Source organism: Bubalus kerabau, chromosome 17 (assembly GCF_029407905.1).
Source record: "Bubalus kerabau isolate K-KA32 ecotype Philippines breed swamp buffalo chromosome 17, PCC_UOA_SB_1v2, whole genome shotgun sequence".
NCBI lineage: Eukaryota > Metazoa > Chordata > Mammalia > Artiodactyla > Bovidae > Bubalus > Bubalus kerabau.
This window is the reverse complement of record NC_073640.1, coordinates 67,852,122-67,921,553: the sequence shown is the minus strand read 5'-3', so window position 1 is coordinate 67,921,553 and position 69,432 is coordinate 67,852,122. Positions and strand designations below refer to the sequence as shown.

Here is a 69,432-nt window from a genome sequence, read left to right as displayed (position 1 = left end):
GAGAGACAGGGAGATGCAACAGAGAGGAACGCATGGCCGAAAATGAGCTTTGGAAAAGTACACAGATACACGCTTGACCACACAAACACACCCACACGTGTGCATGGAGAGAGACGTGCACAACCCACACACGTGTATATGAGTACCCAGAGTTCAGGTGAAGCACCGTCAGAACTTTGTCTTTTCTAAAGGAGGAGGAGAATGCATACGTGTTCGGAAATAAAAATGTAAATACGTATTTTAAGCACGAGAGCAAGTGCCTAAAATGAGAAATGGAATAACTCCCAGCATGCCTGGTGTAATTAAATGAAAGAAAACCTTTTCAGCTTTACTGAGGTATAATTGAGAAAATTGATGCTGTAAAGAGCAATATTGCATAGGAACCTGGAATGTCAGGTCCATGAATCAAGGCAAATTGGAAGTGGTCAAACAGAAGATGGCAAGAGTGATGGTCGACATTCTAGGAATTAGCGAACTAAGATGGACTGGAATGGGTGAATTTAACTCAGATGACCATTATATCTACTACTGTGGGCAGGAATCCCTCAGAAGAAATGGAGTAGCCATAATGGTCAACAGAAGAGTCTGAAATGCAGTACTTGGGTGCAATCTCAAAAATGACAGAATGATCTCTGTTCATTTCCATGGCAAACCATTCAGTATCACAGTAATCCAAGTCTATGCCCCAACCAGTAATGCTGAAGAAGCTGAACAATTCTATGAAGACCTACAAGACCTTTTAGAACTAACACCCCCCAAAATATGTCCTTTTCATTATAGAGGACTGGAATGCAAAAGTAGGAAGTCAAGAAACACCTGGAGTAACAGGCAAATTTGGCCTTGGAGTACAGAATGAAGCAGGGCAAAGATGAATAGAGTTTTGCCAAGAGAACGCAAACACCCTCTTCCAACAACACAAGAGAAGACTCTACACATGGACATCACCAGATGGTCAACACCGAAATCAGATGGATTATATTCTTTGCAGCCAAAGATGGAGAAGCTCTATACAGTCAGCAAAAACAAGACTTGGAGCTGACTGTGGCTCAGATCATGAACTCCTTATTGCCAAATTCAGACTGAAATTGAAGAAAGTAGGGAAAACCACTAGACCATTCAGGTATGACCTAAATCAAATCCCTTATGATTATACAGTGGAAGTGAGAAATAGATTTAAGCGACTAGATCTAATAGAGTCACTATGAACTCTGGGCGGAGGTTTGTGACTTTGTACAAGAGCAGGGATCAAGACCATCCCCATGGAAAAGAAATGCAAAAAATGGCTGTCTGAGGAGGCCTTACAAATAGCTGTGAAAAGAAGAGAAGTGAAAAGCAAAGGAGAAAAGGAAAGATATTCCCATCTGAATGCAAAGTTCCAAGAATAGCAAGGAGAGAGAAAAAAAAGCCTTCCTCAGCAATCAGTGCAAACAAATAGAGGAAAAGAACAGAATGGGAAGGACTAGAGATCTCTTCAAGAAAATTAGAGATACCAAGGGAACATTTCATGCAAAGATGGGCACAATAAAGGACAGAAATGGTATGGACCTAACAGAAGCAGAAGATATTAAGAGGTGGCAAGAATACACAGAAGAACTGTACAAAAGAGATCTTCATGACCCAGATAATCACGATGGTGTGATCACTCACCTAGAGCCACACATCCTGGAATGTGAAGTCAAGTGGGCCTTAGGAAGCATCACTTTGAATAAAGCTAGTGGAGGTGATGGAATTCCAGTTGAGCTATTTCAAATCCTGAAAGATGATGCTGTGAAAGTCAAAAGAGACACTGATGTATAGACCAGTCTTTTGGACTCTGTGGGAGAGGGAGAGGGTGGGATGATTTGGGAGAATGACATTGAAATATGTATAATATCATATATGAAACGAGTCACCAGTCCAGGTTCGATGCACCATACTGGATGCTTGGGACGACCCAGAGGGATAGTATGGGGAGGGAGGAGGGAGCAGGGTTCAGGATGGGAAACACATGTTCAGGATGGGAAACACATCTAACCTGTGGCAGATTCATTTTGATATATGGCAAAACCAATACAATATTGTAAAGTTAAATAAAATTAAAAAAAAAAGTGCTGCACTCGATAAGCCAGCAAATTTGGAAAACTCAGCAGTGGCCACAGGACTGGAAAAGGTCAGTTTTCATTCCAATCTCAAAGAAAGGCAATGCCAAAGAATGCTCAAACTACTGCACAATTGCACTCATCTCACACGCTAGTAAAGAAGTGCTCCAAATTCTCCAAGCCAGGCTTCAAAGTACGTGAACCATGAACTTCCTGATGTTCAAGCTGGTTTTAGAAAAGGCAGAGAAACCAGAGATCAAATGGTCAACATTCACTGGATCATCGAAAAAGCAAGAGAGTTCCAGAAAAACATCAGACTGGTTCCAAAGAGGAAAAGGAGTACGTAAAGGCTGTATATTGTCACCCTGCTTATTTAACTTATACGCAGAGTACATTATGAGAAATGCTGGGCTGAATGAACACAAGCTGGAGTCGTGATTGCTGGGAGAAATATCAATAATCTCAGATATGCAGATGACACCACCCTTATGGCAGAAAGTGAAGAGGAACTAAAAAGCCTCTTGATGAAAGTGAAAGAGGAGAGTGAAAAAGTTGGCTTAAAGCTCAACATTCAGAAAACTAAGATCATGGCATCTGGTTCGATCACTTCATGGGGAATAGATGGGGAAACAGTGGAAACAGTGTCAGACTTTTTTTTTGGGCTCCAAAATCACTTCAGATGGTGATTTCAGCCATGAAATTAAAAGACGCTTACTCCTTGGAAGGAAAGTTATGACCAACCTAGATAGCATATTCAAAAGCAGAGACATTACTTTGCCAACAAAGGTTCGTCTAGTCAAGGCTATGGTTTTTCCAGTGGTCATGTATGGATGTGAGAGTTGGACTGTGAAGAAAGCTGAGCACCAAAGAATTGATGCTTTTGAACTGTGGTGTTGGAGAAGACTCTTGAGAGTCCCTTGGACTGCAAGGAGGTCCAACCAGTCCATTCTGAAGGAGATCAGTCCTGGGTGTTCACTGGAAGAACTGATGCTAAAGCTGAAACTGCAATAGTTTGGCCACTGGATGTGAAGAGCTGACTCATTTGAAAAGATCCTGATGCTGGGAAAGATTGAGGGCAGGAGGAGAAGGAGACTACACAGGATGAGATAGTTGGATGCATCACAGACTCAATGGACATGAGTTTGGGTAAACTCCAGGAGTGGTGATCGACAGGGAGGCCTGGTGTGCTGTGATCCATGGGGTTGCAAAGTGTCAGACATGACTGAGTGACTGAACTGAACTGAACTGAACTGAATCGACAAAAATTGTATCTGTTCCACACGCACAGCTTGACGTTCTGACTTCTGTCTACGCTGTGAAATAAGTACCGCAGTCATGCCAATTATAATTAGCGTGTCCATCAGCTCCTGTAGTTCACCTTGGTCTGTGGGTCTGGTGAGGACTCCTCCGGGCTACCCTCTGAGCAGGATTGAATCTACAGTATAGTACGGTCAGCTCTAGTCACATTGCTGCACATCAGGTCTCCAGAACTTACTCATCGCTGTCCAGGAAACTTTGTCCCCCGTGACCAGCACCTCCCTGTTATCCCCGCTCCCAGCCTCTGGGGACTACGTTCTCCTCTGTTTCTCTGAGTCTGTTTTAGATTCCACACTCAGTGAGCTCCTGCTGCATTTGCCTGTCTGTGTCTGGCTTACTTTACTCGACATAATGTCCTCCAGCTTCACCCAAGTTGTCTTAAAAGGAGGATTCCTTTTTTTTAAAGGCTGAGTGAGACTCCATTGTGTGTGTGTGTGTGTGTGTGTGTGTGTGTGTGTGTGTGTCTGGCATTTTCTTTGTGCATTTATCTATCGACAGACATCCAGGTTGTGGCCGCATCCTGCTACTGGGAACAGCGCTGCAGAACACAGGAATGCAGATACGTCTGTGAGGTCCCGACTTCTTTGGATACATACCCTGGAGTGGAATTGCTGGGTCATATGGTAGTTCTGTTTTTAGTTTCTTAAAGAAACTCCACACTGTTTTCCACGGTGGCTGCACTGACTGCCTTGCCAACGACCAAGCACAAGGTTCTCTTCCCTCTGCATTTTGGCAGCACTTGTCTTTTTCCTAGCAGTCGAGTGTCTGTAACACGTGCAGTGACATCTCACTGGCTCTGGCGTGTGCTCCCCTGAGGACTAGTGGATGCTGAGCACCTTTCCATGTCTGTTTGGTCATTTGGACATCGTCTTTTGAGAGATACCTGTTCAGGTCCTGTGCCCGTTTAAAAACTGGGTTGGTGTTACTTTGAGTTGAGTTGTGTGAGCTCCTTGTATATTTGAGAAGTAGCTCCAAGTCAGATGTGTGGTTTGCACACATCTCCTCTTGCACCCATTGCCTTTCCTGTGACTGTTTCCTTTGCTGGGTAGGTTTATATTTACCAGACTCCCCCTGGCCTGGTTCTGTCTTTGCTGCCTGTGCTTTTGGTGTCATATCCAAAGAAACCTTGTCCACACCCATGTCCCGACGCTCCCCCTGTGTCTTCCTCTTGTTCTCATGGTTCCAGGCCCTGTGTTTAAGTCTCTGCTGCCTTTTGAGATGATTCATGTATAGTGTGAGCTGAGGGTCCAGCTTCACCCTCCTGCTGGCTGTCATCTGGCTCTTCCAGCACCGTTTATTGAAGGGACTGTCCTTTCGCCTTCTGTGCTCTGGGCACCTTGTGGAAGATCAGTTCACTGAGCTGCTTCGGGACAATTACTTTCCATAACAAGGAAGCTCATAGATTTCCTGTTTTCCTGCAGTTTCTCTGCTGCCTTGGGCAGAGTCAGATCCCAGTTCTTGGGGCGTCTATGCTGCCCTTGGCAGAGCCATGGTTCCTGGTTCTCGGTGTTTCTTGTGGCTCTGCTTTGGTGTCTGTACGCTGGGAGAAGCAGCTGCCTCCTCTCGGATTTATGGTGGGATTTGTCCCCAGCCGAGTTAGAGATTCTGGAGCCTCTGATACATGCTCTGTGACATGAGGCTCCCCCGCCCTCCCATCCGGGGAGACGATGCTGTGCCCCCGCCCCATTGTGCCCCTGCCCTGAGGGAGAAGTCTGAGGACCACGTGCTCCTCTAACCCCCGAGGCCAAGCCGGCCACACAGAGCCCTGTCCCTTTTCTTCCTGCTTTGCGACCCCACGTGTGTCTGTGGCCTGGTGCTCTTGTGAGCTGAGCAGCAAGGTGGTCTCTGAGGTAGCGGCCTGGAGCCTGGGGACGTGGCGCAGCTGCACCCACCATCCTCCCGGGGAGGAGGGGCCTGGGCCCAAGGAGGGTCCTCTCAGTGCTGAACTGCGCCAGCTTATGGGAGGGGAGACAGGGAAACAGAACCTCCTCTGTTTATCCATTCAAAATAGTTCTCGGTTTTCTGTTCATCCGAGGTGTTGCAGCTCACTAGCTGAATTCTGCAGTTTGCATAAAGGTCATGAGGCGCAAATAATCCCGGTTTATCAGTGTTTCTGTGTGAGATGAGGGCTGGGACTTCCCCATCTGCCATCCTGCATAAAGCGCTGATTAAAGTTTCTGAAATGTGTCACACTGAGACCAGAAATGGAAAACAGAAATGATAGTTAACTCATGTGCATGCTAAGTCGCCCAGCCATGTCCGACTCTTTGTGACCCCACGGCCTGTAGCCTGCCACGCTCCTCTGTGCATGGGATTCTCCAGGCAGGAATACTGGAGGGGGTGGCCATGCCCTCCTCCAGGGGATCTTCCCGACCCAGGGATTGAACGCAAGTCTCTTGCGTCTCCTGTACTGGCAGGCGGGCTCTTCACCACTAGTGCCCCCTGGGGAGCCCTGATAGTCCACATACACAGGGAAAAGCGAGAAGGGTAAGCAGGTATCTGGCGCCCTTTTGGAATGAGAGAAACGGAGTGATGGTAGGCTGCACTCGGGCTCCCCAGGTGGCTCAGGGGTAAGGAATCTGCCTGCCAGCGCAGGAGGTGCAGAGACTCTCGTCCCATCCCTGGGTGGGGAAGATCCCCTGGAGAAGGACATGGCAGCCCACCTCAGTATTCTTGCCTGGAGAATCCATGGGCAGAGGAGCCTGGCGGGCTACTGTCTGTGGAGTCACAAAGAGTTGGACACGACTGAGCACGTGTGCATGTGCGCGCACCCACACACACACACACACACACACACACACGAAGAGACTGCAGACCCAGACAACACGCCTGCCCACTCTGCAGACCGGATGCCCCCTCCCTCGGTTCTGCAGTTTGTGTGTGCATCTTCAGGGCTTTGTAAATGGAGTACCACGTCATCTGCATACAGGGACAGTTTTGCCTCCTTCCTGCCCCAAGTTGAATCCTTTTTTTTTTCTTGCCTGATTGCTATGACTAGGACTTCCAGTGGTGTGTTGAACACAAATGGTGAGAGTGGGCGTCCTTACCTTGTCCCAGAGCTCTAGAAAGGCTTTCCGCTTGTTACCTTTGAGTACTGTGTTGACTGTGTGCTTGTCATAAATCGGTTTTATTACGTTGAGATGTCTTCCCTTTGTACTCACTTTGGCGAGACTTTTTATGATGAATGGATGTTGAATTTTATCAGTGCTTTCTCTGAACCTATCAAGACGAGCATGTTGATTTGTCTTTTCTCTTGTTGATGTGGCGATTCACTTTGATTGATTTGCACATGTTGAATTATCCTTGTGACCCTGGTATGAATCCAAGTTGATCATGGCGTGTGATTCTTTTTGTGTGTTGTTGAATTCGGTTAGCTAATATTTTGTTGCACGTTTTGCATGTATGTTCATAGAGCACTTTGTTCTGTAAGTTTTCTTTTTTGGTTGTGTCTTTGTGTGGTTTAGATACCGGGGTGACAGTGGCTCATAGAAAGACTCTGGGAGCGTTTCGTCCTCTTCAGTCTCCTGGGAGAGTGTGAAAAGGGTCATATAAGTTCCTCTTTGTCAGTTTGGTAGAAGTCCTCCATGAAGCCATCCAGTTCTGGCCTCTGGTTTGCATGGAGTTTTCACTGGTGTTATTACAGATTCTGTGTAGCTTCCAGTGGCCGGTCTGTTCAGGCTGTCTGGGTCTTCTTGCCTGCATTCTGGCGGGCTGTGTGTCTCTAGAGACTCGTGTGCGTGTCTTCCAGTTTTGCTGTCGGATGGCTCAGCACACAGTGCTTCTTAGTACTCTCTTATAAACTTTTGTATCTCTGAGGTATCAATTTTAAAAATTAATTATTAATTAATTTTGGCTGTGCTGGACTTCCCTGGTGGCTCAGATGGTAAAGAATCTGCCTGCAATGCAGGAAACCTGGGTTTCATCCCTGGGTGGGGAAGATCCCGTGGAGGAGGGCAATGCAACCCACTCCAGTATTCTCACCTGGAGAATCTCACGGACACAGGAGTCTGGTGGGCTACAGTCCATGCGGTCCCAAAGAGTCCGACACGCCTGAGGGACAGACAGTGTTGGGTCTTCCTCGCTGCCCAGGGGCTTTCCTCCCGTTGAGCTGAGCTCAGGAAGCTTTTCTCTTCGCTGCGGTGCCTAGGCTCCTCGCTTTGATGGCATGTCTTGTCGCAGGGCAGGGCTCTGGGCCCGTGGGCTCAGCATTTGCGGCCCGCGCGGGATCTTCTCGAAGCAGGGATGGAACCCGCATCCCCTGCGTTGGCGGCTGGATTCTTATACGCCAAGCCACCAGGGAAACCCGGTAGCAGCTCTTGTTCCTCCTGTCTCATTTCTTATTTTATGTATTTGAGTCCCACGTTGTTGCCTTTTGAATTTGATGTGATGGACTGGACTCCTACAGTCGTATTTCACTTATTCACCATCATGCTTGAAAACTGATCTGTGTTCCTGTAGCAGTCCAGCTTTGTGCATTTTTTGTATAAAATTCTGTCGCATATATATATATACACCAAACCATTCATTTTGGTGAAAGTGATTTCTGTAACTTTTCCTACTGTGAACAACCCACGTGTCCTTTTTCTGCTTGTACACGTGTGGCCGTGCACGCATCTTCCTCTGGGTTATACAACTGTGGGCCAGCGCTGTGTCTCTGCCCTTTAACTGAGAGTTGCTGTCGACTCTCCAGATTGACCGGGCTGATGAGTACCCCTGCCCGTGATGTGCTGGGATTCCTCAGAGTCAGCCTTGTCTCGTCCATCGTTTTCTCTTTCCCTCTCTTACAGATGAACTAGGAGGTGGACATCTCATTTCAGGGAACCTGGGGCATAAAACTGAGGTGCAGACGATCCTATGTGATTGTAATGAGAAGACACATCTGGACACGTGGGGCCATCGGTGGGGGCTGGCTGGACCAGACTCGCCCTGTGGGAAAGTCCGCCTGCTCCTTCCTTCCCACCCAGCCTTCAGCGTGTTCACCCGGGCTCCTTGAGGTTGGCCACGGAGCGCGTTTGTCCCAAAGGAGACACAGAGTTCACACTGGGCTCTTTAAGCATTTATTGCCTGCTGATTTTGTCTGTGCCGGGGCTGTGTTGCTGCGGGGGTGTGTCTGGTTGTGTGAGCGGGGGTGCTCCCTCGCTGCGGTCTCCAGACGCTGGGCGTCTGCAGCACTGGCCTGTCTGCGGCACGTGGGCTCCAGGACGTGCCAGCCTCAGTCACTGCGGCTCACAGACTCACTTGCTCCTTGGCGCGTGGGGTCCCCCAGGATCACAGATTGAACCCGTGTCTCCTGCATTGGCTGGCAGACTCTTCACCACCAGGGAAACCCCATATCGGGGCTCTTTACACAACGATATATTCCTGAGCTCATTGACCAGCGTAGCCCTGACTGTCACTTCAAACGCCAGGGTGTCCCTTCACACTGACAGTGTTTCTGGAGAAACTACACCGGTGTCCTCTGATGAGGAGGAGGGGCGTGAGGGGTCCAGAGGGGGCTCAGGGAAGAGTTTAGGATCCAACTGGTCCAAACAGGGCCCCACTTTAACCCATACATTCAATTACTTAAACGACATTGTGTTTCTGAGAAGGGATGGAGGTCATTGTGCACACCAGAGAAGGCGGGTATGAACAATGAGGCTCACGTCCTCCATGAGAGTGGACAGAGCCTGCGGGCGTGCAGGGTGAGGACCCGCCCCTGCCATGTAGGACGCGCCTCGGGCCGGGAGTGAGAGGAGACAGGGCGTCCTCCCTGGGAGGGAGGGCGCCCCCGTGAGCAGAGGCTGAGCCCCCCGGGGCACCGGGGCCTCTTCCTGCCCCCCGCGGCGCGTCTCTTCCCCAGGGGTCTCTGCAGACAGCGCACCAAGCATGCGTGGCAAAGGCTCTTCCCGAAGCTTCTGGGCTGGAAGCTGGCGTCCCGGGCTCCGGTGCTCTGGGCGGTGTGGAGCCCCCGTGCTCAGCTCCGGGCCGCGTCTCGGGCTCCTCTGCAGTCGTGCCGAGCCTGGCAGAGAAGGATCCCGAGGAGCAGCAGGACAGAGGCCGCGAGGCCCATCCGAGTGAGATTCTGCACCGTGTAGTCTGGGGTGAGGGCGCACAGGTCAGAGCCGGCCCCTTCACCAGGAAGCGGGGTGTGCGCCCAGGGCACCGGTTCCTGGGAGAGGACCTGGCCCTGGAGCCCAGCCCCTGACGGGGACGCTGTCCTTGTTCCTACTCGTGGGTCTGACTGCGGTGATGGGGAAGGGTGTCAGGGGGCCTGAGGGTCCTGAAGGGAGGCTGTGGGTGGTCCATGTCCTCCTTGGGAGCCTCCCGGGGCCTCTCTTACTGTCTCAGACGTTCCTGCTCAGGACCCTGAGCTGCCAGAGCTCAGACAGCACAGGGTGGGGCCCACCCCTTAGCTTGGTCGGCTGGGTCCCGGGGTGGGGGCCGCCCCTGAGCGGTGTCTGCGGGGTCCTGGGGTGGGAGCCGCCCCTCAGCGGTGGTCTGCGACGTCCCACGGACCCACCACCACCCCCTACAGACGCTCGCTCAGTCCTCTGCGTCTGCCGTCTTGACTCTGCCTGGGGGAGGGGGCGATCCCTGGAGCCTCCGGAAGTATGATGGGGTGGGGGCGGGTCTGCGCCTCCGCAGACTGACCCCCAATCCAGCAGCCTCAGGCCCCTGCAGCCTGTGGCTCCGGCGCCATCTCCACCCGACTCTCCACCAGCCCTTGACGATCTGAGGGGCCTTATCCTCCCAGAGAATTTCAAAGCGCCCTGGGGTGGGCTGTCTCCCCTGAGCACAGAGCCACGAGACTCGCCAGGTTCGGGTCTGGGTCTGTGGCTGGGAGAATGGGGCCCTGGGAATAAGCCCAGGAGGGGGTGGACTGGGTCAACCCGGGGTCCCCACCAGAGCCCCCTCTGCCCTGCACGGTCCTGTGGGCTCCTCTAGACCCTTGCACTATCCACCTGCCCCTCAGGGACCCCAGTGCGGGAGGCAGGGGCGGGGGTCAGGCTCTGAGGCCCCTCCCTCAGGGGGCCCCTCCGTCAGCGCCCCCTCCTCCACCACCACCCTGCGCTCCCGGGGCAGAGCCCCGAGCTGCTGAGTGAGACGGACAGACCAGGGCCTCACCTAAGACCACGAGCGCCAGGGGCTCACTGGGCTGTGACAGCAGGTAGGGGTCTGTGCTGAGTGAGCGGTAGCACCTGTAGGTGCCCCCGTGGGCTGAGGTCACAGGGCTCAAGGAGAACTCGGCCTGGTACCGCCCGTCTTGGTCCTGGGAGTGCAGATGCAGGGGGCGATGGGCTTCCCCCTCTTTGGACAGAAGGAAGGTGTCCGTCCGTTTTCCTGACTGACAGCAGGGTCACGGTCTCCCCCGGGGCCACCGAGGGGCCTGGCCGCACCGAGAGGGAGGGTCTGTCTCTGAGCCGTCCTGCAGAGAGGAAGGGGGTGTGGGCGCCAGCCCGGGTTCTGAGTGAGACTCCGTGGGCCTCTCTGGCCCCTCAGCGCTGTCTCTGTTTCTCAAAGTCTCTCCCCTCCCCGACCCCGTTTCTCTGTCCCTCCCTGGGACCCCTCCCCCTGGTCCCAGCATCACCCCTGAGGCTCCCCGGTGGAGCCTGTGCAGAGTCTGGTCCCCAGCTGACCCGCTGGCTCCTCACCTGCCACCAGCAGCTCCAGGGGCTCGCTGGGGGCCGACCACTTGGAGGAGAGGCCGTGTCCACCGTAGCATCTGTACCGGCCCCCGTGGACGGTGCCAACTGGGCCCAGGGGGAAGTCAGCCTGAGAGAGCCCCTCCTGGGGCCTCCGGGCATGGCGCTGGGGGAGGTCCTGTTCCCCCTCCTTGGACAGAGCGAATCTGGTGTAGCTGATGTCAAAGGGACACACTGGAGGGTCAGGTTCTGTCCAGAGATGACAACAGGGCCCTGCGGGGTCAGGAGGGAGGGCTTCACAGAGAGCCCTGGGGAGAGACACGTTCTGGCTTGTAGGGACCGCTTCCCTCATAGACCCCCCTCCCCCGGCCCGGCCCCAGGCCTTGCCGTGTCTCAGTCTGTGTGTCTGTCCTGTGAGCCCCATGCTTCTCTCCCCACCCTCTCACAGGGGCTCCCCTTGGGAGCAGAGACCCCAGTACGTTGTCTTGTCTGAACAAATGTATGCGGTCAGGACGGGACTTCCTCACCTGGGACCAGGAGCTCAAGGGGGTCGCTGGGGGCCGACCACACCCGAGGGGTGTCCCTGTTAAAGCCGTAGCATCTGAACGTCCACCCGTGCCTGGGGGTCATGGGGCCCACGGGGAACAGGGCCTGGGTCTGCCTGTCGGGGGTTTGCTGTCCATCCAGGGTCCGAGGGGACTTGTCTTCTCTTTCCTTGGTCAGAAGGAATCTGTTAAATCCCTGACGGGAGGCACACTGCAGGGTCACGTTCCCTCCCGAGGTCACCTGCTGGGGGCTGGCGTGAGGCACTCCGCTCATGGCAAAGGTCATGAGGAAGGAGGCTTGACATACGCAAAGGCGGGATCGAGCCTCAGGAGTCCCCCTGAAAATCCTCAAGCATCTACCCCCATAACCAGAGCCTGCCTACCTTACTACTTTGTGCTCTCACCTACACCTCTGGCTTTATGGGGGGCTGTCCCCCACCACCTCTTTCGGAGAAGGAGTTAACTTAGAGCTCCAGTTAATAATAATTCCTGGGCATGATAGGAGTGTTTTAACCTACAGACTCCTCTGAAGGTTCTCTAGCCTGCCTGACAGGCTTGTCCGGCCACATGTGATTGCTCACAGCCTCCCAACCGTGAGAGGCACGAGATGCTTTAAACCTTCTAAAAACAGGTTCCTTAGAAAAGTTAGAAAATTATTAGTATAAGTATAATGGGCTGATTAGAAATCATATTGGTGAAGGGTTTTTCATTTGTTGAGCTGATGTTTACTGCTAAGTCTCCATATCCCCTGCCCTTACACACATTAATGAATATATAGAAGAAATAAGTATTAACGTTTGATATAAATCACGTTAGATCTTAGGCTAAGTAAATTCTTTCCTTAACTAAAACCCACTACACCCTCACCCTATAGGAATGTAACTTTATTTGGGTGGCGTCTGTTTTAAGAATAATCACCCCTGGAGAAATAAGTGTCCTGGTTGACTGACCGCTGTCACAAGGAGAGGGTCGTAAATTGTCAGCAGGCCCCCTGGCCAGAAGATGATGTAACACCCCTAAGACCTCTGTATACATTTGTATGAAGCACCTGACTTTGATAAAAGTCAGGACTGCTGACCCCGCGTGACTTTTGCATAACATCTCAGTGTATAAAAGTAGACCATGGAAAATAAAGAATGGGGATCAGTTCCTCGAAAGACTGGTCTCCCCATGTCTCTCTCTCTCTCACTCTGGTTGAGTCTCCATCTGGAGCGTGGAACCCACCATGCTTACTAATTATGTCTGGGCTTCTAAGATCCGACCGGGGAGGCCTCAGTGTCTCCTCTCCTTCGGGAGAACGGAAGGACGCCTGCAGCCTACGTAAGTGGTGCAAACTTCTTGTCTTGAAGTTTTATTGGTCCCCCGCGTAAACCAAGCTACTCAGCCTCTTTTCTCCACTGAATTTTCCTACTGAGCTATCCTTATTCTTTTCCTTAATTAACGTTTAATTAAGCAGTTGTTTCCTGACCCTCGCCTATGCCGTCTCTCCTTCGAATACCCTGGATCAGCTGGGGCTGGACCCCGGCAGGTGGCGCCCGAGACAGGATATTCCAAGGTAAGCTCCCTGCAATTAGGGTCATCAGCTCTATTGCTCCCCCGTTCTCGGAACAACTGGGTCATCAGCCCTCTTGTTCCCCCATGGAGCAGTTTGGGTCATCAGCTCTACTGCTTCTCCCTCGGAACAGTTTTGGGTCATCAGCCTGCTGTTCCCCCCCCCCCTCCGGAACAATCTGGGTCATCAGCCCTATTGTTCTTCCAGTGTTCGGGACGGCTAGGACCCCACTCAAGGGTGCCGCGGACCCCCCTGTAGGATTGACAGGGCGAGAGGAGTGGGAAGTGTTGAAAGTGTTGAAGAGTTAGAGAGAAAAAACGGTTTCTAAAAAGGCTGACAAGAAAGGCCTGATCTTTTGATAGCTAAAAGCAAAATCTATTACACTTAATTTTCTGACATGGGTAACACTGAAACTAAGAATGGCAACTCTTTATACAAGTAATCTTGAAACTGTTAAAGAGGCTACTGTTAATTTAGATACTTGGGTGAAGGTTAAAAAAAAAAAAACAACTAAAAACTTATCCTATAAATATGATTAAAAATGTTCTGAACCCTCGTCATGAGGCTGTGGGATAACCTATGGGAGAGGCTATAGCGGTGGATGGTAGTGGGTCTCCACCTTCTGCGCAGATCATATTTTCTGCCATTGATGAGGAAAAGGAAGGAGACTGTGCTCTACCTCCCGAGGAGTGAGAGGGCTTACAGGACGCTGCGGCCGGGCGCCCTGGCGAGCCCCCTCTCCCTTTACACAAACCTTTAAAAATTTATCCAACAATTTCTGATTTAAGGCAACTACTCCACCTCCGCTTGCACCTCCCAGGGCCTAAGAATTCCCCAGTTTACATCCAAAGCCTCCCAGAGCATTGCCTAGGGTTGAACAAGATTAAAAGTTTTCTTTTAAACAAAGGAGCTTTTAAAGAATACACAATATACAGAGCCTGCTCCTTGCAAAAAAAACCCCCTCAGGGGGGCCTCACCCAAGCAAAAAAAAAAAAAAAAAAAAAAAAGAGAAAAAGAAAAAAGTGAAAAAGAAAAAAGGAAAGAAAATAGAGAAAGATCTAAAGATAAAAAAAGAACTAAAGAGTGAAAAGGAGAGAGGAACGGAGAAATAAGGAATCAGGGAATGCAGCAAGATAGAAAAAGGAAAAAAGGAAGTTAGAAAAAGAGATACAGAGAGAAAGAGAGGGGGAGAGAGAGAAAGTAAGAAGGAAGAAGGGAGAATGAAAGAGGGAAACAAGAAGGAAATGATAGAAAGTAAAAGAGAAGAGAAGAGGAAGGAAAAAAGATAGAGTGAGGGAAAGAAAACTTGAGAAAGATTTAGAGAAGAAGGAAAAAAAAAATCAGCAGAGGAGAGAGGAGAGGACTTACAGGACACTGTGGCCAGACGCCCTGGCGAGCTACCTCCCCCTCTGCGCAAACTTTAAAAAAACTTATCCACCACTTTCTGATTTGGGGCGATAGCCGCCGCCTCCGTTTGCGCCTTCCAGGGCCCAAGAGTTCCCCACTTTGCCCCCAAAGCCTCTCAAAGTGTTGCCTAAGCCTGAAAAAGATAAACAGTTTTTTAAACAGTGGAGCTTTTAAAACAGACTGCATGCTCAATATGCAAAGGTGCTCCTTGGAGAAAACCCCCTCAGGGGGGTCTCACCCAGGCTAAGAGGAAAGCAGAACGGTAAGGGGATTTAGCAACAATATTAACCCCTGACAAGCCGGTTACTCCAATTCCAATGGGAGTGGCTGGCCCCCTACCTGAGGGCATTGTAGGACTTGTGCTAGGGCGTAGCTCGCTTTCTTTTCAAAAAATTTTGGTGGTGCACGGTGTAGTCGATTCTGATTATATTGGAGAAATTGAAGTTTTGACCTCACCGCCTACTAAAACTGTGCAAATTAATAAAGGTCAAAGAGTAACACAGTTTTTGCTTTTTACCTTAGTATCAGACAGGAAAAAAACTTGACTTCTCAGGCTAGGAGCCACAGAGTATTTGGATTTAGTGATCTAGCTTTTTGGGTGCAGGAAATTACAGCTCCAAGGCCTTTAAAAGATCTTTTAATTCAAGAAAATAAAATGTCAGGGCTATTAGACACAAGAACAGACGTCTCTTAACATTGCTGGGAAAAACTGGCCCAGTTCCTGGCCCACGTATACTATTGAAAATGAGTTGGTGAGATTAGAGAAAGTGGTATGCAGGGTGGGAATGCTGTAGAAAAAAAGGTGAGGGAGAGTTTAAAACCTTGAAGAGTAGTGAGTTCCCCATTGCTGGAAGTATTCAAGCAAAGATTAGATGGTTGCTTGTCATCTGGAAAGCTATCGACCAGATTTAGGTTGCAAAATGATGACTGGAAGAGCTTGTGGGGATGTTGTACAGCACCTCTTTGCTTGCTTCTCATGTTTAAGTCTGCCAAAAGTTTTAAAAACTGCCCCTTTGAAGCGGAGAGATTGTTTACTAACTTTAAATGATTTCCAAAAATTATTAGGGGACATTAATTGGATACGCCCACATTCAAAACTGACTACTGCAGATTTAAAGCCTTTGTTTGATTGCTTAAAAGGCGATCCTAATTCCAGTTCTAAGAGAAAGTTGACTAAGACGACAGACGGCTCTTATTAAAGTAGATGAGACCTTAAATGATCAGTTAATTAGGATTAATATTACCAAAAGATGAGATTAAATTATTCTTGCCACAAAACACACACCTACAGGGTGCTTGTGACAAAAAGGCCCGTTGGTTCCATCTACCAGTGACCCCAAGAAAAATAGTTTTATCTTATCCCAGCTTGGTTGCACAATTAATTATAAAAGGAGGAAAAAAGAAGTGTGGAACTTTTTAGAAAAGAAGTAGCAAATATAGTAATTCCATTCAATAAGGATCAACTGCAAGTCTTTTACAAGATAGTGATCATTGGCAAGTTGCCCTGATAGATTTCAGGGGTCAAATTTTGTTTCATTTGCCCTCAAGCCCCCATAGTAGTTAAAAGTTCAAAAATGTTAGATTGGCAGTTTAAAGATACCTGTGAAACTTTCCAACCCTATGTAGTTCCTACGCTCCCCTTTACCCTATGGGGGAGGGACGTGCTGTCTCAAATAGGAGATACTCAGAGAAGGGTTTTCTCAATTTCTTAGTTATCAACAGGCGGTACAATTAACAATACTATATATATTATTATTATAAATACATAATATAAATATATTTGCCTAATTACAGTTTGCCTAATTAGATATGGGTACAAATAAAATATAATAAAGGTATACTTAATTCTATTTGTAGATCTATACTTAATTAATTTGTATATAATTAATATGTATACTATATATGCATATTATATATATACTATATAATTAAATGTATATTGCAGTAATATAATGTGTGTGTGGCTGATATTAATTGGTATGGATTGATGTACTGTGATATATGTTCTATATACTGTATAATTATATTATATATGTGTGACATATATTATTGCAGTACATTGGTTTGTGTTGGTTGGTATTAGCTGTGTACGTATTGTATTGCTTTAATATATATTAATTAATAATTATAAAGATTAATTCAAGTATATTGATTTTTATATATTATATGTCAATAAGTTTATACTTGTTGCCATATATAAATACATATATAAATACATTTTGCATTTAGGCATATCTGTATACCAAAATGAGATAAGGAGTTTATACATTTGTTATTTAAATTTATACAGAGACCTAAACTAAACATTAGACCTAAATTAACATATCCCTAAATTTATGTTGTTAAAATGTAAATTTTAAAAATTTAAAAAATTAAATTGACAACTGCTTGACAATTCCTTTACCATGAAACCCCCATAGGTGTAATTGGGGTAGCCAGACAAAAAATTGGTTTTATGGCAAAACGGCCCCCTAGAGTGGGTCCATCTTCCCGCTCAAACTAAAAAAGTAGCGGCTTCTTATCCAGGATTGATAGCTACTTTGATATTAAAAGAAAAAAGCGGAACATTAAATTATTTGGTAAAGAGACATCAGAAATTGTAATTCCATATAATAAGAAACAACTTGATGCTCTTCTAATGCTTGAAAATTGGCAGATTGCTATAGGAAACTATTTTGGTCAAATTTTTGCATCATTTACCTTCACATGTTTTGTTGAATTTTATATCCAGACATCCAGTTATTTTTCCTGTCAGATGTAAACAATCTCCTATTCCAAATGCTCAGATAATTTTTACTGACGGGTTAGCAAATGGTAAAGCCTCCATAGTTACTAAAAATCACCAAAAGGTTTTAAAAACACGGGAAACTTCAGGTCAAAGAGCTGAAATAACAACAGTCATAGAGGCTTTTGCTATGTTTGCAGATGAAAAATTTAACTTTTATTCTGATTCTCAGTATATTGTCAGGTTGTTTCCACATATTGAAACTGTGGTTTTGCTGAAAATAAAACTACCATATTTCATTTGTTAAGTAAATTACAGCAACAAATTTGGAAAAGGAATAAAATATTTTTCATTGGACACATTCGGGCTCATTCCGGATTGCCCGGCCCTTTAAATGCCTTTAATGATTTGGCTGACTTGTTAACCAGAAATACAGTGGCTACTGTGATTGAGGAGGCCAGAGCCTCTCACTCACTTCATCATCAATACGCTACTGCCTTAAGATATCAATTCCAAATTCCTAGAGAGACTGCTCGAGAGATTGTGCGTTCTTGCCTACACTGCCCCACTGTTTATAATAGTCTACCTATGGGAGTTAATCCTCGCGGTCTCAAACCTAACGTACTCTGGCAAATGGATGTTAACTCATGTCTCTTCATTTGGAAAACTGTCTTTTGTTAATGTAACTGTAGATACCTTTTCTCACGTTATTATTGCAACTGCTCGTACAGGGGAAGTAGTTAAAGATGTGATACAACATCTCTTTACTTGTTTTTCATATTTGGGCCTGCCAAAAGCTCTGAAAACTGACAACGCTCCTGCTTACACTTCTAAGTCTTTTCAGGAATTTTGTATAAAGTTTCAAATTAAACATAATACTGTCATCCCTTATAATCCCCAGGGACAGGCCATTGTTGAAAGACCGCATCAAACATTAAAAATCCAAATTCAAAAACTAAAAGAAGGGGAGTTTAAGTATAGCTCTCCCCATCAAATCTCCCCATCAAACATGCTCTTTTCGTAATAAATATTCTAAATACTGATCTGGCTGGAACTACTGCAATGCTTCGTCATTGGTGCCTAGAGCAATTAAATGCAAAACCATTAGTCAAATGGAAGGACCTCCTCTCAGGACAATGGAAGGGTCCTGACCCATTATTAACTAGCGGTCGAGGATGTGCTTGTATTTTTCCAGAGGACGCAGATTCACCAATTTGGGTTCCAGACAGGCCAGGTTCGAGGCACGTGCTCGCTCGCCCCGCCCACCAGGCAGCTCTCGCCTCCGCGCCTCCAGCCTCGCCCTGCACCCTCCTCGCTGCACCCCACGACCTAGAGCAAAGAAGTTTGTGCAGCGAGTGAGGGCCAGAGAGGAGAGCGCACCCGCAAAGTGCCGTCCAGACCAGCGCGGCGCCCGCCAGCAGGGGAGACAAGATAAACATCGAGATCCCAGCGAGACTGACAGGGCTGCTGCAGCGTGAACTCCAACCAAAAAATAATTCTATTTATTCTGTTTTAGCTTGTCTACCCTTGCCTTATGTTTTCCTTTTTACTAATGACTCCAACAAACTTAATGTATTCATGAGTTATTCAGGTGGACCTAACGTGGTAACTTGTGAACAATGTATGCTTTCATCTTGTTTAAACCCTCAATGTAATGTTTGCTCCTTTGTGGTGTTACATTGCCCATCCTATCTTATGGTGCCTATATGATAGCTATGGTCTTGCTGTGTTACAACAACTGCAGGATTTAATGCGATCGCGATGGTTTGTGGGCTTACTTATTTTAGGAATATCAGCTTTAATAGCAGCAATTAGTTCTGTTACTGCGGCAGCAATATCATTGACTCAACAAGTGCATACTGCCCAATATGTTGATACCATGTCTAAAAATGTTTCTTTAACTCTAGCGACTCAGGAAGCTATAGATAGGAAATTAGAGATGAGAGTAGACGCCTTAGAAGAAGCAATTATGCATATTGGGACTGAGTTACAGGCTTTAAAGGTGAAGATGGCTTTGACATGCCACACTGATTACAGGTGGATATGCGTGACATCTTTGAAGGTAAACGAGACAGATTATGAATGGGAAAAGATTAAAAATCATATCTCAGGTGTTTGGAATAGTTCTGATATTGGCCTGGACTTAGGGAAACTTCATAATCAAATACAGACCTTGGAACACTGTTGACTGGATTTTACCGCCGCTGGAGCAGCTAATGACTTTTTTCACACCTTCTCTAACTTTATTTCTGGAAAAAATATTCTGTCTAATATCCCTAGTTATGATGTCGTTGGTGCTCAAATCCTACTTCTCATAAACATTCTTCCTTGTATTGTCAGGATTCTTCGGCAGAGCATTTGGAAGCTCGGGACTGAGCTGCATCTGGCTGTTTTAAGAAATAAAAAAGGGGGAGATGTTGGGGGCCGGCGTGAGGCACTCCGCCCATGGCAAAGGTCATGAGGAAGGAGGCTTGACATACGCAAAGGCGGGATCGAGCCTCAGGAGTCCCCCTGAAAATCTTCAAGCATCTACCCCCATAACCAGAGCCTGCCTACCTTACTACTTTGTGCTCTCACCTACACCTCTGGCTTTATGGGGGGCTGTCCCCCACCACCTCTTTCGGAGAAGGAGTTAACTTAGAGCTCCAGTTAATAATAATTCCTGGGCATGATAGGAGTGTTTTAACCTACAGACTCCTCTGAAGGTTCTCTAGCCTGCCTGACAGGCTTGTCCGGCCACATGTGATTGCTCACAGCCTCCCAACCGTGAGAGGCACGAGATGCTTTAAACCTTCTAAAAACAGGTTCCTTAGAAAAGTTAGAAAATTATTAGTATAAGTATAATGGGCTGATTAGAAATCATATTGGTGAAGGGTTTTTCATTTGTTGAGCTGATGTTTACTGCTAAGTCTCCATATCCCCTGCCCTTACACACATTAATGAATATATAGAAGAAATAAGTATTAACGTTTGATATAAATCACGTTAGACCTTAGGCTAAGTAAATTCTTTCCTTAACTAAAACCCACGACACCCTCACCCTATAGGAATGTAACTTTATTTGGGTGGCGTCTGTTTTAAGAATAATCACCCCTGGAGAAATAAGTGTCCTGGTTGACTGACCGCTGTCACAAGGAGAGGGTCGTAAATTGTCAGCAGGCCCCCTGGCCAGAAGATGATGTAACACCCCTAAGACCTCTGTATACATTTGTATGAAGCACCTGACTTTGATAAAAGTCAGGACTGCTGACCCCGCGTGACTTTTGCATAACATCTCAGTGTAAAAAAGTAGACCATGGAAAATAAAGAATGGGGATCAGTTCCTCGAAAGACTGGTCTCCCCATGTCTCTCTCTCTCTCACTCTGGTTGAGTCTCCATCTGGAGCGCGGAACCCACCATGCTTACTAATTATGCCTGGGCTTCTAAGATCCGACCGGGGAGGCCTCAGTGTCTCCTCTCCTTCGGGAGAACGGAAGGACGCCTGCGGCCTACGTAAGTGGTGCAAACTTCTTGTCTTGAAGTTTTATTGGTCCCCCGCGTAAACCAAGCTACTCAGCCTCTTTTCTCCACTGAATTTTCCTACTGAGCTATCCTTATTCTTTTCCTTAATTAACGTTTAATTAAGCAGTTGTTTCCTGACCCTCGCCTATGCCGTCTCTCCTTCGAATACCCTGGATCAGCTGGGGCTGGACCCCGGCAGTCACCACAGGGCTCTGCAGGGCTGAGAGGCTGGGTTTGACGTAGCGTCCTAGGAGAGGAGGAGGTAGCTGGTTCCGTGGGGCCCCCACCCTGCCCTCCCCTCCCCAGGACTGGGCTGTGAGAGGGACACCCCCTGAGAGCAGACCCCCTCCCGAGGGCAGAGCCCAAGGCCCCCAAGTGTCCCTCACGTGTCACCACCAGCTCCAGGGGGTCACTGCGCTCTGACCAGCCAGTGCGGGTTCCATAGTAGCAGTCAGCTCCCTGCGTGGTCCTGTCCCATGTATTGGATGGAGAACCTGGCATTGTCCCCGACCCGGGGGTTTCTGTCTGTCCCAGAAAACGGGGATTTCCTCTTTATCCAGATGGAACTCCTGGGCCCCCAAGGGCCCCTGACACCAGATGATCATGGGGCTCCCCCAGGGGACCACAGAGCCTGGCTCAGCCCAGATGGTGGATTTGGGGAGGGTCCCTGGAAGGAAATCAGAGGTGGGCTCACCAGGCGTCCCCCCCATGCCCCGGCTCTCAACCCAGACCTCCCAGACTGCCTGTCCGTAAGCCCCGAGCTGCCTTCCCCCTGCCCATAGCCTGGGGGTGACCTTGTCCCCATGAGAGGAGGGAGCTGGGCCCTGGGACAGGCTCACTGGCCTGCACCTGGGTCCTCAGGGCCACACTCAGTCCTGGAAGAGAGTGCCCTGTGAGAGGTGTGCCCTCAGCTCTGAGCAGTGCCTCTCCACCTAGGGAGCCTCCTGGGCCCTGGGGTCCCCCGACACAGCAGGCTGGCTGGGGGGTCCCTCCAGACCACGGCTCTGCCTGCCCCTCTTATCTCACCAAGGCAGAGCAGGGCAGGGAGCGCAGGGGCCATGGCGTCTCCTCCCTGCGGTCCAGGCTGTGAGGATGAAGGAGACCTGGGTGTCCTCCGGACAGACAGACCACAGGGTGTGTCCTCTCTGAGGCTGGTGCTTCACATCACATCAGCAACGCCACAGGAAGGGGAACTACCTCTTCGTGAGAACCTAGCTCTCGTTCCTGTGAAAGTCCCAGTGTGTTCCCGAGACACCCATTTCAGGTGTGGGCAAGCAGGGCATGTCCTTCCTCCGAGAGCCTCACTTCGGGGTCTGTTTCCTCCTATGCCCGTACATCAGCAGGTCCCCGTGGGGTTCTCACCATGGATGGGTCACCAGGCCCTGGAGATGCTTCGGGGAGGATGCCAGCCCCTGCTCTCCGCAGGGCTCAATTCCCCAGAGACACACGTCAGTATCTCCCTGGGACTCAGTGGAGTCCGCGTGGCCGAGAGCCCAGAGGAGGCTTCAGGGAATAAGGAAGGAAACTAATTCCTCCCCTGCCCCAGAGTGTGGGTTTTCCCTGTCACAGCCCCCTTCAGGGGCGTCTCTCTTTATCACATCACTGTCAAGCCTCCCTTCCTGGGAACAAGCCCCTGGGTGCTTCCTGCCTCCTCAGGGCCCTGGTGTCCTTGGGCACAGTCTCCACCTGGTCTTGTCATCACCTGCAAGCTTTAGAGGGTATTGATTGGGGTCAAGGCTCTCACTCTGTTGGAGAACAGATGCTCCTGTAAACGTGTGCCCGCTGCTCATGTACCTGGGGCGGTGGTGCCCTTTCTCTGTGCCTGAGGTTCCTCCTCTGCCTGTTATCCCGACCCCAGCCCTCAGTGGGGCTGCAGGCTCTTGCTGCCGTCATCATGGTCAATTTCCAGACGAGGTGACGGCAGGAGAGGGTGGACGTGAAGGGCTGTGGGCTGAGACTGCACCGAATGGGTGAGTGTGGTGCCCACCCAGAGCCTCCTCTGCTCCTAACGCTGAGACGTGCTCTGGAGAGTGTTTCTGAAACACGTAGCCACAGACAAGGGCAGAAAGAAAGTTCCCCAAATGGAGGGGAACCACAGCAAAGCAGGAGAGGTAGGCCGTGTGGCCCCCAGCGGCGGGGATCATCTCAAGGTCAGAGGAAGGTTTCCACCCCTGTGGACACACAGAGGGAACCATCGTCACAGAAAAATAAAGGGAGGCAAGCATGTGGATTATTTTGTAGAAGAACAGGTGGTCACTGAAAAGAGTTGAAAATGTTCAACGTGAACAATACAGTAGATTCAACACGTTAAAAAGTCATGCAGTCAAGAAGACAGCTGAGCGGCCACGTATGAAGTGGGAGTATGGCACTGAGGAAATGGTCCAGAGTGCGGCACAGAGAGCAGACAGGGAGATTCAGGAGAGGCGGGCCTGTGCTGAGGGCCAGTGTGCTATCTGTCGTAAGTGTCAGACGGGAAGACGCTCACGACAGATGGCAACGGCTGAGGCAGCAAATAACGGAGCCTCCTTGACTGACGAGAACCGACCTGCGAAGGGCTGGGACTCATGCGTGTGCACGTGACACCCGAGGGCCACCCTGCTGGGCCCCTGACTGAGACTCGGCGCTCCTTACTTAGGGGCCCGGGCGGGATCACCGGCCAGGGGTCCAGACATGGCACATTTAGCTAAAGACCCTACACCCTGCAACGGAGAGCCTGTGTGCCCCAGCGACGTCAACAAATAGGTTAATTAACTACATGTGTTTAAAAATAAATGGAAGTAACATCTGAATCTTGACCTTTCATAGTAAACTGAGAAACAGAAGGTAAATTTTAAAAGTATTTGGTACTGAATTAAACAATTTGAAACAGTTAATTCTATTTTAAGTAAATTTCAACTAAAAAAAAGAAAAATCAAGGCGGACTGTACTGAGGCCCTAAAAAGGTCCTGAAACTACTTCCTGTGGAAAACGCAGATTATCAAGAGAATGACCAGCCCATTGGGAGGAGACTGCCCCCTACCAAAAGGGGGTGCTAAAGGATACTGGAGCCGTGCCGTCAGGGAATTAACCAGGAAGAGTTCCCCCTGAGTCGGAGTACTTGCAAGGGGCAGAAGTGAGAGCTTCATGCAGACCACATCCCCAGCTTCCAGGAGGTTCGGCACTGCCTCCTACTGTGGGCAGTGCCTCAGCTTCAACCCGCCAAGTCCTGAGAGAGGAGGCGGGCTCTGGGGGCATGGGGCCCTTAACCTTGACCAGCGTTTTCCTCTCCTAGTACTTGAGTCACACGCTGGATTCCAAATAGGAAGTGTTCTCAAGCAACTGGATAAAAAGAGAATGACTGTGAGAGAAGGCACTTTCAGAAGTGCAAGTTCTTAGATACTGACTGTTTTCACATGGAAAGGAATACTAAGAGATGGCAGAGAGACAGTGAGATGCAACAGAGAGGAACGCATGGCTGAAAATGAGCTCTGGAAAAGTACACAGACACACGCTTGACGCACAAACACACCCACACGTGTGCATGGAGAGAGCCGTGCACAACCCACACACGTGTATATGAGTACCCAGAGTTCAGGTGAAGCACCGTCAGAACTTTGCCTTTTCTGAAGGAGGAGGAGAATGCATACGTGTTCAGAAATAAAAATGTAAATACCTATTTTAAGCACAAGAGCAAGTGCCTAAAATCAGAAGTGGAATAACTCCAAATGTGCCTGGTGTAATTAAATGAAAGAAAACCTTTTCAGCTTTACTGAGGTATAATTGAGAAAATTGATGCTGTAAAGAGCAATATTGCATAGGAACCTGGAATGTCAGGTCCATGAATCAAGGCAAATTGGAAGTGGTCAAACAGGAGATGGCAAGAGTGAATGTCGACATTCTAGGAATCAGTGAACTAAAAGGGACTGCAATGGGTGAATTTAACTCAGATGACCATTATATCTACGACTGTGTGCAGGAATCCTTCAGAAGAAATGGAGTAGCCATCATGTCAACAAGAGCGTCCGAAATGCAGTACTTGGATGCAATCTCAAAAACGACAGAATGATCTCTGTTTGTTTCCAAGGCAAACCATTCAATATCACAGTAATCCAAGTCTATGCCCCAACTAGTAACGCTGAAGATGCTGAACGATTGTATGAAGACCTACAAGACCTTTTAGAACTAACACCCCCCAAAATATGTCATTTTCATTATAGCGGACTGGAATGCAAATGTAGGAAATCAAGAAACTCCTGGAGTAACAGGCAAATTTGGCCTTGGAGTACAAGGAAAAGGCTAATAGAGTTTTGCCAAGAGAACGCACTGGTCATAGCAAATACCCTCTTCCAACAACACAAGAGAAGACTCTACACATGGACATCACCAGATTGTCAACACCAAAATCAGATTGATTATATTCTTTGCAGCCAAAGATGAAGAAGCTCTATACAGTCAGCAAAAAAAAAAAAGAAAGAAAGACCAGTAGCTGACTGTGGCTCAGATCATGAACTCCTTATTGCCAAATTCAGACTGAAATTGAAGAAAGTAGGGAAATCCTCTAGACCATTCAGGTATGACCTAAATCAAATCCCTTATGATTATACAGTGGAAGTGAGAAATAGATTTAAGCGACTAGATCTGATAGACAGAGTGCCTGATGAACTTTGGACGGAGTTTTGTGACTTTGTACAGGAGCAAGGATTAAGAGCATCCCCACGGAAAAGAAAGGCAGAAAAGCAAAATGGCTGTCTGAGGAGGCCTTACAAATAGCTGTGAAAAGAAGAGAAGCAAAAAGCAAAGGAGAAAAGGAAAGATATTCCCATCTGAATGCAAACTTCCAAGAATAGCAAGGAGAGATTAAAAAAAAAAAAAAAAGCCTTCCTCAGCAATCAATGCAAACAAATAGAGGAGAACAACAGAATGGGAAAGACTACAGATCTCAAGAAAATTAGAGATACCAAGGGAACGTTTCATGCAAAGATGGGCTCGATAAAGGACAGAAATAGTAGCGACCTAACAGTAGCAGAGGATATTAAGAAGAGATGGCAAGAATACACAGAACTGTACATAGAAGATCTTCATGACCCAGATAATCACGATGGTGTGATCACTCACCTAGAGCCACACATCCTGGAATGTGAAGTCAAGTGGGCCTTAGGAAGCATCACTTTGAACAAAGCTAGTGGAGGTGATGGCATTCCAGTTGAGCTATTTCAAATCCTGAAATATGATGCTGTGAAAGTGCTGCACTCAATATGGGAGCAAAGTTGGAAAACTCAGTAGTGGCCACAGGACTGGAAAAGGTCAGTTCACTCCAATTCCTAAGAAAGGTAATGCCAAATAATGCTCAAACTACTGCACAATTGCACTCATCTCATACGCTGGTGAGAGAGTCCTTTCCTAGGCTGGTTGATATGGAGTCTAGGGGTCCCCAAGGAGAGAGGAGTCTGGAATTCTCAAGGAGGAAGAAAGGACAAACTTTTTTTCTTTCTCCACATTCCTTAGGATTATATAACAATAATGTATCCTGACTAAGGCCAGTCTCTGGATTAAACCTTCTGTTATCTTAAAATGTAGATTATGGGAGTAGACCTGGTCTTTACAAGGATGTATCCTGCCTGAGGACAGTGTTATCTTAAAATGTAAATTATGGGAGTAGGTCTGATGAGGTCTTTACAACCTCCAGCCATTCTTTGGATTATATAACTTCATTGTTAACACTAGCGAGCGGGTACTCTTTCTGCCCCCTTCTGATGCCTATGTCAGAAGTTTTCTCTATCTGCTTTATACTTTAATAAAACTTTATTACACAAAAGCTCTGAGCGATCAAGCCTCGTCTCTGGCCCCGGATTGAATTCTTCTCCTCTGGGGTCCAAGAATCCCGGTGTCTTCGTGTGATTCAATAACAACCTTTCATTTGGGGGGCTCATCCGGGATCCTTCAGGACAAGGTAAGGATGCTTGGAGCTCTAGTTCTTTGTTCTCTTAGTGAACACCTTTTCTACCGTGTGCTTGTGTGAATGAATGGCATGCCCTTCGTGAAGCAAGTAAGGAGCCCTGCTCTGCGGTTCCACGGTGATCTCATACGGCTTATGGCAGAAACCTGTCGGGGCGTTATACTGACCTGCCAATGCCAAGAGGCACCCAATGTCTCCTTCGGGAACCGACCAGAAATGGGCAAAGTGTGTGGACCGAACTCTCCTTTCTTGGTCAAACTTTTCGGTCTCTTTGACCATTTCATAACTCCTTGGGAATTAGAAGTACTAACCTAATCTATCGGATCATAGACTTTCAAGGGACTTGTGATCTATACTGTTATTGTGTACTGCGGCTTAGGTCCCAAACTTGGATTGGTAGCCAAGAAAGCGCCTAGCCTTGCTAGGAATCGAAAGTTCAGAAGCTAGATGGAGCTCTAGCTCCCAGAACATCTCTGAGGTTAAAGGTTACTCAGATAGGGACTGCAATGGGTTTTTTTCTTTGGTAACGCCGGTTCTTAGTGGATCAGAGAAGGCTGTTATACTGGTGTGGTGATGCTTGGAAAGAACATCTCAGTTTTATGTTCCCGTTGGTCTTATTGTAGTCAGGAAATACTCAGGGTCGTGCACAGGCACTTAGGTGACGAATGTTTCCCCTAGCAGTTTTAGCTTTGGAGGCATTCCGGAAGGTTAGTCTGATTCACCCTGGGTGACAGCAGAGGCAAGCAAGGTGAAAGGTGAAGAGCTGGACGTCAAGTAGGGATGCCATCAAGTCTACCCCGGTACATCCCCACCCCATCTTGGTGGTAGAACGGGAGGGACTAGTCCGGTGCCTGCGTTGGTAAGGGACAGACTAAGCCCAACCAGGAAGGAAAAGCTTTTGGTGTAACGTCTGTCTACACCCCCATCTAGAGCAGGGAGGGACGCCTCTGGTAGAAAAATGGCGCTGGTCGCTTTTTTTCTCTCTTACAGATGGGAGCTAACAATTCCAGCCTCACTCCTTTAAACTGTATCCTGAAAAACTGGGATAGATTTGATCTCCAGGGCTTAAAGAAGACACACCAGGTCTTCCTATGTGATACTGCATGGCCACAGTATCCATTGGAGGACGGTGAACGGTGGCCAGTTGGAGGGTCTTTTAAGTATAATACTGTTCTACAATTAGACTGGGTCTAGAAGGAACAAGGGAAATGGGTAGAAGTAGCATATGTGTTGCCCTTTTTCTCTCTGCGAAATATGCCAGACTTATGTCCTAAGGGTATAGATTTGGGCGTGAAACCTTCAGCTCCCTCTTGTCCTCTTACTTTGCCCCCATACCTGGGACTCCAAACTGAGATTCAAACTGCCCACATGGAGGTCCAAACTACTCCTGTCTCAGTACGACCTCAGACTACTCTGGCTTCAGTAGAAACTCAGACCATCGAAGTAAGAGATGAGATGGAGGACAGGAGACAAAGAGAAGAGGAAAAACAGGTTTCTCCAATCTATCCCTGGGATCATATGCGCAGAGCAGCCAGAGAGACTGAGGAACAGCCACACAAGCTGTTGCCTCTTTATGAAACACCCACCGGGAGAAATAATCAGTCTGTGAGAGTTAATAAGCCTTTTTCTTATCAAGAAATACAAAGAATCAAGGAGGATCTGGGAGACTATTTTGATGACCCAGAAAAATATATTAGAGCTTTTAAAGGTGTTACTCTGCTTTATGACCTCACTTGGAAGGATGGGATGTATATCTTGGGACAAATGCTGACTCCCGAGTCAAAGACTCGAGTTTTGGGAAAAGCGGTTGCTTATGGAGATGAATGGCTTGGTAATGAATCAGTAGGGGAGAGGGAGAAGGAGATAGCGGCCCTTGCCACTGGGAATCAGGCGGTCCCAACTATAGAACCAGACTGGGACTACAACACAGCTAAAGGAAGATGGGATCAGAGTCATTTTGTTAGATGTATTCTTGAAGGACTTAGGCAGGTGTGTTCTAAGCCTTTAAACTATGGCAAATTGGCAGACATAGAACAGGAGGAGAAGGAAGCTCCTGGTAAATTCCTAGATAGACTGAGAGAAGGCCTTTGCAGATTCACTGAGATTGATCCTGAAAGTGAAGAGGGAAAAGTGATCTTAAAGGATAGATTTCTTACTCAGTCGGCTCCAGATATCCGTCGTAAGCTATTAAAATGGGCGTATGGACCAAATCAGCCTTTAGACTCTGTTAGAACTGGCTCAGACAGTCTATTATGGTAGGGAATATGAGGAAAAGAAAGGCAAAAAAAAAGACAAAGGAAAAGGCGGAAGCCTTCGCCATGGCTATGAAAAACGTTCTTAAACAGCCTGAGAAAAATGCACAGAGGGGCCCAGGTGAAAAGGGATGGGCTTGCTATTTCTGTGGAAAGGAGGGGCACCTCAAGCGGGATTGCCCTCAGGCATCTAAGCCACCCCCGACTCCATGTCCGGTCTGCAAAGGACCACACTGGAAGAGAGACTGCCCCCAGAGGCGTAAGTCTCCGGGTCAGACTCTCAAAACAATCAAGACTGAAGGTGCTTCTCAAGACAATCAAGACTGAAGGTGCCCGGGGATCCCCACACAGGCTCCTGTCCTAATTACACCTGAGGAACCCTGGATATTAATAATTGTGGGGGGCCAATCTGTCGATTTGGAGAAGGAAATGGCAACCCACTCCAGTGTTCTTGCCTGGAGAATCCCAGGGACGGGGGAGCCTGGTGGGCTGTCGTCTCTGGGGTCGCACAGAGTCAGACACGACTGAAGTGACTTAGCAGCAGCAGCAATCCATCGATTTCCTTTTAGATACTGGGGCAACTTACTCTGTGCTTACTGAAGCCCCTGGCCCACTTTCTTCCCGATCCGCTTCCATAATGGGACTGTCTGGACGAGCCAAAAGGTATTGTTTCAGTTATTCTTTATCTTGCAACTGGGATTCTGTGCTGTTTTCATGTGCTGTTTCTGATCGTGCCAGAATCTCCCTCACCCCTTTTGGGAAGGGATATACTGAGCAAGGTCCATGCTTCTGTTTTCATGAATATGGAGCCCTTCCTTTCTCTCCCTTTAGTTGAACAAAGTGTAAATCCTGGAGTATGGGCTGATGGAAAATCTGTGGGCCGAGCACAAAATGCTATTCCTATAGTTGTTAAGCTCAACGACCCACATGTATTTCCACATAAGAAGCAGTATCCACTGAAACCTGAAGTTAAGGAAGGGTTAAAACCCATCATCGAAAATTTAAAGGAGCAGGGACTATTAATTCCCTGTAACAGTCCTCACAACACTCCTATTTTGGGTATAAAGGAATCGAAAGGTAAATGGAGACTAGCTCAAGATTTACGAATAACAAGTGAGGCTGTAGTTCCTTTACACCCCGTGGTGCCTAATCCTTATACTCTATTGTCTGAAATTCCTGAACGGGCCAAATATTTCTCAGTAATTGATTTAAAGGATGCCTTCTATTCAGTGCCTTTGGCGGAAGGAAGTCAATTTCTATTTGCCTTTGAAGACCCTACACAGCCAGCTTCTCAGTTAACCTGGACAGTTTTGCCTCAGGGATTTCATGACAGTCTTCACTTATTCGGACAAAGTTTGTCACGGGATCTACAAAACTTTAATAGCTCTGAAGCGGTGGTGTTACAATACGTAGATGATATTTTGCTCTGTGCTGAGACAGAGGAAGCTTGTTCGCGAGCCTCAGAAGATTTCTTAAACTTTCTGGCAGACTGTGGTTACAAGGCATCAAGAGAAAAGGCTCAGCTTTGTCAACAATCGGTTAGATATCTGGGCCTAATCATACCAGAAGGGACTAGGGCCATAGGCCCTGAGAGAATTAAACCTATACTAAATCATCCCCTACCTATGACTTTAAGACAATTGAGAGGATTTTTGGGAATCCCAGGTTACTGTCTCATTCGGATTCCGGGTTACAGGGAACTTGCCCGGCCTTTATATAAACTTATAGCTGAAACTCAGCAGGCCCAAACCGACAAACTGGTTTGGTCTCCAGAAACTCAAAAGGCTTTTAAGGTTCTTCAGACTGCTCTCCTGCAAGCTCCAGCCCTGAGCTTGCCCACAGGGTCAGGATTTAATTTGTTTGTCACTGAAAGAAAAGGTGTGGCATTGAGAGTTTTGACACAACCCCGAGGGCCTCACCAGCAAACTATTGCTTATGTAAGCAGAGAATTAGATGTAGTTTCACGTGGGTGGCCCCACTGCCTAAGCGTAATTGGGGCAGCGGCTTTATTAGCACCTGAAGCTTTAAAAATAATTAATGGACGAAACTGTATTGACTTCTCATGAAGTGAATGGAATATTAAATTCTAAGGTTAATATTTGGATGACAGACAGTAGGGTTCTTAAGTATCAGTCATTGTTGTTAGAAGGACCAGTAACTAAGCTTAAAGTTTGTGGAAATTTAAATCCTGCCACTTTCCTTCCTGAGAAGGAAAATGAAACACCTGATCACGATTGTTCTCAATTCCTAACTTTAAACTATGCAGCTCGGGAGGATCTAAAGGATACCCCATTAGACAATCCTGACATGGAAATATTTACAGATGGCAGTTCTTTTGTTCGGGATGGAAAGCGTAAAGCAGGTTACGCCGTGGTGACTGCTGAACACGTTTTGGAAGCAAACTCTCTCCCCCAGGGAACCAGTGCTCAGTTAGCGGAGCTTGTGGCTCTGACATGAGCTTTAGAGTTAAGCAAAGGGCAGCGGATGGGCCTGATAATCTATGTGAGTCTTCTTCTGCTGACTCCAAAAATCCTGAGTCTGCCGTTCGATCCTCAAGACAATGCCTTCCTGTCCTGGGCTCACTCCTACGCTGCATTCCACAATCGGTCTAACTGCTGGGTCTGGGGAGCACTCCCCTCTTCATCAGTGGAAGGCTTCCCGTGGTGGACATCTCCACTTCAAGGAAAAGACTTTCTCCAAGTCTGTGAGTACCTTTGACAACAATCACATGCGATGTCTCTTATTCATCTGATGACATCTACCAACCCTAAAATGGACTGGTGCAGCACTTTGCACTTTAACTATGGACATGATGTGACTTTTAATTTTTATTCTGAATGTTGTGTTTTTGCTGTTTGCTCCCTGCATCTGTAAGTGTATAACTGGATTTGTTTCTAGCTGCATGAAAGCTTTTAAGTTACAAATGGTTGCTCAAACTCCTGCTACTGTTGCAGCTTCCTTCAACTACTATTTGGGGCCCCTGGATCAGATATCCTCAATACGAGGATAGGAGAATATGTTGCCTCACCAATTTAGGGACAACACCCCTTGTCAGCTCGGAAGCAGTTATGGAAAGAGAGCGATGCCCCTTTTCCCTAGGCAACATAATTCTCCTAAAAGAAAAGAGGGGAATGAGAGAGTCATTTCCTAAGCAGGTTGATAAGGAGTCTAGGGGTCCCCAAGGAGAGAGGAGTCTGGAATTCTCAAGGAGGAAGAAAGGACAAACTTTTTTTCTTTCTCCACATTCCTTAGGATTATATAACAATAATGTATCCTGACTAAGGCCAGTCTCTGGATTAAACCTTCTGTTATCTTAAAATGTAGATTATGGGAGTAGACCTGGTCTTTACAAGGATGTATCCTGCCTGAGGACAGTGTTATCTTAAAATGTAAATTATGGGAGTAGGTCTGATGAGGTCTTTACAACCTCCAGCCATTCTTTGGATTATGTAACTTCATTGTTAACACTAGCGAGCGGGTACTCTTTCTGCCCCCTTCTGATGCCTATGTCAGAAGCTTTCTCTGTCTCCTTTATACTCTAATAAAACTTTATTACACAAAAGCTCTGAGCGATCAAGCCTCGTCTCTGGCCCCGGATTGAATTCTTCTCCTGCGGGGGCCAAGAATCCCGGTGTCTTCGCGTGATTCAACAACAACCTTTCACTAGTAAAGTAGTGCTCCAAATTCTCCAAGCCAGGATTCAGCAATACGTGAACCATGAACTTCCAGATGTTCAAGCTGGTTTTAGAAAAGACAGAGGAACCAGAGGTCAAATTGCTAACATCCACTGAATCATCAAAAAAGCAAGAGCGTTCCAGAAAACATCTATTTCTGTTTTATTGACTATGCCAAAGCCTTTGACTGTGTGGATCACAGTACACTGTGGACAATTCTGAAAGAGATGGGAATACCAGACCACCTGACCTGCCTCTTGAGAAATCTGTATGCAGGTCAGGAAGCAACAGTTAGAACTGGACATGGAACAACAGACTGGTTCCAAGTAGGAAAAGGAGTATATCAAGGCTGTATATTGTCACCCTGCTTATTTAACTTATATGCAGAGTACATCATGAGAAAAGCTGGACTGGAGAAAGCACAAGCTGGAATCAAGATTGCTGGGAGAAATATCAATAACCCCAGATATGCAGATGACACCACCCTTATGGCAGAAACCAAAGAAGAACTAAAGAGCGTCTTGATGAAAGTGAAAGAGGAGAATGAAAAAGTTGGCTTAAAGCTCAACATTCAGAAAACGAAGATCATGGCATCTGGTCCCATCACTTCATGGCAAATAGATGGGGAAACAGTGGAAACAGTGTCAGACTTTATTTTGGGGGGGCTCCAAAATCACTGCAGATGGTGATTGCAGCCCTGAAATTAAAAGACACTTTCTCCTTGGAAGGAAAGCTATGACCAACCTAGACAGCATATTAAAAAGCAGAGACATTACTTTGCTAATAAAGGTCCATCTAGTCAAGGCTATGGTTTTTCCAGTAGTCATGTATGGATGTGAGAGTTGGCCTATAAAGAAAGCTGAGCACCAAAGAATTAATGCTTTTGAACTGTGGTGTTGGAGAAGACTCTTGAGAGTCCTCTGGACTGGAAGGTGATCCAACCAGTCCATCCTAAAGGAGATCAGTCCTGAGTGTTCATTGGAAGGACTGATGCTGAAGCTGAAACTCCAATAGTTTGGCCACCTGATGTGAAGAGCTGACTCATTTGAAAAGATCCTGATGCTGGGAAAGATTGAGGGCAGGAGGAGAAGGGGGCTACAGAGGATGAGATGGTTGGATGGCATCACGGACTCAATGGACATGAGTTTGGGTAAACTCTGGGAGTGGTGATGGACAGGGAGGACTGGCGTGCTGTGATCCATGGGGTCGCAGAGTCAGACACGACTGAGTGACTGAACTGAACTGAACTGAATTGACAAAAATTGTATCTGTTCCACATGCACAGCTTGATGTTCTCACTTCTGTCTACACTGTGAAATAAGTACCGCAGTCATGCCAATTATAATTAGCGTGTCCATCAGCTCCTGTAGTTCACCTTGGTCTGCGGGTCTGGTGAGGACACTTCGGGGCTACCCTCTGAGCAGGATTGAGTCTACAGTAGAGTACAGTTGGCTCTAGTCACATTGGTACACATCAGGTCTCCAGAACTTAGTTGTTCTTAGTTGCGCTGGGAGAAGCAGCCACCTCCTCTCGGATTTATGGTGGTATTTTGCCCCAGCCCAGTTAGAGACTCTGGAGCCTGGGAGATGTGCTCTGTGGACGTGAGGCTCCCCTGCCCTCCCGTCTGCGGAGACGATGCTGTGCCCCCGCCCCGTCGTGCCCCTGCACTGAGGGAGAAGTCTGAGGACTCTGCGCTCCTCTAACCCCCGAGGCCGAGCCGGCCACACAGAGCTTGTCCCTTCTCTTCCTGCTTTGCAGCCCCACGTGTGTCTGTGACCTGGTGCTCTCATGAGCTGAGCAGCGAGGCGGTCTCTGAGGCAGTGGCCTGGAGCCTGGGGACGTGGCGTGGCTGCACCCACTGTTCTCCTGGGGAGGAGGGGGCCTGGGCCCAAGGAGGGTCCTCTCAGCGCTGAGCTCTGCCAGCTTGCAGGAGGGGAGACAGGGAAACAGAACCTCCTCTGTTTATCCTTCGAAGTGGTTCTTCTCGGTTTTCTGCTCATCCGAGGTGTTGCAGCTCACTAGCTGAATTCTGCAGCTTGCATAAAGGTCACGAGGCCCAGATAATCCCAGTTTATCAGTGTTTCTGTGCGAGATGAGGGCTGAGACTTCCCCATCTGCCATCTTGCTTAAAGCGCTGATTAAACTTTCTGAAATGTGTCACAGTGAGGCCAGAAATGGAAAACGGAAATGATAGTTAACTAGTGTGTGTGCTCAGTCACTACAGCCGTGTCCGACTCTGCGACCCCACGGCCTGTAGCCTGCCACGCTCCTCTGTGCATGGGATTCTCCAGGCAGGAATACTGGAGGGGGTGGCCATGCCCTCCTCCAGGGGATCTTCCCGACCCAGGGATTGAACGCAAGTCTCTTACGTCTCCTGCGCTGGCAGGCGGGCTCTTCACCACTAGTGCCCCCTGGGGAGCCCTGATAGTCCACATACACAGGGAAAAGTGAGAAGGGTAAGCAGTTATCTGGCGCCCTTTTGGAATGAGAGAAACGGACTGATGGTAGGCTGCACTCGGGCTCCCCAGGCGGCTCAGGGGTAAGGAATCTGCCTGCCAGCGCAGGAGGTGCAGAGACTCGCATTCGATCCCTGGGTGGGGAAGATCCCCTGGAGAAGGACATGGCAGCCCACCTCAGTATTCTTGCCTGGAGAATCCCTGGGCAGAAGAGCCTGGCGGGCTGCTGTCTGTGGAGTCACAAAGAGCTGGACACGACTGAGCGAGCGCACACACACACACACACACACACACACGAAGAGACTGCAGACCCAGACAACACGCCTGCCCACTCCGCAGACCGGATGCCCCCTCCCTCGGTTCTGCAGTTTGTGTGTGCATCTTCAGTGTTTTATAAATGCAGTATCACATCATCTGCATACAGGGACAGTTTTGCCTCCTTTCTGCCCCAAGTTGAATCCTTTTTTTTTTCTTGCCTGATTGCTATGACTAGGACTTCCAGTGGTGTGTTGAACACAGATGGTGAGAGTGGGCGTCCTTACCTTGTCCCAGAGCTCTAGGAAGGCTTTCCGCTTGTTACCTTTGAGTACTGTGTTGACTCTGTGCTTGTCATAAATCGGTTTTGTTACGTTGCGATATGTTCCCTCTACTCACTTTGGCGAGACCTTTTATGATGAAAGGATGTTGCATTTTATCAGTGCTTTCTCTGAACCTATTAAGATGAGTATGTTGTTTTGTCTTTTCTCTTGTTGATGTGGCAATTCACATTGATCGATTTGCACATGTTGAATTATCCTTGTGTCCCTGGTATGAATCCAAGTTGATCATGGTGTGTGATTCTTTTTGTGTGTTGTTGAATTTGGTTAGCTAATATTTTGTTTCGCATTTTGCATCTATGTTCATAAAGCGCTCTGTTCTGTAACTTCTTTTTTGGTTGTGTCTTTGTGTGGTTTAGGTACCGGGGTGACGGTGGCTCATAGAAAGACTCTGGGAGCGTTTCGTCCTCTTCAGTCTCCTGGGAGAGTGTGAAGAGGGTCATAGAAGTTCCTCGTTGTCAGTTTGGTAGAAGTCCTCCATGAAGCCATCCAGTTCTGGCCTCTGGTTTGCATGGAGTTTTCATTGGTGTTATTAGAGATTCTGTGTCGCTTCCAGTGGCCAGTCTGTTCAGGCTGTCTGGGTCTTCTTGCCTCCGTTCTGGCGGGCTGTGTGTCTCTAGAGACGCGTGCGTGTCTTCCAGGTTTGCTGTTGGATGGCTCAGCACACAGTGTTCTTAGTACTCTCGTATAAACTTTTGTATCTCTGAGGTATCAATTTTAAAAATTAATTATTAATTAATTTTGGCTGTGTTGGACTTCCCTCGTGGCTCAGATGGTAAAGAATCTGCCTGCAATGCGGGAAACCTGGGTTCGATCCCTGGGTGGGGAAGATCCCTGGAGGAGGGCAATGCAACCCACCCCAGTATTGTCACCTGGAGAATCTCATGGACACAGGAGTCTGGTTGGCTACAGTCCATGTGGTCACAGAGTTGGACACGCCTGAGGGACAGAGGACGGTGCTGGGTCTTCCTCGCTGCCCAGGGGCTTTCCTCCCGTTGAGCTGAGCTCAGGAAGCTTTTCTCTTTGCTGCGGAGCCTGGGCTCCTCGCTTTGGTGATGTGTCTTTTCGCAGGGCAGGGCTCTGGGCCCGCAGGCTCAGCATTTGCGGCTGGCGCGGGATCTTCTCTCAGCAGGGATGGAACCTGCGTCCCCTGTGTTGGCGGCTGGATTCTTATCCGCCAAGCCACCAGGGAAACCTGGTAGCAGCTCTTGTTCCTCCCGTCTCATTACTTATTTTATGTATTGAGTCCCATGTTTTTGCCTTTGAATTTGATGTGATGGACTGGACTCCTACAGTCGTGTTTCACTTATTCACCATCATGCTTGAAAACTGACTTGTGTTCCTGTAGCAATCCAGCTTTGTGCATTTTTTGTGTAAAATTATGTTGCATACATATACACCAAACCATTCATTTTGGTGAAAGTGATTTCGACTTTTCCCACGTGAACAACCCACTTGTCCATATTCTGCTTGTACATGTGTGGCCGTGCATGCATCTTCCTCTGGGTTATACAACTGTGGGCCAGTGCTGTGTCTCTGCCCTTTTACTGAGAGTTGCTGTCGACTCTCCAGATTGACTGGGCTGATGAGTACCCGTGCCCGTGATGTGCTGGGATTCCTCTGAGTCAGCCTTGTCTCCTCCATCATTTTCTCTTTCCCTCTCTTACAGATGGACTAGGAGGTGGGCATCTCATTTCAGGGAACCTGGGGCATAAAACTGAGGTGGAGACCATCCTATGTGATTGTAATGAGAAGACACATCTGGGCACGTGGGGCCATCGTTGGAGGCTGGCTGCACCAGACTCGCAGGCTGCGCCAGTCTGGCGACACCAGACTAGGATAGTCCACCTGCTCCTTCCTTCCCACCGGCCTTCACCCAGGCACCTTGAGGTTGGCCACGGAGTGCGTTTGCCCCAGAGGAGACACACAGTTCACACTGGGCTCTTTAAGCATTTATTGCCTGCTGATTTTGTCTGTGCCGGGGCTGTGTTGCTGCGGGGGTGTGTCTGGTTGTGTGAGCGGGGCTGCTCCCTCGCTGCTGTGTCTGGGCGTCTGCAGCACTGGACTCTCTGTGGCGGGCTCCAGGACGTGCCCTCAGTCTCTGCGGCTCACCGACTCAGTTGCTCCTCGGCACATGGGGTCCCCCAGGATCACAGATTGAACCCGTGTCTCCTGCATTGGCTGGCAGACTCTTCACCACCAGGGAAACCCCATATCGTTGCTCTTTACAAAATGATATATTCCTGAGCTCATTTACCAGCGTAGCCCTGACGGTCACTTCAAACGCCAGGGTGTCCCTTCACACTGACAGTGTTTCTGGAGAAACTACAGCGGGTGTCCTCTGACGAGGAGGAGGGGCGTGAGGGGTCCAGAGGGGGCTCAGGGAAGAGTTTAGGATCCAACTGTTCCAAGCGGGGCCCCACTTCCACACATTTATTCAGTTACTTAAACGATGTTCTGTTTCTGAGAAGAGATGGAGGTCATTGTGCACAGCAGAGACGGCGAGCATGAACAATGAGGCTCACGTTCTCCATGAGAGTTGACAGAGCCTGAGGGCGTGCAGGGTGACGACCCGCCCCTGCCATGTGGGATGCGCCTCGGGCCAGGGGTGAGAGCAGCCGGGAGCCGGGGCGTCCTCCCCAGGAGGGAGGGGGCCCCATGAGCAGAGGCCAAGTCCCCTGGGGACGCCTGGGCCTCCTCCTACCCTGTGGCTCATCTCTCCCCCGGGGTCAGAGGCTCATCCAGAAGCTCCCACTCCAGAAGCTCCCCTCCCGGGCTCCTGCGCTCTGGGGAGTGCGGGGTCCCGGTGCTCAGCTCCCGGCCGAGTCTCGGGCTCCTCCGTGGTCGTGCCGAGCCTGGCAGAGAAGGATCCCGAGGAGCAGCAGGACCGAAGCCGCGAGGCCCATCCGGGTGAGATTCTGCACCGTGTAGTCTGGGGTGAGGGCGCACAGGTCAGCGCCGGCCCCGTTACCCTCTGTGTGTGCCCAGGGCACCCGTCTCCCGTGAGAAGATGCGGCCCTGAGCCCAACCCGACAGGGACGCTGTCCTCGTTCACACTCGCGGGTCTGACAGCGGTGCTGGGGGAGGGTGTCAGCCGGGCCCGAGTGTCCTGAAGGGAGGCTGTGGGTGGGCCGTGTCCTCCTCGGGAGACTCCTGGGGTCTCTCTATCTTACTGTCTCAGACGTTCCAATCAGGACCCTGAGCTGAAGGAGCTCCAACAGCACAGGGTGGGGTGGGGCCCTCCCCTGAGCGGTGGTCTGTGGGGTCCCGGGGTGGGCCCCCCGTGAGCAGTGGTCTGTGGGGTCCCAGGGTGGGGCCCGCCCCTGAGTGGTGTTTGCAGAATCCTGGGGTGGGACCCCGCCCCTGATCAGTGGTCTGTGGGGTCCCGGGGTGGGACCCAACCGTGGCTCCCACGGATCCACCTCCCCCTGTAGACGCTCGCTCAGCCCTCTGTGTCTGCCAGCTGGACTCTGCCCATGGGAGGAGGTGATCCCTGCAGCCTCCGGGGGCAGGATGCGGTGGGGGCGGACCTGCTTCTCCACAGACTGAACCCCATCCAGCACCTCAGGCCCCTGCAGCCTGTGGCTCTGGAGCCATTTCTGCCTGACTCCCTGCCGCCCCTTGACAATCTGAGGGGCCTTGTCCTCCCAAAGAATGTTAAAGCGCCCTGGGGTGGGCTGTCTCCCCTGAGCACAGAGCCCCGAGAGTCCCCAGGTTCGAATCTGCATCTGTGGCTGGGATACTGGGTCCTGGGAATGAGCCCAGGAAGGCGTATGCTGGGCTGACCTGGGGTCCCCACCTCACCCCCCTCTGCCCTACAGTGCTCTGTGGCCTCCCCGAGACCCTTGCACTGCTCACCTGCCCCTCTGGGACCCCAGTGTGGGAGGAAGGGGTGGGGCGTAGGCTCCGAGTCCCCTCCCTCAGGGGGCCACTCCCTCAGTGCCTCCTCCTCCACCACCTGGCACTCCCAGGGCAGGCCCCGAGCTGCTGAGTGAGAGGGACAGACTGAGGCTCACCTGAGACCACGAGCGCCAGGGGCTCACTGGGCTGTGACAGCAGGTAGGGGTCTGTGCTGAGTGAGCGGTAGCACCTGTAGGTGCCCCCGTGGGCTGAGGTCACAGGGCTCAAGGAGAACTCGGCCTGGTACCGCCCGTCTTGGTCCTGGGAGCGCAGACGCAGAGGACTATGGGCTGCCCGCTTCTTGGACAGAAGGAAAGTGTCCGTCCTCTCTCCTGACTGACACAGCAGAGTCACATTCTGCCCCGGGGCCACTGAGGGGCCCGGCCGCACCGAGAGGGAGGGTCTGTCTCTGAGCCGTCCTGCAGAGAGGAAGGGGGTGCGGGCGTCGGGCCTGCTTTGAGTGAGACTCCAAGGGCCTCCCTGGCCCTCAGCGCTGTCTCTGTTTCTCAGAGTCTCTCCTCTCTCCGACCCTGTCTCTCTGTCCCCTCCCTGGGACCCCTCCCCCTGGTCCCAACATCACCCCTGGGGCTCCCCGGTGGGGCCTGTGCAGAGTCAGGTCCCCTACTGACTCGCTGGCTCCTCTCCTACCACCAGCAGCTCCAGGGGGTCGCTGGGGGCCGACCACTCGGAGGAGAGGCCGTGTCCACCATAGCATCTGTACCGGCCCCCATGGATGGTGCCCACGGGGCCCAGGGGGAAGTCGGCCTGAGAGAGCTCCCCCTGAGGCCTCCGGGCAGGGCGCTGGGGGAGGTCCTGTCCACCCTCCTTGGACAGAGCGAATCTGGCATAGCTGATGTCAGAGTGACACTGGAGGGTCACGTTCTGTCCAGAGGTGACGACAGGGCCCTGTGCGGTCAGGAGGGAGGGCTTCCCAGACAGCCCTGGGGAGAGACACACGCTGGGTTGTTGGGACTGATTCCCCTGTGGACCCCCCTCTCCCGGCCCGGCCCTGGTCTGGCCATGTCTCAGTCTGTGTGTCTGTCCTGTGAGCCCCACGCTCCTCTCCCCACCCTCTCACAGGGGCTCCCCTGGGAGCAGAGACCCCAGTACGTTGTCTTGTCTGCACAAATGTATTCAGTCAGGACGGGACTCCTCACCTGGGACCAGGAGCTCCAGGGGGTCGCTGGGGGCCGACCACACCCGGGGGGTGTCCCTGTTAGAGCCGTAGCATCTGAACGTCCACCTGTGCCCGGGGGTCACGGGGCCCACGGGGAACAGGGCCTGGATCCGCCCGTTGGGGGTTCGCTGTCCATCCAGGGTCTGAGGGGACTTGTCTTCTCCTTCCTTGGTCAGAAGAAATCTGTTCAATCCCTGATAGGAGGCACACTGGAGGGTCATGTTCCCTCCTGAGGTCACCACAGGGCTCGGCAGGGCTGAGAGGCTGGGTTTGACGTAGCGTTCTAGGAGAGAAGGAGGCAGCTGGATCTGTGGGGCTCCCCCCTCCCTCCCCAGGGCTGGGCTGTGAGAGGGACACCCCCTGAGAGCAGACCCCCTCCCGAGGGCAGAGCCCAAGGCCCCCGAGGGTCCCTCACGTGTCACCACCAGCTGCAGGGGGTCGCTGCGCTCTGACCAGCCAGCAGGGGTTCTGTAGTAGCAGTCATAGCTCCCTGCGTGGTCCTGCCCCATGTATTGGATGGAGAACCTGGCCTTGTCCCCGGGTCCCGGGGGTTTCTGTCTGTCCCAGAAAACAGGGTTTCCCTCTTTATCCAGATGGAACTCCTGGGCCCCTGGGGGCCCCTGACACCAGATGGTCACGGGGCTCCCCCAGGGGACTACAGAGCCCGGCTCAGCCCAGATGGTGGGTTTGGGGAGGGTCCCTGGAAAGAAATCAGTTGTAGGCTCACCAGGCGTCCCTCCAGGTCCCGACCGTCAGCCCAGACCTCCCAGAGTCCCTGTACGTGCATGAACCCCGAGCTGCCCTTCCCCTCCCCATGGCCTGGGAGTGACCCTTGTCCCCTTGAGAAGAGGGAGCTGGGCCCTGGGACAGACTCACCGGCCTGCACCGGGGTCCTCAGGCCCACACTCAGCCCTGGAAGAGAGCGACCTGTGAGAGTTCTGCCCTCAACCCTAAGCATTGCCTCTCTGCCCCGGGAGCCTCCTGGGTCTTGGGGTCCCCTGACGGAGTAGGCTGACTGGGAGGTCTTTCCAGACCAGGGCTCCCCCTGCCCCTCCCATCTCACCAAGGCAGAGCAGGACGGGGAGCGTGGGAGCCATGGCGTCTCCTCCCTGCGGTCCAGGCTGTGACGATGGAGGAGACCTGGGTGTCCTACGGACAGACAGACCACAGGGTGTGTCCTCTCCGGGGCTGGGGCTTCCTGTTACGTGGCTGTCACATCAGTGTCCCCGCAGGAAGGGGAACAGCCTCTTCTTGAAAGCCTGGCGTCGTCCTCATGACAGTCCCAGTGTGTTCCTGAGACGCCCCTTCCAGTAGAGGTCATCCACGACGTGGCCTTCCCTCTGCGAGCCTCGCGTCGGGGTCTGCTTCCTCTTCTGCCCACCCGTCATCAGGTCCCTGTGGGGTCCTCCCCATGGATGGGGTCACCAGGCCCTGGAGATGCTTCGGGGAGGATGCCAGCCCCTGCTGCCCGCAGGGCTCAGATCCCCAGAGACACATTTTTTTTTTTTTTTTTTTAAATTGGAGGCTCGTTACTTTACAATATGGTGCTGGTTTCATTCATACATCAGCATGGATCCGCCGTGTGTGTCACATGCCCTCCCTCCCACCTCCCTCCCCTCTAGGTTGTCACAGAGCCCTTGTGTGAGGTCCCTGAGTCACACAGCACATTCCCCCGTGGTCTGTTTTACACAAGCTGGTGTGCGCATTTCCATGCTACTCTCTCCACTCATCCCACCCTCTCCCTCCCCTCTGTGTCCACAAGTCTGCTCTTTATGAGGGACACTCGGTCAGCGTCTCCCTGGGCTCAGTGGAGTCCATGTGCCGAGAGCCCAGAGGAGACAGTCACGGAATAAGGAAGGAAAATGACTCCTCTCCTGCCCCGGAGTGTGGTTTCCCTTTCACAGCCCCCTTGAGGGGTGTCTCTCTTTATTGCATCACCGTCCAGCCTGCCTTCCTGGGAACAAGCCCCTGGGTGCTTCCTGCCTCCTCGAGGCCCCAGGGTCCTTGGGCACAGTCTCCCCCTGGTCTTGTCATCACCTGCAAGCTTTAGGGGGTATTGATTGGGGTCAGGGCTCTCACTCTGTTGGAGAACAGATACTCTTGTAAACGTGTGCCAGCTGCTCATGTAACCTGGGGTGGTGGTGCCCTTTTTCTCTGCGCTTGAGGTTCCTGCTCTCCTGTTGTCCTGACCCCATCCCTCAGTGGGGCTGCGGGCTCTTGCTGCCGTCATCGTGGTCAATTTCCAGATGAGGTGACTGCAGGAGAGGGTGGACGTGAAGGGCTGCAGACTGAGACTGAACGAAGAGGGTGAATGTGGTGCCCTCCCAGAGCCTCCTCTGCTCCTAATGCTGAGACGTGCTTGGAGAGTGTTTCTGAAACACGTAGCCACAGACAAGGGCAGAAAGAATGTTCCCCAAATGGAGGGGAACCACAGCACAGCAGGAGAGGTAGGCCATGTGGCTCCGGTGGTGGGGATCATCTCGAGGTCAGAGGAAGGTTTCCACCCATGTGGACACACAGAGAGAACCATGGTCACAGAAAAATAAAGGGAGGCAAGCATGTGGATTATTTTGTAGAAGAACAGGTGGTCACTGAAAAGAGGTGAAAATTTTCAACGTGAACAATACAGTAGATTCAACACGTTAAAAAGTCATGCAGCCAAGAAGACAGCTGAGCGGCCATGTGTGAAGTCGAAGTATGGCACTGAGGAAATGGTCCAGAGTGCGGCACAGAGAGCAGACGGAGATTCAGGAGAGGCGGGCCTGTGCTGAGGGCCAGTGTGCTATCTGTCGTAGGTGTCAGACGGGAAGACGCTCACGACAGACGGAAGATGCTCACAACAGAGGGCAACGGCTGAGGAAGCAAATAACGGAGCCTCCTTTACTGAGGATAACCGACCTGCGAAGGGCTGGGACTCATGTATGCGCACGTGACACCCGAGGGCCGCCCCGCTGGGCCCCTGACTGAGACTCGGCCCTCCTTACCTAGGGGCCCGGGCGGGATCACCGGCCAGGGGTCCAGACACGGCACACTTGGGCTAAAGACCCCACACCCTGCAACGGAGAGCCCGTGTGCCGCAGCGAGGTCAACAAATAGGTTAATTAAATACATGGTAAAAAAAGTAACAACCATATTTTGACCTTTCATAGTAAACTGAGAAACTGAAGGTTAAATTTAAAAAGTATTTCGAACTGAATTATACAATTTGAAACAGTTAATTCTATTTTAAATAATTTTCAACTAAAAAAAAAATCAAGGCGGACCGGACTGAGGCCCTAAAAATGTCCTGAAACTACTTCCAGTGGAAAACGCAGATTACCAAGAGAATGACCAGCCTACCAAAAGGGGGCGCTAAAGGGTACTGGAGCCACGCAGTCAGGGAATCAACCAGGAAGAGTTCCCCCTGAGTCGCAGTACTTGCAAGGGGCAGAAGTGAGAGCTTCATGCAGAGCACATCCCCAGCTTCCAGGAGGTGCGGCACTGCCTCCCGGTGTGGGCCGTGCCTCAGCCTCAACCCGCCAGGTCCTGAGAGAGGGGCTGGGCTCTGGGGGCATAGGGCCCTTAACCTTGACAAGCGTTTTCCTCTCCTAGTACTTGAGTCACACGCTGGATTCCAAAGAGGAAGTGTTCTCAAGCAACTTGATAAAAAGAGAATGAACGTGAAAGAAGGAATTTCCAGAGGTGCAAGTTCTTGGATATTGACGGTTTTCACACAGAAAGGAATACTAAGAGATGGCAGAGAGACAGTGAGACGCAACAGAGAGGAACGCATGGCTGAACATGAGCTTTGGAAAAGTACACAGATACAGGCTTGATGCACAAACACACCCACACGTGTGCATGGAGAGAGCCGTGCACAACCCACACACGTGTATATGAGTACCCAGAGGTCAGGTGAAGCACCGTCAGAACTTTGTCTTTTCTAAAGGAGGTGGAGGATGCATACATGTTCAGAAATAAAAATGTAAATATGTATTTTAAGTGCCTAAAATGAGAAATGGAATAACTGCAAACGTGCCTGGTGTAATTAAATGAAAGAAAACCTTTTCAGGTTTACGGAGGTATAATTGACAAAATTGATGCTGTAAAGAGCAATATTCAATAGGAACCTGGAATGTCAGGTCCATGAATCAAGGCAAATTGGAAGTGGTCATACAGGAGATGGCAAGAGTGATGGTCGACATTCTAGGAATCAGTGAACTAAGATGGACTGGAATGGGTGAATTTAACTCAGATGACCATAATATCTACTACTGTGGGCAGGAATCCCTCAGAAGAAATGAAGTAGCCATCATGGTCAACAACAGAGTCCGAAATGCAGTACTTGGGTGCAATCTCAAAAATGACAGAATGATCTCTGTTCGTTTCCATGGCAAACCATTCAGTATCACAGTAATCCAAATCTATGTCCCAACCAGTAACGCTGAAGAAGCTGAAGGATTCTATGAAGACCTACAAGACCTTTTAGAACTAAGACCCCCCAAAATATGTCCTTTTCATTACACGGGACTGGAATGCAAATGTAGGAAGTCAAGAAACTCCTGGAGTAACAGGCAAATTTGGCTTGGAGTATGGAATGAAGCAGGGCAAAGGCTAATAGAGTTTTGCCAAGAGAACGCACTGGTCATAGCAAACACCGTCTTCCAACAACACAAGAGAAGACTCTACACATGGACATCACCAGATGGTCAACACCGAAATCAGATGGATTATATTCTTGACAGCCAAAGATGGAGAAGCTCTATACAGTCAGCAAAAACAAGATCAGGAGCTGACTGTGGCTCAAATCACGAACTCCTTATTGCCAAATTCAGACTTAAATTGAAGAAAGTAGGGAAAACCTCTAGACCATTCAGGTATGACCTAAATCAAATCCCTTATGATTATACAGTGGAAGTGAGAAATAGATTTAAGGGACTAGATCTGATAGAGTGCCTGATGAACTCCGGACGGAGGTTCGTGACTTTGTACAGGAGCAGGGATGAAGACCATCCCCATGGAAAAGAAATGCAAAAAATGGCTGTCTGAGGAGGCCTTACAAATAGCTGTGGAAAGAAGAGAAGCGAAAAGCAAAGGAGAAAAGGAAAGATATTCCCATCTGAATGCAAAGTTCCAAGAATAGCAAGAAGAGATAAGAAAGCCTTCCTCAGCAACCATTGCAAAGAAATAGAGGAAAAGAACAGAATGGGGAAGACTAGAGATCCCTTCAAGAAAATTAGAGATACCAAGGGAACATTTCAGGCAAAGATGGGCAGAATAAAGGACAGAAATGGTATGGACCTAACAGAAGCAGAAGATATTAAGAGGTGGCAAGAATACACAGAAGAACTGTACAAAAGAGATCTTCATGACCCAGATAATCACGATGGTGTGATCACTGACCTAGAGCCAGACATCCTGGAATGTGAAGTCAAGTGGGCCTTAGGAAGCATCACTATGAACAAAGCTAGTAGAGGTGATGGAATTCCAGTTGAGCTATTTCAAATCCTGAAAGATGATGCTGTGAAAGTGCTGCACTCGATACGCCAGCAAAGTTGGAAAACTCAGCAGTGGCCACAGGACTGGAAAAGGTGAGTTTTCATTCCAATCCCAAAGAAAGGCCATGCCAAAGAGTGCTCAAACTACCGCACAATTGCACTCATCTCACACGCTAGTAAAGTAGTGCTCCAAATTCTCCAAGCCAGGCTTCAAAGTACATGAACCGTGAACTTCCAGATGTTCAAGCTGGTTTTAGAAAAGGCAGAGAAACCAGAGATCAAATGGCTGCAACTGGAGAAAAGCCCACACAGCAACAATGAATAAATAAACAAACATAAAAACTAGATTTCTAATGCAGGTTTTAGAAGATGCTTTGATAAATGATAGGAAATTCCCTTCTACTTAGGACTTTTTCAGTATAAATTGGTGGTGTATTCTATCCAAAACTTTTCATCTGTTATCATGATGTTTTAAAATTTGTTCTTTTAATATTTGAATTGTATTGATTGATTTTTGTGGATGAAACTAACCACACATTCTTGAAAAAAATAGGTGCATGTGCGTGATATGTGGTCCATTTTATTTACTGATGAATCCTCTTTGTAAATATTTGTTTAGGAAAACAGAAACCAGGAAAAAAGAGCTTCCTGAGATTTTCCCATTTTGTAGTTTCCATGTCACCGTTTGGTCTCAGGTTTTTCTGGCACAGTGAAATGTTTTGTGGAGTGTGCCCTTCCTTCCTTCTCCCCTCTCTGCGTAAGCTGGTGTAAGCTTGGTAGGTGTGTGTACAAGTGTGTGTGTTTCATGAGTGCCCACGTGTTCAGATGCATTCACCTGTGAAACTCTCTGGATTTAGAGTTCACTTTAACATATAGGACAATTCAGATTTTCTGTTTATCCTTATGTCCATAATTTTGATAAATTTTATTTTTGAGGTTTTTGGTCTGTGTCATCTACATTTTCTACTATAATAGCATAAAACTGTCCTTCGATGAAGTTTTATCTTTCTAAAGTCTGAAGGACCTGCTGTCGTGTCCTGATGGTGGTAAAGCAACACCTTCTCTCTTTCTGACTTGGTCCTTGTGCCTAGCATGTGTGAGTGTGATCCACGCTCTCAGGGACGAAGCTTTCTGGCTTTTCTGATTTTCCTCTCCTTGTTTGTCCTCAGTGGTCGCTACCCTTGTCATTGTTGTTTCCCTGTTCCTCCCTTCGTTTGGAGTCATGTGCTGATCTTTTTCAAAATCACTGATAATTGAGAGTCTGTTGCCTTCTTTATAAAATATGAGGATATTAATTATCTTTTTTAAGGAAACTGAAACATGCCGTTCAGTTTTTTAGTAATCTGTTTATTTGTGGCTGTGCTAGGTCTTCCCTGCTGCGCGTGGGCTCTCTCTGGTTGCAGCGAGTGGAGGGTGGTGCCTGGCTGTGCACGGCCTGCTCACGCACTGGCTCCTCTCGAGGAACACCGGCTCTGGGCACCAGGGCTTCGGCAGCTGCAGCGCCCCAGGCTCAGCTGTCCAGCAGCAAGTGGATCAGACCCATGTCCCGTGCATTGGCTGGCAGACTCTTAACTGCTGGGCCACCGGGGGTCCAAGATGCTGTTTCTGAGGGTAGAACCAGTTGACTCGAAAGGGTCCCAGGGGCTCCTGGTGGTCTGTTAGGAGCCCAGGTACTGCTGCTGGTGGTTAGGTGGTGTCCACTGCTGGCAGCTCACGTGCCTCCTGGGGTCTGATATCTGGTCCCGGGAGCCTGGGGTCGGGTCCTTCCTGGGCTAGTGAACAGCGAGAGCAGCATACTCACTGGGCTCTGCTGGGGGCTCCCCTGACGGGGGTGCCGGGGGTGCAGCCGTCCCCTTTCTGACGGTCGAGTGGTTCAGCTGGGCGTAGGTCACGTCCTGGGGGGCTTCAGATGTGGCAGCCTGCGGGGGGGAAGGTGTGTGAGATGGGGCGCCTGGGGGCCCGGAGAGGAGGGACCCATCTGCTGTGTGTTTGTCCATCCTTCCCGGAATCCCCCCAACCGGGAGGACAGGGGGGCGCCTCCCGCCTTCATGATCTCGGGGGCTCACAGGGCGCCCGGGCCTGCCTCCTGCCTGTTGTGCTGGAGGGAGGCAGTGAGGCACGACAGGCGCCTCCTGGGTCCGCTGCCCTCGGGTCAGGTCAGCTCTCTCCTGATGGAAACTCCAGGGGCCTCCTGACGCCCGGGAGCCTCTAGGTGCTTTGTGCGGCCCTGGTTTCTGTCTGAGCCCGGACCTCTTGCTCATCTGGCCCGGCACACGGCCGTCTTCCTGCTAAAATGTGTCCCTTCTGCCTCAGGACCTTCCTACCGAGTGTGCCTGCTCCGTGCGCCCAGTCCCGTCTCTTGATTTACTTTCCTCGTCAGCACCTTGCATTCTGGGACTCCACCAGCTTGTTGGCGTGGGGCCCCTCTCACCACGAGCTGAGCGCCCGCCGTACCTGCAGGGCCTGGGGGGTGGCGCCTGCTCTCCCGCGCCCTTTGCTGGGGGATGAAGGAGGGGGGCCTGGGGCGTGAGGGCCACCCACTGATGTACATGTCCTCATGAGACCTGGGGCTGCATGCTCACACCAGAAGGCCAGCCAGAGGACAAGGTGCCCCGAAGGAGGGGCTGTGAGGTCACAGGGCAAGGGGAGGGTGGGGCCACAGCAGGACCCAGGGAGCCCGGAAGGAGGGGTGGGGTGGGCGTGGCTGGAGCTGGGGTGTGAGCACAGCAGCGTGTGCGCTGGGCTGAGTTTGGCAACAGGAGGTCTGTGGTGGTCAAATGGGAGCAAGGATCTCACCCGATGGTCCAACTGCAGCCCCACCTCAGAGTGTGCGTCGCTCACGGCAGCATCTGCAGCAGAGCAGGGGGCACTGCTGGGCAGGGTTCTGAGAGCCTCAGGGCTGGAGCCCCCGCCCTGCCTCCCCGGGGGTGCTGTGTGGTCCCCCACCCTTCTGAACACCCCCCCCCATGGCCTCCAGAGGTCTCTGTGCCCCCCCACCACCCTGCACCCGGGGGAGTGCTGTGTGGGGTTTCAGTCCCCAGCCCCGGTCCACCACCCTTCTGAGCGTCACCCCCCACTGCCTCCAGAAGTCTCTGTGCCCCGGCACGGGCTGCCGCCTCTCCTGCTCACAGATGGCCTGGTCCTGGATGTCTGTGGCTGGGCTGGAGCTGAAGAGGAGACACTGTGTCAGGGGGAGAAGGTGGGGTGCTGTGGGCGGGGCTCTGGGGGTGTTGGGGCGGGAGTTACCTGCTCTGCGGGCCCCTGTCCTCGGGCCCTGGGTCTGCCGCCCCTGTGGGAGGTTGGAAATCAGCCTCAGCCTGGGCTGGGTCCCGGGACAGAGGCTCGGCCCCGGGGACGTGGTGCCCCCGCCCTCCACGTGGGATTCAGGAGGAGAGAAGGCAGCCTGGGCTCGTGGTGCGTGTCAGTTCGTGACATTGAGAAGGAGGGGAATGGCTTAAATGAGTGCACGTGGGCTGACAGTGGGTGTTTTTTTCCACTAGATTTCCAGATTTGAGATTCTGGAAAAATTTTAAATGAAATATCATTGATTTGTAATATATTAGTTTCAGGCATACAACATATGATTCAATGTTTTTATAGCTTATACTCCATTTAAAGTTATTACGAAATAATTGCTACATTCCCTGTGCTATCCAGTATATCCTTTTTGTTTATTTCATACACAGTAGTCTGTGTCTCTAGTCCACACCCCTCATCTGCCCGACCCCCCGGTAATCATTGGCTATTTTTCTATATCAAGGACTCTGTTTCTGTTTTTCATATACATTCTTTTGTATTATTTTCCAGATTCAGTATGTACCAATGCTATCATGAAGCGTTTATCTTCCTCTGAGTTATTTCAGTAAGCGTAATACTCTCTAGGTCCATGTATGCTGTTGCCAATGGCAGAGTTTCCTTCTTTTTTATGGCTGAATAATATTCCATTGTATGTATATGTGGGTATACACACACACACACACACACACGCACACACCACATTTTCTCTATTCGTTTCTTGCTGGACAGTTGGGTTGCTGACATATCTTGGCTATTGTAAATTGCCTATATGAATACTGGAATGTTTGTATCTTTTCAAATTAGTTTTCAGTTTATTGAAACATATAGCCAGCGGTGGATTTGCTGGACCATATGATAATTCTGCCTTTACTTTTTAAGGAACCTCCATATGGTGGGAAAACCTTTTTTAAGTTGACTGTTCCCATGTCCTTGGTTTCCCTCTGTCTGATGCCCTAAGGCCTCCAGGGCTCCGAGTCACCCCGTTCCCTACTCACCCGACTTCCTGCGTCTGTCCTGACCCCGGTATCGGAGGAAGAGGAAGAGGAGGACGAGGAGCAGGAGGACAAAGGTCACCGAGACCCCGATGAGGACACTAAAGTACCACGTGAGGCCTGGGGCACCAGAGACACCTGAGTGAGCCAGGGGTGCCGTTTAACTGAGCACCTGCTGTGTGAGGACTCGTGCTGGGGTCTGTGCGTCTATCTCCAGCCCATCCCACCCATTTGCAGACGACGAGACTGAGGCCCAGAGAGGGAGATCACGGGCCCTGGTGACCCAGCCTGTAGTGGGCAGAGCTGAGACTGGAACTAGGGCCGTGGGTGCCCTGAGCTCCTCCTGAGCTGGCCCCCAGGAGGACACCAGCTTCCTGCTCTGGGGGCCCCTCACCTGCAGGGGGCTGTCCAAGGGTCTCAGCTGGAACTGAGGGTCCTCCCTTGTCCCCTCTCCTCCCCCACCTCAGTGGGGGCTGGGGGAGGGGCCGACGGTGTGGAGGGGCCTCTGGGTCCTCCCCTCCCTCCCCACATGCTGCAGTGGAGGGGACAGGCCCCCACAGTCACTTCCTCGGGAGCTCCCTGTGTTCCTCGCCCTATGGGGGGGTCACACCCAACTCAGAACTGAGGAAACCTAAGATCTGGGCCACAGGTCTCTCCTTTTACAGTGGGAGAAACTGAGGCCTGCACGCGGGTGTGGTGAGGGTGAGAGAGTCCACATCAGAGTCTCCAGAGGCGCTTGAACTGAGGGCGTATTCAGCCTGCCCCCGAACCCGCCACCACCTCGTCAAGAGCCTGCTCCCCTCTCTGCAGTTCCTGACTTCACTGAGGGGTGGAGCTGATAGAACTGATGCCTGGAGCCTCCTGGGGGTCAGCAAGGCGGTGGGGGCTGGGCCGTTTCCCCCCTCCGCAGCCCTGCTCCCCCCAGGCTGGGGGCCACGACGCCCGGCCCTTCACTCGGCAGCTCAGAGCCCCGCAGCCTGTGTTTCCCGTTGCCCCCTCAGCATCTCTGCTCCACTCCCAGCGAGTCCTTGAGGACTTGAGCGGGTATTAGACCTTCCGGCTCCCACACTGCCCTGGGGCGGGCTGTTCCCCCTGAGCACATAGCCCCATGACTCCCCAGTGGTTGGATTGGGGCCCGAGGGTGGGGTCTGGGCCCATGGGTCCTGGGAATGAGCCCAGGAAGGGGTGCGCGGGCTGACCCTTTGCCCTGCACGGCCCTGTGGCCTCCCCGAGACCCTCCCACTGCCCACCTGCCCCTCCGGGTCCCCAGTGCGGGAGGAAAGGGCGGGTCGCGGGCTCCGAGGCCCCTCCCTCAGGGGGCCCCTCCCTCAGCGCTCCCTCCTCCACTACCGCCTGGCGCTCCCAGGGCAGAGCCCCAAGCTGCTAAGTGAGACTAAGTGAGACGGACAGACTGGGCCTCACCTGAGACCACGAGTGCCAGGGGCTCACTGGGCTGTGACAGCAGGTAGGGGTCTGTGCTGAGTGAGCGGTAGCACCTGTAGGTACCACTGTGGGCTGAGGTCACAGGGCTCAAGGAGAACTCGGCCTGGTACCGCCCGTCTTGGTCCTGGGAGCGCAGACGCAGGGGGCGATGGGCTGCCCCCTCCTTGGACAGAAGGAAAGTGTCTGTCCTGTCTCCTGACTGACACAGCAGGGTCACATTCTCCCCCGGGGCCACCGAGGGGCCCGGCCGCACCGAGAGGGAGGGTCTGTCTCTGAGCCATCCTGCAGAGAGGAAGGGGGTGTGGGCGCCCGGCCGGGTTCTGAGCGAGACTTCGCAGGCCTCTCTGGCCCCTCGGCGCTGTCTCTGTTTTTCCGAGTCTCTCCCCTCCTACCACCCCGTCTCTGTCCCTCACTGGGACCCCTCCCCCTGGTCCCAGCATCACCCCTGGGGCTCCCCGGTGGGGCCTGTGCAGAGTCTGGTCCCCGACTGACCCGCTGGCTCCTCACCTGCCACCAGCAGCTCCAGGGGCTCGCTGGGGGCCGACCACTCGGAGGAGAGGCCGTGTCCACCGTAGCATCTGTACTGGCCCCTGTGGACGGTGCCCACGGGGCCCAGGGGGAAGTCGGCCTGAGAGAGCCCCACCTGGGGCCTCCGGGCAGGGCGCTGGGGGAGGTCCTGTCCCCGCTCCTTGGACAGAGCGAATCTGGTGTAGCCGACGTCAGAGCGACACTGGAGGGTCACGTTCTGTCCAGAGGTGACGACAGGGCCCTGTGGGGTCAGGAGGGAGGGCTTCCCAGACAGCCCTGGGGAGAGACACGCGCTGGGTTGTAGGGACCGCTTCCCCGTGGACCCCCTTCTCCAGTCCTGGCCCCAGGTCTGGCCGTGTCTCAGTCTGTGTGTCTGTCCTGTGAGCCCCACGCTCCTCTCCCCACCCTCTCACAGGGGCTCCCCTGGGAGCAGAGACCCCAGTACTTTGTCTTGTCTGCACAAATGTATGCGGTCAGGACGGGATTCCTCACCTGGGACCAGGAGCTCCAGTGGGTCGCTGGGGGCTGACCACACCCAGGGGGTGTCCCTGTTAGAGCCGTAGCATCTGAACGTCCACCTGTGCCCGGGGGTCACGGGGCCCACGGGGAACAGGGCCTGGATCCACCCGTTGGGGGTTCGCTGTCCATCCAGGGTCCGAGGGGACTTGTCTTCTCCTTCCTTGGTCAGAAGAAATCTGTTAAATCCCTGATAGGAGGCACACTGGAGGGTCACGCTCCCTCCTGAGGTCACCACAGGGCTCGGCAGGGCTGTGAGGCTGGGTTTGACGTAGCGTTCTAGGAGAGAAGGAGGCAGCTGGATCTGTGGGGCTCCCCCCTCCCTGCCCAAGGCTGGGCTGTGAGAGGGACACCCCCTGAGAGCAGACCCCCTCCCGAGGGCAGAGCCCAAGGCCACGGAGTGTCCCTCACGTGTCACCACCAGCTCCAGGGGGTCGCTGCGCTCTGACCAGCCAGCGGGGGTTCCGTAGTAGCAGTCATAGCTCCCTGCGTTGTCCTGCCCCATGTATTGGATGGAGAACCTGGCCTTGTCCCCGGGACCCGGGGGTTTCTGTCTGTCCCAGAAAACGGGGTTTCCCTCTTTATCCAGATGGAACTCCTGGGCCCCTGGGGGCCCCTGACACCAGATGGTCACGGTGCTCCCCCAGGGGACCACAGAGCCCGGCTCAGCCCAGATGGTGGGTTTGGGGAGGGTCCCTGGAAGGAAATCAGGGCGGGCTCACCAGGCATCCCTCCGGTCCCAGCCCTCAGCCCAGACCTCCCAGACTCCCCCTCCTTGAGCCCCGAGCTGCCCTCCCCCTGCCCACAGCCTGGGGGCGACCTTGTCCCCTCGAGAGGAGGGAGCTGGGCCCTGGGAGGGACTCACCGGCCTGCACCTGGGTCCTCAGGCCCACACTCAGTCCTGGAAGAGAGTGCCCTGTGAGAGGTGTGCCCTCAGCTCTGAGCAGCGCCTCTCCACCCCGGGAGTCTCTGGGCCCTGGGGTCCCCTGATGGAGCAGGCTGGCTGGGGGGTCCCTCCAGACCAGGACTCCCCCTGCCCCTCCCATCTCACCAAGGCAGAGCAGGACGGGGAGCACGGGGGCCATGGCGTCTCCGCCCTGCAGTCCAGGCTGTGAGGATGGAGGAGGCCTGGGTGTCCTCCAGACAGACAGACCACAGGGTGTGTCCTCTCCAGGGCTGGGGCTTCCTGTCACGCGGCTGTCACATCAGTGTCCCCGCAGGAAGGGGAACAGCCTCTTCTTGAAAGCCTGGCGTCCTCCCCATGACAGTCCCAGTGTGTTCCTGAGACGCCCCTTCCAGTAGAGGGCATCCAGGACGTGGCCTTCCCTCTGCGAGCCTTGCGTCGGGGTCTGCTTCCTCTTCTGCCCGCCCGTCATCAGGTCCCTGTGGGGTCCTCACCATGGATGGGGTCACCAGGCCCTGGAGATGCTTCAGAGAGGATGCCAGCCCCTGCTGCCCGCAGGACTCAGATCCCCAGAGACACTTTTTTTTTTTAATTGGAGGATCGTTACTTTACAATATGGTGCTGGTTTCATTCATACATCAGCATGGATCCGCCGTGTGTGTCACATGCCCTCCCTCCCACCTCCCTCCCCTCTAGGTTGTCACAGAGCCCTTGTGTGAGGTCCCTGAGTCACACAGCACATTCCCCCGTGGTCTGTTTTACACAAGCTGGTGTGCGCGTTTCCATGTTACTCTCTCCATTCGTCCCACCCTCTCCTTCCCCTCTGTGTCCACAAGTCTGCTCTTTATGAGGGACAAACGATCAGTCTCCCTGGGCTCAGTGGCGTCCGCGAGGCTAAGAGCCCAGAGGAGGCTTCAGGAAATAAGGAAGGAAACTGATTCCTCCACTGCCCCAGAGTGTGGGTTTCCCCCATCACAACCCCCTTCAGGGGCGTCTCTATCCCATCACCGTCCAGCCCGTCTTCCTGCCTCCTCGGAGCCCCGAGGTCCTTGGGCACAGTCTCCTCCCGGTCTTGTCATCACCTGCAAGCTTTAGGGGGTATTGATTGGGGTCAGGGCTCTCACTCTGTTAGAAAACAGATGCTCCTGTAAACGTGTGCCCGCTGCTCATGTACCTGGGGCAGTGGTAGTGCCCTTTCTCTGCGCCTGAGGTTCGTCCTCTGCCTGTTGTCCCGACCCCAGCCCACAGATGGGCTGCAGGCTCTTGCTGCCGTGATCATGGTCAATTTCCAGACGAGGTGACGGCAGGAGAGGGTGGACATGAAGGGCTGCGGGCTGAGACTGCACCAAAGTGGGTGAGTGTGGTGCCCACCCAGAGCCTCCTCTGCTCCTAACGCTGAGACGTGCTCCGGAGAGTGTTTCTGAAATACGTAGCAACAGACAAGTGCAGAAAGAAAGTTCCCCAAATGAAGGGGAACCACAGCAAAGCACAAGAGGTAGGCGGTGTGGCCCTCTGTGGCGGGGATCCTCTCGGGGTCGGAGGAAGGTTTCCACCCATGTTGACACACAGAGGGAACCATGGTCACAGAAAAATAAAGGGAGGCAAGCATGTGGATTATTTTGTAGAAGAACAGGTGGTCACTGAAAAGAGGTGAAAATTTTCAACGTGAACAATACAGTAGATTCAACACGTTAAAAAATCATGAAGTCAAGAAGACAGCTGAGCGACCACGTATGAAGTCGGAGTATAGCACTGAGGAAATGGTCCAGAGTGCAGCACAGAGAGCAGACAGGGAGATTCAGGAGAGGCGGGCCTGTGCTGAGGGCCAGTGTGGTATCTGTTGTGTCAGACGGGAAGACGCTCACGACAGACGGAAGATGCTCACAACAGAGGGCAACGGCTGACGAAGCAAATAACGGAGCCTCCTTTACTGACGAGAACCGACCTGCGAAGGGCTGGGACTCATGTATGTGCACGTGACACCCGAGGGCCGCCCCGCTGGGCCCCTGACTGAGACTCGGCCCTCCTTACCTAGGGGCCCGGGCGGGATCACCGGCCAGGGATCCAGACACGGCACACTTGGGCTAAAGACCCCACACCCTGCAACGGAGAGCCTGTGTGCCGCAGCGACCTGAACAAATAGGGTAATTAACTACATAGTAAAAAAAGTAACATTCGTATCTTGACCTTTCATAGTAAACATAAACTGAAGGTTAAATTTAAAAAGTATTTCGTACTGAATTATACAATTTGAAACAGTTACTTCTATTTTAAGTAAATTTCAACTAAAAAAAGGCAGATTGGACTGAGGCCCTAAAAATGTCCTGAAACTACTTCCTGTAGAAAACGCAGATTACCAAGGGAATGACCAGCCCACTGGGAGCAGACTGCCCCCTACCAAAAGGGGGCGCTAAAGGGTACTGGAGCCACGCAGACAGGGAATCAACCAGGAAGACTTCCCCCTGAGTCGGAGCACTTGCAAGGGGCAGAAGTGAGAGCTTCATGCAGAGCACATCCCCAGCTTCCAGGAGGTTCGGCACCGCCTCCCACTGTGGGCCGTGCCTCGGCCTCAACCCGCCAGGTCCTGAGAGAGGAGGTGGGCTCTGGGGGCATGGGGCCCTTAACCTTGACAAGCGTTTTCCTCTCCTAGTACTTGAGTCACACGCTGGATTCCAAATAGGAAGTGTTCTCAAGCAACTTGATAAAAAGAGAATGAGCGTGAAAGAAGGCATTTCCAGAGGTGCAAGTTCTTGGATATTGACGGTTTTCACACAGAAAGGAATACTAAGAGATGGCAGAGAGACAGGGAGATGCAACAGAGACGAACGCATGGCCGAAAATGAGCTTTGGCAAATTACACAGACACACGCTTGACACACAAAACACCCACACGTGTGCATGGAGAGAGCCGTGCACAACCCACACACGTGTATATGAGTACCCAGAGTTCAGGTGAAGCACCATCAGAACTTTGTCTTTTCTAAAGGAGGTGGAGGATGCATACGTGTTCAGAAATAAAAATGTAAATATGTATTTTAAGCACGAGAGCAAGTGCCTAAAATGAGAAATGGAATAACTCCCAACGTGCCTGGTGTAATTAAATGAAAGAAAACCTTTTCAGCTTTACTGAGGTATAATTGAGAAAATTGATGCTGTATAGAGCAGTATTGCATAGGAACCTGCAATGTTAGGTCCATGAATCAAGGCAAATTGGAAGTGGTCAAACAGAAGATGGCAAGAGTGAACGGTGACATTCTTAGGAATCAGCGAACTAAGATGGACTGGAATGGGTGAATTTAACTCAGATGACCACTATATCTACTACTGTGGGCAGGAATCCCTCAGAAGAAATGGAGTAGCCATCATGGTCAGCAAGAGAGTCCGAAATGCAGTACTTGGATGCAATCTCAAAAACGACAGAATGATCTCTGTTCGTTTCCAAGGCAAACCATTCAATATCATGGTAATCCAAGTCTATGCCCCAACCAGCGATGCTGAAGAAGCTGAACGATTGTATGAAGACCTACAAGACCTTTTAGAACTAACACCCCCCAAAATATGTCCTTTTCATCATAGGGGACTGGAATGCAAATGTAGGAAGTCAGGAAACTCCTGGAGTAACAGGCAAATTTGGCCTTGGAGTACAGAATGAAGCAGGGCAAAGGCTAATAGAGTTTTGCCAAGAGAACGCACTGGTCATAGCAAACACCCTTTTCCAACAACACAAGAGAAGACTCTACACATGGACATCACCAGATTGTCAACACCGAAATCAGATTGATTATATTCTTGACAGCCAAAGATGGAGAAGCTCTATACAGTCAGCAAAAACAGGACGTGGAGCTGACTGAGGCTCAGATCATGAACTCCTTATTGCCAAATTCAGACTTAAATTGAGGAAAGTGGGGAAAACCACTAGACCATTCAGGTATGACCTAAATCAAAATCCTTATGATTATACAGTGGAAGTGAGAAATAGATTTAAGGGACTAGATCTGATAGACAGAGTGCCTGATGAACTATGGATGGAGGTTCATGACTTTGTACAGGAGCAGGGATTAAGACCATCCCCATGGAAAAGAAATGCAAAAAAGCAAAATGGCTGTCTGAGAAGGCCTTACAAATAGCTGTGAAAAGAAGAGAAGTGAAAAGCAAAGGAGAAAAGGAAAGATATTCCCATCTGAATGCAGAGTTCCAAAGAATAGCAAGGAGAGCTAAAAAAGCCTTCCTCAGCAATCAATGCAAACAGAGGAAAACAATAGAATGGGAAAGACTAGAGATCTCTTCAAGAAAATTAGAGATACCAAGGGAACATTTCATGCAAAGATGGGCACAATAAAGGACAGAAATGGTATAGACCTAGTAGAAGCATAGGATATTAAGCAATGGCAAGAATACACAGAACAACTGTACAAAAAAGATCTTCATGACCCAGATAATCACGATGGTGTGATCACTCACCTAGAGCCACACATCCTGGAATGTGAAGTCAAGTGGGCCTTAGGAAGCATCACTATGAACAAAGCTAGTGGAGGTGATGGAATTCCAGTTGAGCTATTTCAAATCCTGAAAGATGATGCCGTGAAAGTGCTGCACTCAATATGCCAGCAAAGTTGGAAAACTCGGCAGTGGCCACAGGACTGGAAAAGGTCAGTTTTCATTCCAATCCCAAAGAAAGGCAATGCCAAAGAATGCTCAAACTACCACACAAGTGCCCTCATCTCATACGCTAGTAAAGTCATGCTCCAAATTCTCCAAACCAGGCTTCAGCAATACGTGAACCATGAACTTCCAGATGTTCAAGCTGGTTTTAGAAAAGACAGAGGAACCAGAGGTCAAATTGCTAACATCCACTGAATCATCGAAAAAGCAAGAGCGTTCCAGAAAACATCTATTTCTGTTTTATTTACTATGCCAAGGCCTTTGACTGTGTGGATCACAGTAAACTGTTGACAATTCTGAAAGAGATGGGAATACCAGACCACCTGACCTGCCTCTTGAGAAATCTGTATGCAGGTCAGGAAGCAACAGTTAGAACTGGACATGGAACAACAGACTGGTTCCAAGTAGGAAAAGGAGTATGTCAAGGCTGTACATTGTCCCCCTGCTTATTTAACTTATATGCAGAGTACATCATGAGAAATGCTGGACTGGAGAAAGCACAAGCTGGAATCAGGATTGCTGGGAGAAATATCAATAACCCCAGATATGCAGATGACACCACCCTTATGGCAGAAACCAAAGAAGAACTAAAGAGCGTCTTGATGAAAGTGAAAGAGGAGAATGAAAAAGTTGGCTTAAAGCTCAACATTCAGAAAACGAAGATCATGGCATCTGGTCCCATCACTTCATGGCAAATAGATGGGGAAACAGTGGAAACAGTGTCAGACTTTATTTTTGGGGGGCTCCAAAATCACTGCAGATGGTGATTGCAGCCCTGAAATTAAAAGACACTTTCTCCTTGGAAGGAAAGCTATGACCAACCTAGACAGCATATTAAAAAGCAGAGACATTACTTTGCTAATAAAGGTCCGTCTAGTCAAGGCTATGGTTTTCCCAGTAGTCATGTATGGATGTGAGAGTTGGCCTATAAAGAAAGCTGAGCACCAAAGAATTAATGCTTTTGAACTGTGGTGTTGGAGAAGACTCTTGAGAGTCCCCTGGACTGGAAGGTGATCCAACCAGTCCATCCTAAAGGAGATCAGTCCTGAGTGTTCATTGGAAGGACTGATGCTGAAGATGAAACTCCAATAGTTTGGCCACCTGATGTGAAGAGCTGACTCATTTGAAAAGATCCTGATGCTGGGAAAGATTGAGGGCAGGAGGAGAAGGGGACTACACAGGATGAGATGGTTGGATGGCATCACGGACTCAATGGACATGAGTTTGGGTAAACTCCGGGAGTGGTGATGGACAGGGAGGTCTGGCGTGCTGGGATCCATGGGGTCACAAAGAGTCAGACACGACTGAGTGACTGAACTGAACTGAACTGAATCGACAAAAATTGTATCTGTTCCACATGCACAGCTTGATGTTCTCACTTCTGTCTGTGCTGTGAAATAAGTACCGCAGTCATGCCAATTATAATTAGCGTGTACATCAGCTCCCGTAGTTCACCTTGGTCTGCGAGTCTGGTGAGGACACTTCAGGGCTACCCTTTGAGGAGGATTGAGTCTACAGTAGAGTACGGTCGGCTCTAGTCACATTGCTGCACATCAGGTCTCCAGAACTTAGTCGTCGGCGTCCCTGAAACTTTGTTCCCTATGACCAGCACCTCCCCGTTATCCCTGCTCCCAGCCTCTGGGGACTACGTTCTCCTCCGTTTCTCCGAGTCTGTTTTAGATTCCACAGGTCAGTGAGCTCCTGCTGCGTTTGCCTGTCTGTGTCTGGCTTTCTTTACTCAGCATAATGTCCTCCAGCTTCACCCCTGTTGTCTCAAAAGAAGAGATTCCCTTTTCTTAAAGGCTGAGTGAGACTCCATTGTGTGTGTGTGTGTGTGTGTGTGTGTGTGTGTGTCTGGCGTTTTCTTTGTGCATTTATCTATCGACAGACAGCCAGGTTGTGGCCGCATCCTGCTACTGGGAGCAACGCTGCAGAACACAGGAGTGCAGATACGTCTGTGAGGTCCTGGCTTCTTCTTTGGATACATACCCTGGAGTGGAATTGCTGGATCATGTGGTTGTTCTGTTTTTAGTTTCTTAAGGAAACTCCACACTGTTTTCCAAAGTGGCTGCACGGATTGCCTTGCCAACGACCATGCACAAGGTTCTCTTCCCTCTGCATTTTGGCAGCACTTGTCTTTTTCCTAGCAGTCGAGTGTCTGTAACACGTGCAGTGACATCTCACTGGCTCTGGCGTGTGCTCCCCTGAGGACTGGTGGATGCTGAGCACCTTTCCATGTCTGTTTGGTCATTCAGACATTGTCTTTTGAGAGCTACCTGTTCAGGTCCTGTGCCCATTTAAAAACTGGGTTGGTGTTACTTTGGGTTGAGTTGTGTGAGCTCCTTGTATATTTGAGAAGTAGCTCCAAGGCAGATGTGTGGTTTGCACACATCTCCTCTTGCACCCATTGCCTTTCCTGTGACTGTTTCCTTTGCTGGGTGGGTTTTATTTACCGGACTCCCCCTGGCCTGGTTCTGTCTTTGCTGCCTGTGCTTTTGGTGTCATATCCAAAGAAACCTTATCCACACCCATGCCCCGACGCTCCCCCTGTGTCTTCCTCTTGTTCATTCATGGTTCCAGGCCCTGGGTTTAAGTGTCTGCTGCGTTTTGAGATGATTTCACATATAGTGTGAGCTGAGGGTCCCGCTTCACCCTCCCGCCTGCTGTCATCTGGCTCTTCCAGCACCGTTTATTGAAGGGTCTGTCCCTTCCCCTTCTGTGCTCTGGGCACCTTGTGGAAGATCAGTTCACTGAGCTGCTTCAGGACAATTATTTTCCATAATAAGGGGGCTTGTAGATCTCCCATTTTCCTGCAGTTTCACTGCTGCCCTGGGCAGAGTCATGGTTCCTGGTTCTCGGGGTTTCTCTGCCACCCTGGGCAGAGTCACGGTTCCCGGTTCTTGGTGTTTCTTGTGGCTCTGCTTTGGTGTCTGTGCGCTGGGAGAAGCAGCCGCCTCCTCTCGGACCTGTGGTGGGATTTTGCCCCCAGCCCAGTTAGAGATTCTGGAGCCTTGGAGACGTGCTCTGTAGACATGAGGCTCCCCCGCCCTCCCATCCAGGGAGACGATGCTGTGCCCCTACCCTGTCGAGCCCCTGCCTTGAGGGAGAAGTCCGAGGACCCCGTGCTCCTCTAACCCCCGAGGCCGAGCCAGCCGCACAGAGCCCCGTCCCTTCTCTTCCTGCTTTGTGGCCCCACGTGTGTCTGCTGCCTGGTGCTCTTGTGAGCTGAGCAGCAAGGCAGTCTCTGAGCCAGCGGCCCGGAGCCTGGGGATGTGGCGCAGCCGCATCCACTGTCCTCCCAGGGACGAGGGCCTGGGCCCAAGGGGGTGTCGTCTCAGCACTGAGCTGCGCCAGCTTGCGGGAAGGGAGACAGAGAAACAGAACGTCCTCCGTTTATCCTTTTGAAGTGTTTCTTTCCGGTTTTCTGCTCATCTGAGGTGTTGCAGCTCACTAGCTGGATTCTGCAGTTTGCATAAAAGTCATGAGGCCCAGATAATCCCGGTTTATCAGTGTTTCTGTGCGAGATGAGGGCTGGGACTTCCCCATCTGCCATCTTGCTTAAAGCGCTGATTAAAATTTCTGAAATGTGTCACAGTGAGGCCAGAAATGGAAAACGGAAACGATAGTTAACTAGTGTGCGTGCTCAGTTGCTGCAGCCATGTCCGACTCTGCGACCCCACGGCCTGTAGCCTGCCACGCTCCTCTGTGCATGGGATTCTCCAGGCAGGAATACTGGAGGGGGTGGCCATGCCCTCCGCCAGGGGATCTTCCCGACCCAGGGATTGAACCCAAGTCTCTTAACATCTCCTGCACTGGCAGGCGGGCTCTTCACCACTAGTGCCCCCTGGGAAGCCCTGATAGTCCACATACACAGGGAAAAGCGAGAAGGGTAAGCAGGTATCTGGCGCCCTTTTGGAATGAGAGAAACGGAGTGATGGTAGGCTGCACTCGGGCTCCCCAGGCGGCTCAGGGGTAAGGAATCTGCCTGCCAGCGCAGGAGGTGCAGAGACGCGCATTCGATCCCTGGGTGGGGAAGATCCCCTGGAGAAGGACATGGCAGCCCACCTCAGTATTCTTGCCTGGAGAATCCATGGGCAGAGGAGCCTGGCGGGTTACTGTCTGTGGAGTCACGAAGAGTTGGACGTGACTGAGCGAGCACACACACACACACACACACACACACACACACGAAGAGACTGCAGACCCAGACAACACGCCTGCCCACTCCGCAGACCGGATGCCCCCTCCCTCGGTTCTGCAGTTTGTGTGTGCAGTCTTCAGTGTTTTATAAATGCAGTATCACGTCATCTGCATACAGGGACAGTTTTGCCTCCTTCCTGTCCCAAGTTGAATCCTTTTTTTTTTCTTGCCTGATTGCTATGACTAGGACTTCCAGTGGTGTGTTGAACACAGATGGTGAGAGTGGGCGTCCTTACCTTGTCCCAGAGCTCTAGGAAGGCTTTCTGCTTGTTACCTTTGAGTACTGTGTTGACTGTGTGCTTGTCATAAATCGGTTTTGTTACGTTGAGATATGTTCCCTCTACTCACTTTGGCGAGACCTTTTATGATGAAAGGATGTTGCATTTTATCAGTGCTTTCTCTGAACCTATTAAGATGAGCATGTTGTTTTGTCTTTTCTCTTGTTGATGTGGCAATTCACATTGATCGATTTGCACATGTTGAATTATCCTTGTGTCCCTGGTATGAATCCAACTTGATCATGGTGTGTGATTCTTTTTGTGTGTTGTTGAATTTGGTTAGCTAATATTTTGTTTCACATTTTGCATCTATGTTCATAAAGCGCTCTGTTCTGTAACTTCTTTTTTGGTTGTGTCTTTGTGTGGTTTAGGTACCGGGGTGACGGTGGCTCATAGAAAGACTCTGGGAGTGTTTCGTCCTCTTCAGTCTCCTGGGAGAGTGTGAAGAGGGTCATAGAAGTTCCTCTTTGTCAGTTTGGTAGAAGTCGTCCATGAAGGCATCCAGTTCTGGCCTCTGGTTTGCATGGAGTTTTCATTGGTGTTATTAGAGATTCTGTGTCGCTTCCAGTGGCCAGTCTGTTCAGGCTGTCTGGGTCTTCTTGCCTCCGTTCTGGCGGGCTGTGTGTCTCTAGAGACGCGTGCGTGTCTTCCAGGTTTGCTGTTGGATGGCTCAGCACACAGTGTTCTTAGTACTCTCGTATAAACTTTTGTATCTCTGAGGTATCAATTTTAAAAATTAATTATTAATTAATTTTGGCTGTGTTGGACTTCCCTCGTGGCTCAGATGGTAAAGAATCTGCCTGCAATGCGGGAAACCTGGGTTCGATCCCTGGGTGGGGAAGATCCCTGGAGGAGGGCAATGCAACCCACTCCAGTATTCTCACCTGGAGAATCTCACGGACAGAGGAGTCTGGTTGGCTACAGTCCATGTGGTCACAGAGTTGGACATGCCTGAGGGACAGAGGACGGTGCTGGGTCTTCCTCGCTGCCCAGGGGATTTCCTCCCATTGAGCTGAGCTCAGGAAGCTTTTCTCTTTGCTGCGGTGCCTGGGCTCCTCGCTTTGGTGACGTGTCTTGTCGCAGGGCAGGGCTCTGGGCCCGCAGGCTCAGCATTTGCGGCTGGCACGGGATCTTCTCTCAGCAGGGATGGAACCTGCGTCCCCTGTGTTAGCAGCTGGATTCTTATCCGCCAAGCCACCAGGGAAACCTGGTAGCAGCTCTTGTTCCTCCCATCTCATTTCTTATTTTATGTATTGAGTCCCATGTTTTTGCCTTTTGAATTTGATGTGATGCACTGGACTCCTACAGTCGTGTTTCACTTATTCACCATCATGCTTGAAAACTGACTTGTGTTCCTGTAGCAATCCAGCTTTGTGCATTTTTTGTGTAAAATTATGTTGCATATATATACACCAAACCATTCATTTTGGTGAAAGTGATTTCGACTTTTCCCACGTGAACAACCCACGTGTCCATATTCTGCTTGTACACGCGTGGCCGTGCACGCATCTTCCTCTGGGTTATACAACTGTGGGCCAGCGCTGTGTCTCTGCCCTTTAACTGAGAGTTGCTGTCGACTCTCCAGATTGACCGGGCTGATGAGTACCCCTGCCCGTGATGTGCTGGGATTCCTCAGAGTCAGCCTTGTCTCCTCCATCATTTTCTCTTTCGCTCTCTTACAGATGAACTAGGAGGTGGGCATCTCATTTCAGGGAACCTGGGGCATAAAACTGAGGTGGAGACGATCCTATGTGATTGTAATGAGAAGACACATCTGGGCACGTGGGGCCATCGTTGGAGGCTTGCTGCACCAGACTCGCAGGCTGCGCCAGTCTGGCGCACCAGACTAGGATAGTCCACCTGCTCCTTCCTTCCCACCGGCCTTCACCCAGGCACCTTGAGGTTGGCCACGGAGTGTGTTTGCCCCAGAGGAGACACACAGTTCACACTGGGCTCTTTAAGCATGTATTGCCTGCTGATTTTGTCTGTGCCGGGGCTGTGTTGCTGCGGGGGTGTGTCTGGTTGTGTGAGCGGGGTGCTCCCTCGCTGCGGTGTCTGGGCGTCTGCAGCACTGGCCTGTCTGCAGCACGTGGGCTCCAGGATGTGCCGGCCTCAGTCACTGCGGCTCACAGACTCACTTGCTCCTTGGCGCGTGGGGTCCCCCAGGATCACAGATTGAACCCGTGTCTCCTGCATTGGCTGGCAGACTCTTCACCACCAGGGAAACCCCATATCGTTGCTCTTTACAAAATGATGTATTCCTGAGCTCATTTACCAGCGTAGCCCTGACTGTCACTTCAAACGCCAGGGTGTCCCTTCACACTGACAGTGTTTCTGGAGAAACTACAGCGGGTGTCCTGTGACGAGGAGGAGGGGCGTGAGGGGTCCAGAGGGGGCTCAGGGAAGAGTTTAGGATCCAACTGTTCCAAATGGGGCCCCACTTCCACCCATTTATTCAGTTACTTAAACGATGTTCTGTTTCTGAGAAGAGATGGACGTCATTGTGCACACCAGAGACAGCGAGCATGAACAATGAGGCTCACGTCCTCCATGAGAGTGGACAGAGCCTGAGGGCGTGCAGGGTGACGACCCGCCCCTGCCATGTGGGATGCGCCTCGGTCCAGGGGTGAGAGCACCCGGGAGCCAGGGCGTCCTCCCCAGGAGGGAGGGGGCCCCATGAGCAGAGGCTGAGCCCCCTGAGGACGCCTGGGCCTCCTCCTACCCTGCGGCTCATCTCTCCCCCGGGGTCAGAGGCTCATCCAGAAGCTCCCACACCAGAAGCTCGCCTCCCGGGCTCCTGCGCTCTGGGGAGTGTGGGGACCCGGTGCTCAGCTCCGGGCTGCGTCTCGGGCTCCTCCGTGGTCGTGCCGAGCCTGGCAGAGAAGGATCCCGAGGAGCAGTAGGACCGAAGCCGCGAGGCCCATCCGGGTGAGATTCTGCACCGTGTAGTCTGGGGTGAGGGCGCACAGGTCAGCGCCGGCCCCGTTACCCCCTGTGTGTGCCCAGGGCACCCATCTCCCGTGAGAAGAAGCGGCCCCGAGCCCAACCCGACGGGGACGCTGTCCTCGTTCACACTCGCGGGTCTGACAGCGGTGCTGGGGGAGGGTGTCAGCCGGGCCCGAGTGTCCTGAAGGGAGGCTGTGGGTGGGCCGTGTCCTCCTCGGGAGACTCCTGGGGTCTGTCTATCTTACTGTCTCAGACGTTCCTATCAGGACCCTGAGCTGAAGGAGCTCCAACAGCACAGGGTGGGGTGGGGCCCTCCCCTGAGCGGTGGTCTGTGGGGTCCCAGGGTGGGGCCCGCCCCTGAGTGGTGTTTGCAGAGTCCTGGGGTGGAACCCCGCCCCGATCAGTGGTCTGTGGGGTCCCGGGGTGGGAGCCAACCGTAGCTCCCACGGATCCACCTCCCCCTGTAGACGCTCGCTCAGCCCTCTGTGTCTGCCAGCTGGACTCTGCCCATGGGAGGAGGTGATCCCTGCAGCCTCTGGGGGCAGGATGCGGTGGGGGCGGACCTGCTTCTCCACAGACTGAACCCCATGCAGCAGCCTCAGGCCCCTGCAGCCTGTGGCTCCGGCGCCATTTCTGCCTGACTCCCCGCCGCCCCTTGACAATCTGAGGGGCCTTGTCGTCCCAAAGAATGTTAAAGCGCCCTGGGGTGGGCTGTCTCCCCTGAGCACAGAGCCCCGAGAGTCCCCAGGTTCGGATCTGGATCTGTGGCTGGGATACTGGGTCCTGGGAATGAGCCCAGGAAGGCGTATGCTGGGCTGACCTGGGGTCCGCACCTCACACCCCTCTGCCCTGAAGGGCTCTGTGGCCTCCCCGAGACCCTCGCACTGCCCACCTGCCCCTCTGGGACCCCAGTGTGGGAGGAAGGGGCGGGGCGCAGGCTCCGAGTCCCCTCCCTCAGGGGGCCACTCCCTCAGTGCCTCCTCCTCCACCACCTGGCACTCCCAGGGCAGGCCCTGAGCTGTTGAGTGAGCTGGACAGACTGAGGCTCACCTGAGACCACGAGCGCCAGGGGCTCACTGGGCTGTGACAGCAGGTAGGGGTCTGTGCTGAGTGAGCGGTAGCACCTGTAGGTGCCCCCGTGGGCTGAGGTCACAGGGCTCAAGGAGAACTCGGTCTGGTACCGCCCGTCTTGGTCCTGGGAGCGTAGACGCAGGGGGCGATGGGCTGCCCCCTCCTTGGACAGAAGGAAAGTGTCCGTCCTGTTTCCTGACTGACACAGCAGGGTCACAGTCTCCCCTGGGGCCACCGAGGGGCCTGGCCGCACCGAGAGGGAGGGGCTGTCTCTGAGCCGTCCTGCAGAGAGGAAGGGGGTGCGGGTGCCGGGCCTGGTTTGAGTGAGACTCCATGGGCCTCTCTGGCCCTCAGCGCTGTCTCTGTTTCTCAGAGTCTCTCCTCTCCCCGACCCGGTCTCTCTGTCCCCTCCCTGGGACCCCTCCCCCTGGTCCCAGCATCACCCCTGGAGCTCCCCGGTGGGGCCTGTGCAGAGTCAGGTCCCCTACTGACCCGCTGGCTCCTCTCCTGCCACCAGCAGCTCCAGGGGGTCGCTGGGGGCTGACCACTCGGAGGAGAGGCCGTGTCCACCATAGCATCTGTACCGGCCCCCATGGATGGTGCCCACGGGGCCCAGGGGGAAGTCGGCCTGAGAGAGCTCCCCCTGAGGCCTCCGGGCAGGGCGCTGGGGGAGGTCCTGTCCACCCTCCTTGGATAGAGTGAATCTGGCATAGCTGATGTCAGAGTGACACTAGAGGGTCACGTTCTGTCCAGAGGTGACGACAGCGCCCTGCGCGGTCAGGAGGGAGGGCTTCCCAGACAGCCCTGGGGAGAGACACACGCTGGGTTGTTGGGACTGCTTCCCCTGTGGACCCCCCTCTCCCGGCCCGGCCCCAGGTCTGGCCGTGTCTCAGTCTGTGTGTCTGTCCTGTGAGCCCCACGCTCCTCTCCCCACCCTCTCACAGGGGCTCCCCTGGGAGCAGAGACCCCAGTACTTTGTCTTGTCTGCACAAATGTATGCGGTCAGGACGGGACTCCTCCCCTGGGACCAGGAGCTCCAGGGGGTCGCTGGGGGCCGACCACACCCGGGGGGTGTCCCTGTTAGATCCGTAGCATCTGAACGTCCACCTGTGCCTGGGGGTCACGGGGCCCACGGGGAACAGGGCCTGGATCCACCCGTTGGGGGTTCGCTGTCCATCCAGGGTCCGAGGGGACTTGTCTTCTCCTTCCTTGGTCAGAAGAAATCTGTTAAATCCCTGATAGGAGGCACACTGGAGGGTCACGTTCCCTCCTGAGGTCACCACAGGGCTCGGCAGGGCTGAGAGGCTGGGTTTGACGTAGCGTTCTAGGAGAGAAGGAGGCAGCTGGATCTGTGGGGCTCCCCCCTCCCTCCCCAGGGCTGGGCTGTGAGAGGGACACCCCCTGAGAGCAGACCCCCTCCCGAGGGCAGAGCCCAAGGCCCCCGAGGGTCCCTCACGTGTCACCACCAGCTGCAGGGGGTCGCTGCGCTCTGACCAGCCAGTGCGGGTTCTGTAGTAGCAGTCATAGCTCCCTGCGTGGTCCTGCCCCATGTATTGGATGGAGAGCCTAGCCTTGTCCCCAGGACCCGGGGGTTTCTGTCTGTCCCAGAAAACGGGGTTTCCCTCTTTATCCAGATGGAACTCCTGGGCCCCTGGGGGCCCCTGACACCAGATGGTCACGGGGCTCCCCCTGGGGACTACAGAGCCCGGCTCAGCCCAGATGGTGGGTTTGGGGAGGGTCCCTGGAAAGAAATCAGATGTAGGCTCACCAGGCGTCCCTCCAGGTCCCGACCGTCAGCCCAGACCTCCCAGAGTCCCTGTACGTGCATGAACCCCGAGCTGCCCTTCCCCTCCCCATGGCCTGGGAGTGACCCTTGTCCCCTTGAGAAGAGGGAGCTGGGCCCTGGGACAGACTCACCGGCCTGCACCGGGGTCCTCAGGCCCACACTCAGCCCTGGAAGAGAGCGACCTGTGAGAGTTCTGCCCTCAGCCCTAAGCATTGCCTCTCTGCCCCGGGAGCCTCCTGGGTCTTGGGGTCCCCTGACGGAGTAGGCTGACTGGGGGGTCTTTCGAGACCAGGGCTCCCCCTGCCCCTCCCATCTCACCAAGGCAGAGCAGGGCGGGGAGCGTGGGGGCCATGGCGTCTCCTCCCTGCGGTCCAGGCTGTGACGATGGAGGAGACCTGGGTGTCCTACGGACAGACAGACCACAGGGTGTGTCCTCTCCGGGGCTGGGGCTTCCTGTACGTGGCTGTCACATCAGTGTCCCCGCAGGAAGGGGAACAGCCTCTTCTTGAAAGCCTGGCGTCCTCCCCATGACAGTCCCAGTGTGTTCCTGAGACGCCCCTTCCAGTAGAGGTCATCCACGACGTGGCCTTCCGT

The 69,432-nt window shown here is 51.6% G+C and overlaps 2 protein-coding genes, 1 long non-coding RNA gene and 2 pseudogenes across 5 annotated transcripts; 1 reads left to right on the top strand and 4 right to left on the bottom strand.

The window, feature by feature from the left end:
- Positions 1 to 9,166: 9,166 nt before the first annotated feature.
- On the bottom strand, positions 9,167 to 21,808 carry LOC129631464 (leukocyte immunoglobulin-like receptor subfamily A member 6; annotated as a pseudogene).
- Positions 12,391 to 19,367, top strand: LOC129631468 (uncharacterized). 2 transcript variants are annotated; one of them, XR_008704043.1, is made up of 3 exons: positions 12,391 to 12,882; positions 13,019 to 13,117; positions 18,472 to 19,367. It is a non-coding gene; the product is annotated as an uncharacterized LOC129631468 (long non-coding RNA). The 2 variants fall into 2 exon arrangements; XR_008704042.1 differs by having other exon boundaries at positions 18,442 to 19,367.
- Positions 21,809 to 38,217: 16,409 nt separating the features above from the next.
- LOC129631461 (leukocyte immunoglobulin-like receptor subfamily A member 6) lies at positions 38,218 to 41,835 on the bottom strand. Of its 2 annotated transcripts, none has more exons than XM_055552493.1 (8): positions 41,802 to 41,835; positions 41,615 to 41,650; positions 41,154 to 41,438; positions 40,719 to 41,021; positions 40,191 to 40,502; positions 39,678 to 39,980; positions 39,328 to 39,342; positions 38,218 to 38,593 (listed from the first exon to the last, which is right to left on the bottom strand). In XM_055552493.1, exons 1-8 carry the CDS (start codon positions 41,833 to 41,835, stop codon positions 38,472 to 38,474), a joined length of 1,410 nt encoding a protein of 469 aa, XP_055408468.1. In that variant the 3' UTR covers positions 38,218 to 38,471. The 2 variants fall into 2 exon arrangements, with proteins under 2 accessions (XP_055408468.1, XP_055408467.1); XM_055552492.1 differs by lacking the exon at positions 39,328 to 39,342 and adding an exon at positions 38,859 to 38,873.
- Positions 41,836 to 47,250: 5,415 nt separating this feature from the next.
- LOC129630763 (leukocyte immunoglobulin-like receptor subfamily A member 6) lies at positions 47,251 to 54,076 on the bottom strand. Its single transcript, XM_055551251.1, has 13 exons — positions 54,043 to 54,076; positions 53,857 to 53,892; positions 53,403 to 53,687; positions 52,968 to 53,270; positions 52,455 to 52,751; positions 51,899 to 52,229; positions 50,677 to 50,750; positions 50,508 to 50,624; positions 49,462 to 49,504; positions 49,213 to 49,382; positions 48,800 to 49,064; positions 48,670 to 48,712; positions 47,251 to 48,476 (listed from the first exon to the last, which is right to left on the bottom strand). The coding sequence occupies exons 1-13, from the start codon at positions 54,074 to 54,076 to the stop codon at positions 47,988 to 47,990; spliced, it is 2,487 nt and encodes an 828-aa protein (XP_055407226.1). The 3' UTR covers positions 47,251 to 47,987.
- Positions 54,077 to 65,768: 11,692 nt separating this feature from the next.
- On the bottom strand, positions 65,769 to 69,248 carry LOC129631459 (leukocyte immunoglobulin-like receptor subfamily A member 6; annotated as a pseudogene).
- Between the last annotated feature and the right edge of the window lie 184 nt (positions 69,249 to 69,432).

Coding starts and splice junctions, on each gene's coding strand:
- LOC129631461 (XM_055552493.1), bottom strand. CDS start 41,835: ATGGCTCCCACGCTCCCCGTCCTGCTCTGCCTTG. Junction 40,503..40,718: donor CCTGGAGCTCCTGGTCCCAG/GTGAGGAGTCCC, acceptor GTCTCTCCCCAG/GGCTGTCTGGGAAGCCCTCC. Junction 39,981..40,190: donor GGTAGGAGAGGAGCCAGCGA/GTCAGTAGGGGA, acceptor TCCTCTCTGCAG/GACGGCTCAGAGACAGACCC.
- LOC129630763 (XM_055551251.1), bottom strand. CDS start 54,076: ATGGCCCCCGTGCTCCCCGTCCTGCTCTGCCTTG. Junction 49,505..50,507: donor GGACAGACGCAGGAAGTCGG/GTGAGTAGGGAA, acceptor AACCTCCCACAG/GGGCGGCAGACCCAGGGCCC. Junction 48,477..48,669: donor CCACCCCCCAGGCCCTGCAG/GTACGGCGGGCG, acceptor GTGCCGGGCCAG/ATGAGCAAGAGGTCCGGGCT.